This window comes from Dasypus novemcinctus, chromosome 6 (genome assembly GCF_030445035.2).
Source record: "Dasypus novemcinctus isolate mDasNov1 chromosome 6, mDasNov1.1.hap2, whole genome shotgun sequence".
NCBI classification, from domain to species: domain Eukaryota; kingdom Metazoa; phylum Chordata; class Mammalia; order Cingulata; family Dasypodidae; genus Dasypus; species Dasypus novemcinctus.
This window is the reverse complement of record NC_080678.1, coordinates 138,063,818-138,135,906: the sequence shown is the minus strand read 5'-3', so window position 1 is coordinate 138,135,906 and position 72,089 is coordinate 138,063,818.

The window sequence follows — 72,089 nt, the reverse complement described above, 5'->3', positions numbered from 1 at the left end:
AGACAGAGTTGGAGGCTCACACTCCCCAATTTCAAAATTTGCTATAAAATTACAGCAATCAATTGATTACAGAGGGAATGCCAGAACTGCATGAAGCAATGAGGATGAATAGAAATGCTAAATATATGTATACATATACATTAATATTAACTGAATACTGAGGGTACAGGACAATAATAGTAATGATTTTTGGAATTTCATGCACTATATGTAAAATACATTACAAAAATAATGAAATAGCTGGGAGTCAATGAAATCACACTGTTACCAAGTAAGTGGTAAAAGTAATATTTTGAATTGCATCATATTTATCAAGGGTGCACATTGTAATCTGGGATAACCACTTAAATTTAAGTAAAGAAATTATAGTTAAGTAATTGTTACAGGGAAATGGAATAAAATTAGATTAACCAGAAAAGAAGGAAAGAAGGGGGGGGGGAAAGAACATAAAAATAGGGGAGTTCAAGTAGAAATTACAGTGAGAATTGAGATAATAAATACAAACTAAACATCATTTTTAATTATATTAAATGTAAATGGACTAAAGACTCAAAAGACTTAGCTTGTGAATGTGAACAGAAAAGCAAATACCAACTTAACTCTGCTTATAAGAGACCAATTACTGCATATAATGAACTGAAAAGCTTGACAGTAACGGCATGAAAAGGACTTTAGCATGCAATACTAATCAAAAGAAAATTTGTGTAGTTGTACTAATACCATGCAGAGCTGACTTTCAAGTACGGAGTCTTTCTGGAGATAAAAGAGTTTTTTTTTCATTATCTTATTTATTCATTTGTTTGTTTAAATTTTTTTTCTGGTAACATATATATGACCTAAAATTTTCTCTTTTAATAACATTCACAGATGTAATTCAGTGCTGTTAGTTAACATTCACAATGTTGTGGTACCATTGCCACCATCCATTACCAAAACTTTATAATCAATTTAAATGGAAATTCTGTACAGTTTAAGCATTAACTCCCCATTCCCTATTCCCAACCCAGCCCCTGGTAATTTATATTCTCAATACTGACTCTATGATTTTCCTTATTCTAATTATTTCATGTCACTGAGATCATACCATATTTATCCTCTTGTGTCTGGCTTATTTCACACGACACAATGTCTTCAGGGTTTATCCATGTTGTCACATGAATCAGAATTGCATTCCTTTTTTAGAGCTGAATAATATTTCACTGTGTATATATACCACATTTTGTTTATTCATTCATTGGTTGATGAACCCTTTTGATTGCTTCTATCTTTATCAATTGTGAATAATGTCATTATGAACATCAGTGTGCAAATATCTATTTGCATGCCTGCTTTCAATTCTTTTGGATATATAATGAGTAGTGTGGATTGCCAGGTCATATAGTAATTCTGTACTTACTTTTCTGAGGAACTGCCAAACTGTCCTCCACAATAGCTATACCATTTTATAGTCCCAACAAGCAATGAATGTTCCTATTTTTCTATACACTCTCTAACACCCATAATTTTATTTTTTTTTCTATAGTAGCCATTCTAGTTGGTGTGAAATGGTACCTCATTGTGGGTTTTTTGTTTGTTTGTTTGTATTTTGAGGTACTGGGGGCTGGGGATTGAAGCTGGGACCTCGTATATGAGAAACTGGTGCTCAACCACTGAGCCACATCAGTCCCCCACTGAGCTGGTCCCTTCATTTGTTTTGCTTGTTTAAAAGAGATTTTTCATAATGAAAAAGGTGTCAAAACACTAGGAAGGTATTATATTCTAAGTTTGTATGCACTAGATAACATAACTTCAAAATGAACAAAGCATGAAATGAGCACATAAGTAGACAAATCCACAATCACAGTGGGAGATTTTAACACTCCATCTCAATATCTGATCATAAAGCAGGCAAAAACAAAACAAAACAAAACAAAACAAAACAAAACAAAAAAATAAACAAAGAATATCCAAGTAACAGAGTTAACATACTTGACCTGATTAATCTACACCAAGCACTTTTGCAGCTGCCACAGCAATAGTAAAGAACAAATGGCAGAGTTTACTTTCTTTTTGAGTGTAAATTAGAACTTTTATGAAAAGTAACCATAGAACCTGAACAAAGAACAGAATGACTTCGGGAAGCGGTTTGACCTAATGTAAGGGGGAAATGGAAAGGAGAAACGAGATTATAAGGCTGTGAGTCTCTAAAAAAGAGTCTGGAGGTTGTCAGAAGGAATACCCCTATGTACAACTGAACAGAGTCTAAGAGACAGATAAGGTAGATACAACCCCAGGTATTGGTTCTTTTGAGGGATAAAGAGACCCACGGGTTCTATGGTCATGGCAGAAGGGGTTCACTGCCATGACAGATGGCCCTGCTTTGGAGCTGGTGTTTCTGCGTGATGGAAATGGACTCAGAGGGGATCTCTTTTCACAAGACTTGCATGCTACTTTATTGGAATTGTAGTTGGTGCTGAGTTTAAGATATATGTAGGGGATTTGAATCTCTGGACTGATAATATGACACCCAGGCCCAGAGCCTCAACAGACTTCAGCTCCTACACTTTGACTTATTGGACTTACTCCACTCAGCTAACATGGAGTTGAAGAAGGTCAACCACCACAACATGGAGCCTAGAGTGTCTACAACTGGAAGCGGGATGAGTGCATCCAGTACCCATGTGAAATCTAAGCCCTCACTTGACATACGTGTGCAATGGACACAACCAATCCAATGTCCACAGAGAAAATGTGGAATGGGTGTGGGAACGGTAGCCATGGGGGCTGCTGGGTGTGGGGAACGGGAGGAAGAGATGAGATGTGGAGGCATTTTCGGGTCGTGGAGTTGTCCTGGATAGTGCTTCATGGACAATTATGGGACACTGTAGTTCCCCCCAGGGCCCACTGGATGGAACGTGAGAGAGTCTGGGCTATGATGTGGACCATTGACTATGGGGTGCAGTGATGCTCAGAGATGAACTTACCAGGTGCAATGGATGTATCACGATGATGGGAGAGAGTGTTGCTGTGGGGGAAGTGGGGGGCGGGGGCGGTGGGGTTGAATGGGACCTCATATATATTTTTTTAATGTAATTAAAAAATAATAATAATAAATAAATATTTAAAAAAAAGAAAAGGATTTAAATAATTCAGAGCACCTACTCTAAACACTGAAATTCACCTAGAAATTGATAGTTTACAATTGCTTGGGGATTAGTAATAGCCTTCCAAGTAGTCCATGGATCAATTAAGAAATCATGTTGGAAAGCAGATCATATTTTGAATGGATAAAAGTGATATATGACATGTCAAAACTTGTGGGATGCAGCTACATGAGTGCTTGGAGGGAAATTTTATACTTCAAATACATGCATTTGATGATAAGAAGGGCTGAAAAGCAATTATACAAGTTCCTGCTTCAATAATCTAGAAGAAGATCAGGACAGTAAATGGAACCAAAAAAAAAGTAGAAGGAAGAAAAATAAATAGAAGAATATAATCTATGTTTCTCTCCTTTTGCACATTAATTTTCTAGTTCAATTATTTCTGCTCTCATCATAATTATCTCTACCAACACAATTTAGAAGCTAGAATAACACTGATAACAAAACCTGACAAGGACTTTTACAGAAAGGAAAAATAAAGACCAATCTCTCTCATCATCATAATCGGAAATATCCTAGACAAAATACAAGCAAAATTAATACGAGGATGAATATGTCATGACAAAGTGGGGTTTATTCCATAAATACAAGGGTGGCTTACATAAAAAAGCAATGCAATCACCACGTTATCAGAATGAAGGAGAAAAACCATCATCTCAATAGGTACAGTATAGTTTTGCTTGCTCGGTTGTGCTACGCCGCCTGCAGCGATGAGCGCTGGTTGTAGTCTCTCTGTCTTAGATGCTCAACCAGGCGAGTTCCAACCTCAAGGGGTGGAGGCTCTTGGGAGAGGGGGCAGGCCGCGGAGGTATTTAGCACTTAACACATTCAGTCACACAGCACCACACAGCACACAGGAATGAGACTCCCGAGACTGTTTAATGGGAGGAAGCAAGTCCGTTTATTGTAAGGGGGGAGGCTATTTTATACTCTTTTTTGAAGGATCGTGTAAAAGTTTGATTGGATGATATTGAGTGAAGTGAGACGCAAGTTAGAGCTCTAGTGCTGGTTGCCGTGCCCTTATTGGGACTGTGCTAACTTGGTTTCAGTTGGTTTCAGTTGCCTTTTCCTGGAAACCTGCTGAGTTATTGCCCCAGGGGCTCTTTTGTTACTTTCCCACGATTTACTTTTGCACCCTTTGCCTCAGGCGCCATTTTGATAGCTCTAGGCCCATCTTCCCTTAGGAACTTTCTAGTGGGGAGAATTCCCACAGTACAGAAAAAGCATTCATAAAATTCAGACTTGCATTCATTATTTAAAAAGCTTTTCATAGAGGTGCAATGGACACAACCAATCCAATGTCCACATAGAAGAGGTGGCATTGGATTGGGAAAAGTGGACATGGTGGCTGATGGGTATGGGGAAAGGCAGGAAGAGATGAGAGGTGGAGGCGTCTTTGGGACATGGAGCTGCCCTGGATGGTGCTTCAGAGGTAATCACCGGACATTGTAAATCCTCACAGGGCCCACTGGATGGAATGGAGGAGAGTATGGGCCATGGTGTGAACCATTGTCTATGAGGTGCAGAGGTGCCCAAAGATGTACTTACCAAATCCAATGGATGTGTCATGATGATGGGAACGAGTGTTGTTGGGGGGGGGAGAGGGGGGTGGGGGGGTGGGGTTGAATGGGACCTCACATATATATTTTTAATGTAATATTATTACAAAGTCAATAAAAAATAAATAAATTAATTAAAAAAAAAAAAAAGCTTTTCACACACTCTAGGAATAAAATAAAAGTTCCATAATCTCTTCAGGGGTGTAGACAAAAGTCCTGCAGCAAATGTCATACTTTATGGTGAATTGTTACCACCATGCCTATCTCATCATCCCAAAGGCAAGAAAAAATGCATAAGAATTTGAAAAGAAGAAATCAAGCTGTCCTTTTTCATTGATGGCATGATTGTGTACAAAGGAAAAAAATTCTTAAAATTGATAAGGATACAGATCAATATTCAAAACTCAATAGTACTTCTAGGCACTAGAAACAAAAAATAGGCACTGTTACCACAAACTGACAATTTTTACAATAGCATCCCCCAACTTCCAGCAATGTGTACAAGTCTTCTACTCTGATAATTACACATCTTAACTGAAAGAAATAAAAGAAAACTGAAACAAAGGGCCAAATATTTTTAAAATATCAATTTCCCCCTGACTACAAAGTCAATGCAATTCTAATCCCAGGAGGTTCTTTACTGGGACATCAATAAGCTTATTTAAAAAGGTGTACATGTGTAGTAGCCTCTGAGATGACCCTGACAGCCCTGCCTCCTGTAGCCATTCCCTTCTCTCATCTCTGCCCTTGAGTGTGGGGTGGGCCCAGGGACTTCTTTCTAATGTATAGAATATGGCAAAGTAGCAAGATGTCACTGCTGAGGTGAGGGGACACAGAGCCTGTTGGTTTCCATCTTGCAGGCTCTCCGGCTTGCTCACTTGCTTGTCAGCTTCTCTGTCATGAGCGCACTCAAGCAGCTATGGAGGGTCCCACATGGTGGGGTTGGAGACCCCAGCAGCCTGGAGTGAGCTTGGGAGGGATCCTCCTCCAGTCAAGCCCTGGCACATGGCTAAGCAGCCTCAACTCTGGGGTAATTTGTTACAGAGCAATAACAGCTAATACGATGAGTAATGTAAATGATCAAGGGCAGTTAAGGCAACTTTGAGAACAAATCTGGAGAATTTATTTAAAAGCACAGAAATTTAAACAGTGTGTTGTTGGTGCAAAAATAGACAAATGAAACAGTTGAAAGACTCCCACAGAAATTGTCACCTGATTCATGACAAAGTGGGACCTTGTGCTGGGGAGAGGACATATAAAAAATAAAATTGGATATCCATGTAAAAAAAATGAATTTTGACTCTTTCCATAGTCCCTATCATAAATTCCCTATTTCACTTGCATTTTGCATCTACATAGGAATGGTAAGATAATCAAGGTTTTGGAAGTAAGCATGGGATTGTATTTAGTTCCTTGGTGAGGCAAAGATGTCTTAAGCAGGATGTGTACACTCAACAAATGTGACAAACAGATTGGCTGCATTTGCTCTGCATCATAATTAAGAACATCTGTTCACGAAGAGATTAATTTAAGAAAGTTGAAAATGTAGGTGTCTTATTCCAGGTTCTCTAGGGGAACAGAATCAACAGTAGTAAATAGTGTAAGATTTTATAAAAATTCTCTCATGTACCCATGGAGATGCACAAGTCCAAATTCCAAGGGCAGATTGCAAACCAGGGGCTCCGATGAAGGTCCTTGATGAGTTCCCAGGAAATGCTGGCTGTCTGCACTCAAGCTAGAAAATTCTCTCTGAATGCTGAAGTCACTTCCCCTTTTAAGGCATTAAACTGATTGGATAAAGCATCACTCATTGCTGGTGGCAATCTCATGGGTTTTAAATGTAATTAGTCATGTATGCAATAAACTCATTGTGACTAAAGTCCATAAAAGTCCTTGTATTACCATAAGTTCGGTGCTTGCTTGACCAAACAACTGGGCACAATTACCTGACCAAGTTGACACATTAGCCTAACTATTAGTCTACCCCTTGTCAATTTGGCAACCATACACACCATCTTAAACATAGTTAATCTCTAAATAAAAACAATAACAGACATACATATATTTATTTCTACCTAACAATATTCAACTGTCTTGCATACAATCAGAAATCCATTAATTCCCTATAGAATAGGGATCAAGTCCTTGGGTAATATTCACTCTTTTAAGTGTTTTTAAAAGGTACATAGATCATACTAAATGTTACATTAAAGAGGATCCCATATGCCCCCTTCCCTATCCCCCTCACTCCTTCAACATCACCAAATTCTTTCATTAGTGTGGCACATTCATTGAATTTGATGAGAACATTTTGAAGCAGTGCTACACATCATGGATTATAGATTACATGGAAGTTTACACTCTATTCAGGCCATTCAGAGGGTTATGGTAGGATATATAATGTCCTGTATTTGTCCCTGCAATATCATTCAGGATGACTCCAAGTCCTCAAAATGTCCCCATATCACACCTCTTCTTCCCTCTCCCTGCCCTCAGCAACTCCCATGGCCACTGTCTCCACATCAATGATACAGTTTCTTCCATTGCTACAATCACAATAATTCTATAGTAGAAAACCAGTAAGTATGCACTAATCCATGTTTTATTCCTCCGTCCTGAGGACCCTGGGATGGTGATGCCTACTTTGCCTCTAAGTTTAGAGGGGGCTTAGAGCCCATATGGCTGATGGATGGAATTGTCCTGCTTGCAACTGTAGACTCTCAGTTCCCTGGTATGTTGGTTGACTATCCCCACATCCCTGTTAGCCAACATGGGCAAGTTCAATGAACTGGAGAGTAGGTGGTGCAACTCCGCTGAGGCTTGGGGCCCAGCTGGCACATAGTCAGTCCAGAGATTCAAGATTCCTGAGCATACACCAACCCCAGCACCAACCACAGATTCAGTAAAAGTTACAGAAGAGGCATGTGTATAAAGGACATATCTGAGTCCAACTTCATCACACTCAGGGGCATGAATTCCAAAGTAGGGCCCACTGGCAAGGCACTGAACTCCACAGCCATCTGTCATGACCAGAGAACCTGGGTGTCTCTATTACCCTCAGGAATACCCCTACCTGGGGCTGTAACTACTTTGGCTGTCTCTGAGATCCTGCTGAGATGTACATGAGCGCAACCCCTCTGATGACCTCCTGACTCACTTTGAAGTCTCTTAGTCATATAAACTCATTTGTATTTACCATTTTCCCCTTTTATTCAATGTCTTTTTCTATTTGCATGACCAGCTGGAGCTTGGGAGATATCCCTTGGCACCAGGGAGGTTCATCCCTTGGGGTCATGCCCCATGCTAGGGGAAAGGTAATGCATTTACATGCTGAGTTTGAGCCACATGGAGACTCTCAGGAGGTAACTCTTAGGCACCCTGAAGCTCTAGACCTACTTGAAATTTCCAGCACACAGGCTCCTAAGCATATTCATCAGTAAAAAGGGGCCATCATTGGACCATCCTTCTTCCCTTGCACTTGGGGGTTGTTGCTGCTTCACTAGGGAATGTGACAGAACTCCCCAGAAGGTGAACTCCCCAGAAGTACTTCATCAGTTGTCATGCGTAACTCTACCCACTATGACAATATCCAACAAACACCCAAACATATCTATATACCTATATGCATGCCCTGGAGAACTCCCTCCCACCCATACATCCCCCATCAATGACACCCCACATCAGTGCTCCTCCCCTGCCATAGTTGAACCCCTCTGTGATCAAAAACTTCTTCAAAAATGAAGCCTAAAGTATTGCCAAATTCAATTAGTAGGAAAATGAAATAGTAATGATAGGTTTAAAGATTAGAAATAGAATACATAATTTAGAAAAATCTAAAATGAAGTAAAAAATAATTTGGGATATTAAAAAATGAAAAATATCATAAAACTTTTTTTAACATTGTGCTTTTCATCACTGTAATAAGTATTGCCCTGGTGTACAGTGACAAGGCAATCTTTTCCATTCCATCCTCAGTGTCTAAATACTTTTTTTAAAAATTTTATTATGTTTTCAAAAAAGCTTTAGATCACAGTAAAGTCACATATACAATATGGGGGACTCCCATATATCCAACATCAAGCCCTTTTCTCCCTTCCCCAGCAATGATCTTTTTACAAGTGGATGTTATGTTTGCTACAGCTGATGTGCGGGCATTGAAACGTAGCTACCAACCATGATTCCATTATGGTTTACATTATAGTTTACACTTTAGACCATATACTTTTGTAAATTTTTGGTGAAATTTAACATGTCCTAAATCCATTGTTGCATGATCCTGTGGAACATTTCCATTGCCCCCTAATTACCCCACCCTACATATATTCTATTCCTCTCTCCCCCTCCCCTCAGAACCACATTGACAACCAAGCGTCACTGCTTGAAGGACAATATTTATAGATACTTGCAACATTGCTGAGGGTTTGACACACTAGTCTGTCCTCCCCCAATAGGAGCCACCCATGCTCTCGAGAGACACCCTTCCCTCTGAGAATTTCAGGCCTCCCCAGGATGGGGATACAATACATTCCCACTCATTGTATGGGTCTCCATCCACTGGCATAACACACTATGACAAGAGGAGCCCTCACACACTCCCTAGAAGCCTGCCCCAGGTGCACCCTGTGCCAGATGCCCCCTGTCAAACACCTTAACCAGTAACCCTTCCTTATTTTACTTTCTAAAGAGTTTTCTCAACGTTATGGTTTCAACCACATACCTGACACTTTCCAGCATTCACCTGTTCTCCCCAAACCATCCCCCCAATTCCATGGGCCATTTGACCCATTCTCCAAACCCTATTCCCCCTCAAGCCTGCAAAACCCCTCCCAATAGTATCCCTATGCCCCCATCTTATCCCTTCACTGCACAACTACTTACCTCCACTTTGTCACAGATTTCACCCTTGTAGGTGTCAGCTCACAACCTTCCTCTCTCCCCCCAATTCCTGTAAGCCTATCTTCCAATCTCTAGTTCTCTGAGACAGCTTGGTTTGCTTAATTCATATTAGAGAATTCTTGTAGTATTTGTTCTTCAATGCCTGGCTTGCTTCCCTCTACATAAGGTCCTCAAGATTCATCCTTGTCATCTCATGTGTTAGAACTGTATTCCTTCTTACAGCTGAGTAGTATTCCATTATATGTATATGCCACATTTTGTTCATTCATCTCTTGATAGGCATTTGGGTTGATTACAACTTTTGACAACACTGAATAATGCTGCTATGAACGTTGGTGTGCATATATCAATTCATGTCCCGGTTTTCAGTTCTTCTGGGTATATACCCAGCAGTGGAATTGCTGGGTGATTGGTGATTGGTGATTGGTGATTGGTGTTTTGAGGAACCACCAAACTGTCCTCCAGAATTGTTGGATCCTTCTACATTCCCACCAGCAGTAGATGAGGTTTACCATTCCTACACATCCTCTCCAACACTTGTAGTCCTCTGTTTTTTTAATAGCCACCAGTCTAATGGGTGTAAGATGGTATCTCATTGTAGTTTTGATTTGCATTTCCCTAAGGTAGCTAGTGATGTTGAGCATCTTCTCATGTGCTTTTCAGCCATTTTATTTCTTTTTTGGAGAAGCATCTGTTCAAATCTCTTGCCCATTTTTTGAATGGGTTGTTTGCCTTTTTATTTTTGAGATATAGGATTTCTTTATATATTTTGGATTTAAGACTTCTATCAGATATATAGTTACCAAATATTTTCTCCCATTGGGTAGGCTGTCTTTTCACTTTCTTGATAAACTCCTTTGAGGTGCAAAAGGCTTTAATTTTGAGGAGGTCCCATTTATTTTTTCTTTCACTGCTCATGCTTTGGGTGTGAAGTTCATTAAGCCATTTCCTATTACAGTGTCCTGTAGATGCTTCCTGATATTGTCTTCCAAGGTTTTTATGGCCTTAGCTCTTATATTTAGACCCTTGATCCATCTTGGGATGGTTTTGGTATAAGGTGTGAGATGGTAATCCTCTCTCATTCTTTTGCACATGGATATCCAATTCTCCAAGCACCATTTGTTGAAGAGGCCATTCTCTCCCAGTTGAGGGTGCTTGGTGGCCTTGTTGAATATCAGATGACTGTATGTGCGGGGGTCTATATCAGAACTCTCAATTCAGTTCCATTGGTCAGTATGTCTATCCTTGTGTCAATACCATGCCTTTTTTTTTTTTTAGCAGTCATACCATTTATTACTCACAAATCCTGACAATGCCTGGTAAGGTAAGTACAGCACCACTCAGCAGGGATACAAAGATTATATAGGGTTAGATAGCACAAAAAGGGGGTTGGGTTAATGTAAAGAACAGCTCAAGGGTGCACACAGCCTAGTAAATGATTAAAAGTGAGTGTGTAAATATAGGGGACATTGTGTTAGTTCCAAGAGAGCAAAATCATGGGTTCAAGCTCTTAAATACCATGCCTTTTTAACCACTATAGCTTTGTAGTATGTTTTAAAGTCATATAGTGTGATTCCTCTAATTTCATTTTTCTTTTTCTCTATGTCTTTGGCTATTCAGAGCCTCTTTCCCTTCCAAATAAATTTCATAGTTTTTCCAGTTCACCAAAAAATGCTGTATTCATTTTTATTGGGATTGCATTAAATCTGTAGATCAGTTTGGTTAGGATAGACCTCTTAATGACATTTAGTTTTCCTATCCATGAACAGGGAATATTCTTCCATTTATTTAAGTTTTCTTTGATTTCCTTTTAGAGTGTTGTGTAGTTTTCTGTGTATAAGTCTTTTACCTCTTTAGTTAAATTTATTCCTAGGTATTTGATTTACTACAGTAAATGGTATTTTTTTTCTTGATTTCCTCCTCAGATTGCTCATTATTGCTGTACAGAAATGCTACTGATTTTTGCACATTGATCTACAACCTGCAACTTAATGAACTCATTTATAAGTTCCAGAAGCTTTATTATAGATTTTTCAGGGCTTTCTATGTACAGGATCATGTCATCTGCAAATAGTGAAATTTTGACTTCCTCATTTCCAATTTGGATGTTCTTTATATCTGGTTCTTTCTTCAGTGCTTGAGCAAGTACTTCTAACACAATGTTAAATAGGAGGGGTGATAGTGGGCACCCTTGTTCCTGATCTTAGAGGGAAAGATTTTAGGATTTCATCATTGTAAATGATATTAGCTATGGGTTTTTCATATTTACCCTTTATCAAGTTCAGAAAGTTTCCTTCTATTCCTATCTTTTGCAGTGTTCTTATCAGGAAAGGGTGCTGTATTTTGTCAAAAGCTTTTTCTGTGTCTATAAATATGATCAATTGATTGTTTTCCTTTGATCTGTTTATGGTGTGTATTACATTGATTTTCTTATGTTGAACCATCCTTGCATACCAGGGATGAAATCCACTTGGTCATGGTGTATAATTAGCTTGATGCATTGTTGAATATGATTAACAAGTATTTTATTGAGGATTTTAGCATCTAGGTTCATTAGAGAAATGGGTCTGTAATTTTCCTTTCTTGTGTTGTCTTTGTTTGGCTTTGGTATTAAGGTAATGTTGGCATCATAGAATGAGTTAGACAATGTTCCTTCTATTTGAGCTTTTTGAAAAGGTTTAAGCAAGATTGGTGTTAGTTCTTTCTGGAAGGTTTGGTAGAATTCACCTATGAAGCCATCTGGCCCTGGGCTCTTCTTATTTGAGAGGTTTTTAATGACTGATTCTATCTCTTTACTTGAGATTGGTTTGTTGAGATTCTTTCATCAGTGTGGCACATTCATTGCATTTGATGAATACATTTTGGAGCACTGCTGCACCACATGGATTATAGTTTACATTGTAGTTTACACTTTCTTCCAGTCCATTCAGTGGGTTATGGCAGGGTATATAATGTCCTGCATCTGTCCCTGCAATATCATTCAGGACAACTCCAAGGCCTAAAAATGCCCTCATATCACATCTCTTCTTCCCTCTCCCTGCCCTCGGCAACTCCCATGGCCACTGTCTCCACATAAATGATACAGTTTCTTACATTGCTAGAGTCACAATAATTATATAGTTGAATACCAGTAAGTCTCCTCTAATCCTTATATAACACTTGCACTTTATTGTGAAGTGCTCTTGTGCATACCCAATGTTATGGTTCATTGGGTCAGACAATGCTTATCTCGTGATAGGCAACTCAAGTCTCATGGTAACTTGGTAGTACATGGTTAAACATTCAGTCTCTACTAAGGTCCACTAACAGGCCAAAAGCTGTTTTTCAAAAGAAGAGTAGAAATCTGCACAGGATGACTGGGCTTTACTTCAAAATCCTAAGGGTTTGTGTTCTGATTCTCCTGGAAGGGCCTACTAAATGCTCTAGACTGCATCTCTATTTGCCACTGACATTTTCAACACAGTAGGAACTGCTGGATCATATGGCCCAAGTGGCAGTGCAGTTTGCCCAGCACCCTGAACCTGTCACAGAACCTCCTCTTGCTCTGTTCCCCAGTCAAAACGTGCAGCTTTTCTGGTCATTTGGTAAATGGACTGGAGTAGCACACCCAAAAGAGGAATATGTTGCCTCCAAAATCTGAAGATACCCACTAAGTGCTGTGCCTCTTTTGTGGTCACATGAGGGGCCAGATGCAACAGTTTATCCTCCACTTTAGAAGGGATATCTCGACATGCCTGTACCCCTGAACACCTAGAAATTTCACCAAGGTAGAAGGCATCTGTATTTTTAAGTTTTCTCCCATCCTCTCTCACTCAAAGGCCTTACCAATAAGTCTAGTGTGATTGCTATTTCTTGCTCACTAGACCCAATTAGCATGATTATCATCAATATAATGGACCAGTGTGATGTCTTATGTGTAGGAGAGATGATCAAGCTTCCTACAGGCAATATTATGACATAACATAGGGCTGGATAGTTGATATACCCCTGAGGGGGGACAGTGAATGTACATTGCTGTACTTGCCAGCTGAAAGCAAACTGTTTCTGGTGGCCCTACTGATAGCAATTGAGAAAAAAAAAGCATTTGCCAGATCAAGGTGCAAACCAAGTATGAGGGGATATGTTTATTTACTCAAGCAATGATACCACACCTGGGAAAACAGATGCAATTGGAGGCACCACCTATTTAAGTTTATGATAATCTACTATCATCCCCCAAGAGCCATCTGTTTTCTGCACCAGCCAAACAGGAGAGTTGAGTGGGGACATGGTGAGAATTACCACCCCTGCATTCTTAAAATCTTTGATGGTGGCAGTGATCTCTGCAATTCCTCCAGGAATCCAGTGTTGCTTTTGATTCACTATTTGGCTAGGTAGGGTCATGCTGCTAACTTACACTTCACCTTTCCTACCATAATAGCCCTTTCTCTGTAAGTCAGAGTTCCAATGTGGGGATTCTCCAGTTCCTGAGTATGTCTATTCCATTTATGCATTCTAGAACTGGGGAAATAACCACAGAATGGGTCCAGGGACCCACTGAACCCACTGTGAGATGGACCTGAGATAAAACTCCATCAATCGCCTGATCTCCATAAGCCCCTGCTCTGACTGGTAGACCACAGTGATGTTTTTGATCTCCTGGAACCAATGTCTCTTCTGAGCCAGAGTCTGTTAATCCCCCAAATGCCTGATCATCTCCTTTCCCCAGTGCACAGTTTCCCTCATAAAAGGTCATAGGTCTCTTTGGAGAAAACTGGGAGGAAATTTAGCAATATAAATTTTTGGCAGTATAAAAGGATCCTTCCCCAGGAGGACCTGGCCTTCTTGTCATTCAAGGGCCTCTGGGTCTATAAATTGTCTCAAGCCTTAGAATTGATTAAGGCGCCACGGCTCTCTGTTTCTGTAATTTAAGTTAGACTTTTGTTCACTTGACCTAGAAGTCTTCTGAGTATACAGATCAAGTAAGAATTTAGTAGACTGCCCATCTATTTCATTTCTAAGTACCCCATGATCTGTTAGTGATGACCATAGCTCTATGGGACTCAGACTCTAGATTGCTGCTTCGAGTCTACCTTTCATTGTGATACCCACACTCACCTTGTCTTTGGCAATTAGGTGCTGCTACTTGTTGTCTGCCAGCCTGAGAGCTGATCATCCCCATAGTGTTTAAATATTATAGTTTCATGACAGCAGTTCTTACACAGTAATATCTGGCCTACAGAGAGGAACAACCACAGAGCTTCAGGGAAGATGAAGTTAGTCTCACAAATTTGTTTCTCACAGTCCTTGTTAAAGGTAGGTCCTCTGAACATTTCTGGGGTGGATGGGCAAGTCTTAAATGGTGAATCCATTCTAGCATTCCAATCTCTCTAAGCCTTTGGATCCCCTCAACTGCAGAATACCAGGATAAATTGGGCATCTCAGCCTCAGGCATGCTAGGCCATCTTTTGGTTCAGCCAGGCACCCAGATAGACTGTTAAAGCATTTTCTAACCCTTTGATCTATAGCATTGAATCCGGAGTCTCTTTAGTGGGCCCATATCAGTAAATTCAGCCTGATCTAACTTCATATTCCTTCTGCCATTATCCCATTCCCTTAGTGTCCATTCCCATACATATTCCCCTGATTTCTGACTATATAAGTTGGAAAACTCACGCAGTTCTTTTAGAGTATAATGTACTTCCTCATGGGTCACACTTTATACTTTGCCTTTGATGACCCATTGTGATTTTAGTCTAGTTATCAGTCTGGAAGAGAAGAGGGGTGGTGGGGGTGGGTAAGGAGAAGGATTAGAAATACCTTGCAAGCTACTGACCTCAGGGCATTCTTTTGCATTTTCTTCAGGTGAGACAGGATTAATCTCTACAGGTGGAGGTTGAATGGTAGACTCCTCAGGGCAGGGTAGAGGTCGGGTGATGGTTTCTTCAGAGGAGGGAAAAGGAATGGACTCCCTGCGGCAGGCTGGTGGTTGGGTGATACAAGCTTGATATTGGGTGGTCTCCATGGGCAGACCATTACATTTGGCATGTCTAAGCCAAATTTAGGTTTTCAATGTCCCCACAGATATCATCATCATATGTCTCCTTCCCAATCCTCAGGGTTCTGCTCCTTTCCAACCATTGCTCTCACTTTAATAGCAGGCACTCTGCAAAGTTGAGATTTTAGTTCCATTGTAACTCTGGTACTCATGCAGTGAGGTTCTGGGTCTGGTTTTCAGAGATCTCAAGTCCGCAGCTGCACAAAACAAGATTTTACTTCAGAGCACACATATAAACTTTCACATCATTCATGCAATGCTTAAGTTGCATATTTGAGGCCTTCAATTTCATCCCTTTCTTTTTTACTGTATCCACTGCATTTAGGAAGAACCAGCCAACATTATTGTATCTTTAAACTCCACAAAACTCTGTTAAGGTGTTAAAAACACTGTCACCCAGATCCTTGTCTCTTGTAAGCATAGAAGTAGTCATATCCAGTGGTGATATTTTGTATATCTCTTGCCAAATCACACCATAGACTCTCAGTGGACTCTTGATTATTGGAAACAAAGTCATTAGTGTCCTTGGATCTAATCAGAGTAGAGAACCAATTACAAAAATCCCAGAACCAATTCAGAAATTCCATTTTTAAGATTCTCATACTCAAGGACCACTCCTGTTACCAAGCTGTATTAGTCAGGATTGTCTAGGGAAACAAAACTGACAGGAGATAATTGTAAATAGAATGGGATTTTATCAAACTCTTTCACATGACATAGGGATGCACAAGTTCAAATTCCACAGGACAGGCTGCAAAGCAGGGCTCTGATATTGTCAGTCTGAAGTAGAGATGGGTATTCTCTCCCTGATTACAGAAATCACTTCCCTTTTAAGGACTTCAGCTGATTGGATGAGATATCCTTTAGTCACTCATTGCTGACAGTGATATCCTCAGTTGATTGTAGATATGATCAGCCATTATGCAATCAACTCATTGATGATTAAAGTCTATGAAATGCCATTGTATCAGTGCTTGCTCGAACAAATAACTGGGTGCCATTACCTGGCCAATTAACACATTAGTCTAACCATCACAGGGAAGAAGAGAAGAAAATAAGAGGGAAAGGGTCAAGAGTCAAGGTATAGGAAGTGAAATTCTCTCATGAGTGAAGAGGCACCCCACAGGTGCACTGATACCTTTCTCCCTCTTTTCCAGCGATTTCCTGGAAACTCTAATGCAGACAGCGTCCTGCACTACCAGCTCCAGACACCCTTGGAGACACAGCACCTGCGCTTCCTGCCCTTGTCCTGGAACCCTGATGGTCAGATTGGTATGTGCATGGAGGTGTATGGATGTGCCTACAGTGAGTGCCCCGGGGGTGCACTTGGATGCAGGTAGAGTGAGTACCCTCGGGGCTCATGGTCGAAGGTAGAGTGAGTGCCCTGAGGTGAGGGAGATGCAGGCAGAGTGAGTGCCCTCAGGTGACTGTAGAAGCAGGTGGAGTGAGTGCCTTGAGGTGAGCGTGGACACAGGTACAGTGAGTTCCCTGAGGTGAGTGTGGATACAGGTGGAGTGAGTGACCTGAGGTAAGGTAGAAGCAGGTGGAGTGAGGATGTGCCTTCAGGAACATGCTGCTTTTTAACCACATTACTCTCGTGGCAGCACCCACGTCACCCTGTGTGCCCTGTCCAGCTGGGCCCCCAAGTTTAGCAGAATCAGCATGTGAGGGAGAAACAGCACCTTGATAAGGAGAACATCAAGAAGAGCTCCTCCAAGTCTGAAATGACACTGATCTGTAGGAACACCCAGGGGCTCCCTGGAGCCAGAAAACAACGGAAGCAGCACATGACCTTCTGGAGTGTCTAACGATGTTTTACGACCAGCCTCACGTGGAGGAGTGCTATTGCTAACAGCCCCCAGAAGTTGGGACAATACCAACTTTGCACCAACCGACCGGTGGTTAGCATGTTGAGGGCGGAGCATGTGTAGACCTTGTCTGAAGGGCTTATTGGTGTGCCTCTACTACCCTGATGCCCAGTGGAAATGGCTCAAGCAGAAGACTTCAGGCTAGTTCTCAAGCAGTTCACCCTGGAGGAAATCTTGAAATAATTGTCAGCTTTCAGGAAACCCTGCATGGAAATGATTATATCTATAAGATACATGAGCTTTCTCACTGAATGCAAATTTTTACAAAAGCTTTACATTATTTGTTTTGATAATCTAATAGCTACTTGAAGTAATCAGCATCTTTATCAACAGGAAGGATAATTTATAGTCATGGTTCTTTTCAATTCGCTGGTCTGCGACTGGTTTTTAAGTTTGCCGCAGACAGCCCATAATGAATTGACCTTTCAATGCATTGCAGGCAGAATCCACTCACACCTGGCTGCAAGGTTGGGGTCCAACCTCAGGTAAAGAATTCACCAAAGGACTCAGCTCCGCAGCTCCATCAGTTATTTAGGTTGAGGGCTAAAGCCAGCAACAGAGCAAGGCCCCGAGGGCAGGTGCAGGCAGGCCAGCGTGGGCTCGTGCTCTGCCCTCCTGAGGGTCCCTCGAAGGCGCCCGATAGTTCCTCCCTGGAGCCTATCTGACAACAGGCCCTCAAGCCCTGTCAGCAGGGCCCCCCCCAAAGCCTGGGGCTCAGTGCTCACTGGGGCCCATCCACAGCTTATCTCGCTTTCCAGACCCTCCCGTGGCTGAGCAGACAGTGCATGGCCAAGACCCCAAGAGCCACATGCTAGCACAGGCTCTCAAGTGTGCCACAAGGCCCCCTCCCAGCCATGTCCCTGCTGAGGGGCCATTGCCCATCTGGATGCCCCCCCCAGCTCTCCCTCCCAGGTCCTGACCCACCCCTCCCAATTCCTCACCATCACCTGGGGGTCCCTATAAACAGCTCTGCACCTCCTGGGTCTCCTGCCCTGAGAACACTGGAGGTTCCCTGTCACCCTAAGTGAGTCCACAGGTGAATTTTCCAAGAATAATTTCCTTTTTGCCCCTCATTTAAATGTGCACAATGAAGACTGAGGGGCCTTCTGACAATAGGGCAGTTGTTCCTTTTATAAGGGGGATGGCCCTCAGATAGAAACAAATGCCAGAGACCTGGGCAGGGTCAGGCAAGTGCTGAAGCTGAAGGATGGGGCCTGGCGCCTCAGGTGGTGCCTCAGGTCTGTGGTGCAGGTGGCACCTCAGTGCTCGGGCGTCTCTCCCGGCCTTTGGCGGGGCAGCCCCGAGCTGCTGAGTGAACCCGGGCCACCTGCTGTCCCTGCTACTGCTCAGCCATTGGAGAAAATGGAGCCATTCCCTGGAGGGCCTTGAGGTCCACCTGGACCGCACCCGAGGGCTGAGAGTGTCCCTGGATGATGACAGGCAGGCTAAGCAGTTCTTCCGAGGGGGCGGACCTGTGGGCCTTGGGAGGTCCGGTCCAGGAGCGACGGACCTGTTTCCACAAGAGAGTCTAGTCTTCAGCAGGGGATGCAAACCCCAGAAACGTCCAAGGATGCAGCTGAGAGCGAGTGGTGTAGCAGTGAGCTGCGCAGGTGACACGGGCCATGACAGACAGAAACCACCTGCTCAGGAGACCCCAGCCTCCTAGTCTTTTGGAGACCCTAGAGACTCAAATGGAGTCTTTACAGTATTTCTATACAGGAATTTTGCCCCCCAAAAAAATGGAGAGGAAAGGCTAATGAGGAACTGAGGAAAATTGACACCTCCTGAAAGAAACAATATCAGCAGATGACAGGGCCAGAATTGCGCATGTGGGCATGTGTGTTTGTGAGCTGGTGTGTGTTTATGAGCCTGTGTGTGCATTTGTGAACCTCTGTATGTGTGTTTGTGTGTTTATAAGCCTGTGCATGTGTTTACAAGCCTGTGTGTGTCTATGAGCCTGTGTAAGTGTGCAGTATGCAAGACGCCACACATTTAAAAGCTTTCATGAGGCGCATGCTAATATTTAGAATAACTTTTGTTATATTTTTTGTAGGATCGGAGGTGGTTGATTTTGATGGAAAAAGCTCCCTGCTTTACAGATTTGTTCAAAATTCTAGGAGTCCAGTAAAAGACATCGTTTCTTTTAAATTTAAAACAATGCACAGTGATGGGATTCTATTCCACAGAGAAGGGAGAAATGGAGATTGTATCACCCTCCAGTTAGTAAAAGGACAACTCTTTTTACTCATCAATTCAGGTAAAATTATCAGGAAAGGAGCACAGTACTCTGATTTCTTAGATATAATTTACATAAAAGCACCTTTTACCTAGTCTTTTTAACAGTCTTTACAGATGTACTTACACACCCCAACTGTTTTCATGTGAAAATCATTTGCGATGTAAGGATCGTACAGGAAGGCTCTCGTTGGAGCATCTTGCATCATCCAAATACGACTACTTAAGTCTGTGCCAGGATCTCTCCACCTCGGTGCTTTTGGCACGTGGGGCCATTTAATTCCTTACTGTGGGGCGTGCCTGGCCCCCACAGGGTACTGTGGTGCCCCCTGGATGATGTGGCACCTCCAGTTATGACCACCCAGCACATCTCCAGAAGCCCGCGCTCCCGGGGACAGAGCTGCCTTCGTGGAGAGCCCCCGCTCACCAGGAACAAGGATGCAGGGGCACTAATTAGCATTCCCAGCAGAGACGACTCCACGGAAAATGGGTGCGCCGCCGGTGGCCATAGTGCAAAGAGTGATCGTGGGTGGAGTGGGGCAGGGTGGGTGGGATTGTGTTCCGGGGGCAGTGAAGCCATCAGCAGTGCGGAGAACGGATCTGCGGCACCTGGAAGCACTGGTTTTGAATTCACCTGACACTGCGCTCTCGCCTCTCTGCCCAGGTGATGCCGCACCTGCTCCAGCCCGCATCACACTGGGCAGCCTGCTGGATGGTGAGCACTGGCACTCGGTGGTGTTTGAGCGCTCCTGCTGGCACGTGAGACTCATGGTGGACAGACACGCCAGACACTTTAGCCCCCGAGGAGACCTGGGCCAACTGGATCTCCACGCCGAGGTGGGACGCGCCCCCTCCCATCACACAGATGAAAAGTACAGTAACTAGAATACCAGCATAATATTTCCACGGATTCATTTTTCCACAGGTTGAAATAAATGCACCACCAGCATAAAGATTAATAGTCTCTGTCAACAGATACTGGCCACTGTCACATCTGACAGGCCACCCTGGAAGAGCTGACTTAATCCAACAGTGGCTCTCCTGGGTCTGGTGCCCCAGATGTCAGCCTCTAACCTAGAGTTGTGCCCCAGGGAGACCCACAAGGCAAAAGGGACATGAAGCAGGGACAAGGAAGATGCTAACAAGAGACTCGGGGACTCCTTGCAAGGGCGCCCCAGCCCAATCCACCAGGCACTCTGGAGTACAAGCTGCACCCCGAGTTTCCCACCTGAGGAGCCCTGGGCTGGGTGCTCTGCATGTGTCCCTGACTGGAGAAGGGCCACCCCAGGGATGCAGATTCCCTGGCCCTAAAGGAAGGGCATTAAGGGGAAACAAAGAAAGAGGCCACACAAATGCAGTAGCACCAGCACCAAGGGAGAGTGGGCACAGCCCAGCATCTTCTGCTCTGGGTTCCTGCTCCCCAGTCTGTGAACCTGTGACTCATGCCTGCCATCAAATCGTCACTATCAGCAACCCCCTTTCCTCCCCAAAGTGTCCCAGTTTGAGGGTGAATGGCAGGCCTCCCTATTACAGATGGAGACGCTCTAGCCTGAACTGGACGCAGGTGCATGCAAAAGCATTTAAACTATGTCTTGTAATTTCCTTTCTTTTAAAAAAAAATATTTTAATTACCTTTTTTAAAAAAAGATACATTGATCACAAAAAAAATGTAACATTAAAAAATATAAGAGGTTCCCATATACCCCACATCCCACCCCACTCCTCCCACATCAACCTCTTTCATCATTGTGGCACATTCATTGCATTTGGTGAACACATTTTGGAAGACTGCTGCACCGTATGAATTATAGTTTTCATTGTAGTTTACACTCTCCACCAGTACATTCAGTGGGTTATGGGAAGATATATAATATCCAGCATCTGTCCCAGCAATATCATAATTTCCTTTTAAATGAACAGACATAGCAGATATAAAATGATGCAAAATTGGTATATCTATAACTATTACTGCTATACCTATGAATCATGAATATTTTAAGCAAATCATCAGGAAATCACTAAAGAATGTTATTGATATTTTTTCTTTCTAAGATCAGCTTTGGAGGGATTTTACCACCTGGAAAATCAGAGACATATCAAAGAAAAAACTTTCATGGATGTTTAGAAAATATTAATTTTAATGGAGACGATATATCATTGATTTGGCCAAGCAGCACAGACTGGAGATCCTTGTTATGGTAAGAGAATCCAGGGGACCAAGGGAGAGGAGGGGTGCTGGCTGCACAGGGCTGACGTGCTCCTATCTGATGCTATGTCACCAACACTTCTTATTGGGTAACTCACATTCTTATTTAACAGCCTCCTCCGAGGGTCCGTGAGCCATTGGAAGTAAGGATAGGTATTAGCAAATGTAATGCATGTTATTTGAATTTAACATGAAGTGAAGAAAGCTGTTTTAGGTTGAAGTCTTAGTTTCCTCTTTCTGGAGTGAAGACTTTACTCTCTGGACGAGTACCCCTGGTGTTACTGTAAGAATGGCTATTTCCAACAGAAGGGCCCGCACAATCCAGCACCATGAAGGAGAACACGTCTCAATGGGAAGGTGATTTATTGCGAGTGCACAACCAAGGAACTGGGGGAATCTTCCCAAAACCTGTTCAACCTGATAATGGCAGTTAGGGTTTATTAGGCAAAGGAGAGGGGTAAGGAGGAAGAAAAACAAGTAAAAAACCAGGGGTATTGTGAGAAGGGTATGTGCAATTTCTCAGTCCTGTGTTGTCTCGAGCACACTCAACTTTGTGTTAGTTTTCAGAGGCTAATTCACATTTAGATGTTGTGCAGGGGCAAGGTCTCCGTGACTCCTTTCTCAGCTGACCACTCAAGGATATAAGATTTTTGTCTCTGAGAAAAGTTTCAGATTTACTGGGTCATAAGGCGCTCCTGATACCATTCTGCCTGGTTTTGCTTTGAGATGTTATCTTGTTCCTGTGAGCAAAACTGAGAAGGGTTGGTTAATATCCTTCAGTGAACTAAGTGCAAAGAGTAAACTTCTAAAATTAGATTAATAGAAAACCAGCTCAATTAGTTTTAGAATTTTCAGATCTTCTTAAGTGAAGAAACTTCAGTAAGCACATTTTCCAGCAATTGCTGGCTCCCTCATAAACTATCAAGCTACTTCTTGAGACATTTGGGAAAAGGCATCTTGCTGAGGAAGTTCCTAACATGCACCTGTGGTTGATGCAGCACTCTGCTGGGCAGGTGTGTTCAAGGTGTTCTGATGGCCAGTTTTTAACCTCTCTACCCTTGTATCATTAATATACACCAATTAAGACAGGATTCTGGTAAAACTCCCAATCTCATGAGCTTTGGCAATGTGATCATCTCCTGAAAGATGAGGCTTTTGTAACCCATTTTGAGTCCCTGCAGCAGAAGCTGGCTGCTCGAGGCCAGTGCATCTGGTGGGTGCTCCTGGAGGGGGCTGCCTGCCTCCTCGTGACACCTGGGCCTTGGCCAGCTGCTCCATCCACACCTGCACAAAGCAAGGTCCCAGTGCTCTGGTTTTGAGCATGTTTATGTGCTCTAGGGCTTGGTGAGCCTGGGAACAGGCAGCAGTGGCTCACAGGGCTTGGTTATACCAATTCTGTGTTCTGGTTATGGGTGTCTTAGTTCCTGGGTTCCTTAACCAAGGGCCACAACTAGAGCAGCAAGCTAAAAGCCTGAAGGCAAGATGCCTGCAGGGCCGAGCTGCTCTGAAGAGTCTAGGAGAGCCCCTTGCCTCTGCTGCATCTGGCTTTTGCTGGCAACCCTTGGAGTTCCTTAGCGTATGCCTGAATCATCCCAACATCTGCCCCCACTTTACAAGGTGTCCTCCCCATGTCTGTCTGTCTGGGTCCAATTCTCCTCTTTGCGGCGGCTTGCTCGGTCGGTAGAGGTGGGGTCTGGCTGCAGACGAGGGGTCAGTCCAGCTCTGGACGAGGCGTTGGTCCCGCTTGGGATGAGGGGTCGGTCCGGCAGCAGACGAGGGATCGGTCTCACAAGGGGTTGCGCGGTTCGGCTGACGGGATCGCCCGGTGAAGCCGGCGACGAAGGGGTCGCCCGGAGAAGCAGACGACGAACTGGGGACAAGGGAGGCCAGGCCCTTGTCGGGGGCTCTCAGGACTGGAGGGCGCACGGCAGAAGAACTACCGCGGAGACGAGGTAAACACGCAAGTCCACTTTATTGAGGGAGAGGCAACAGTTTTATAGGGGCTGGGGAAGGCTGATTGGTCGAAGCCATGCCCTGTTCTGATTGGTTGCCGGCGAAAGGTCAGTGGGCGGTACTGGATGGGGGAGGGGTGGTGGTTAGAGATTGGCTGTCGCTGTTGCTGGGGGAAGGGGCAGGGTTTAGGGATTGGTGGCTGCTGTTGCTGGGGTGGAGGGCAGACTTGAGTTTCCCGCCCACACCTGGCAGTTGCTGCTGTCGGGGGGGAGGGAAAAGGGCAGACTGGATTTTTCCGCCCACGCCTGGCTGTTGCTGCTGTCGGGGGAAGGGAAAAGGGCAGTCTGGATTTTTCCGCCCACGCCTGGCTGTTGCTGCTGTCGGGGGAAGGGAAAAGGGCAGACTGGATTTTTCCGCCCATGCCTGGCTGTTGCTGCTGTCAGGGGAGGGGAAAAGGGCAGACTGGAATTTTCCGCCCTGCGCCTGCGCAGGGAGAAGGAAGAAGAAGGGTGCCGCCCCACAAGGCATCGGGTGGTGCCATCTGGGAGGAGGGGCAGCCGCGGAAGCATGGCTGCCGAGAAGGGGAGACCCAAGGGCACTCTGCGCCCATGCCGAGTTCCCTTCAGGGGTGGCGGTGGGCCCGACCAACCACCCTATTATGGGGGCAGCAGCTTGGCCTACCGCGGCCGCTCCCCTCGCCAGGCCAGCAAACCACACTTCAGCCTGAGGGGTGACCGCACCTCTTCTCTGAAGACACCAGTCAGATTTGATTAAGGCCCTCGCTAGCCCAGGTTGGCTTCGTCTTATCTAATTGCCTCTTCAAAGACCCTATTTCCAAATGAGTCCGCATTCTGGGCCTGGGAGCTAGGGTATGACATGTCTCCTGGGAGGCACAATTCAGTGCTGAACAGTGGGGAAGGCTCTTCCAGCTGGCCTCCGAGTCTGGGTGGGTGGTCTTGAGGTGGGTGTCAAATGGGGTCTTACGGAGAACACTCTTTACCAGCTCGGTGAAAACTCTGGCAGAAGTACCGCCACTGGGATGGACGTGTCCTCCACAGCCATCTCCCTTTCCTTTTCTCTGTTCTCAGGGAGACGTGTCCTTTTGCTCAGAACTGCGCACTGTGCCTGTGACATTTCTGAGTGCCACGAGCTTCCTAGAGCTGCCAGTCACTCCCGGAGGAGATGGGGTTTCTGTCAATTTCCAGTTTCAAACGTAGGACAGGGTGGGGCTTTTGCTGTCCAGCCGACCTCGCCATGGTTCAGGGGGCCTCTTCCTCACTCTCAATGATGGAAACCTCAGCCTGGCTCTGCACAAATCCCAGGGACAAGCCCAGACATACATCACAGCAGGTAAGATGCCAGAACCACAGGACCCCACACCCAAGAGTGGGGTTAACCCGACCCCGCAGAGTCTCAGGCCCAGGGAGTGGGTTTAACCTGACCCCACAGGACCCCATACCCAAATAGTGGGGTTAGCCTGACCCCACAGGACCCCACACACCAGAGTGGGGTTAACCCAGCCCCACAGAGCCTCAGGCCCAGGGAGTAGGATGTTAAAACCAACCCCTTGAGTCATGATTCTCAGGGTCCCTGATTCCAGGTGCCTGAGTCCTGTTGTCCTGGACACAAGACCCCTGCTCTTTAGACTCATGGTTACACCAATGCTCTGTGTTCCAAAGCAGCTGTGATGCTACCCCATGGACCAGCATACCTGTGGAACAGGGATTGCTTGGCACGGTGTCCTGGAGGTATGGTCCTGGAGGAGAAAGCCATCTCCTTAACCTTAACCCACCTTTGTGAGTGGGGCCTTTGTAAACAGAGCCTCTGATGTGGCTGCTGCAGTTCAGGCCCAGCTGCTTCCGGTGGGTCTTCTTCCTGGAGGCCAGATAGGGAAGGCCACAGACAGGCAGAGAGACAGAGGGATGTCCAGAAGCTGGAGTCAGGAACCGAGACAGGAGGGAAAGGTCAGGAGAGGCCGCCATGCTCATTGCCACGGGAGAGAAAAGCCAAGGGCCAAGGATGGCCGGCAGCCTGCCCAGAGTGCCACAGTCTTCTGAAGGAGCATTGCCTTGATGACGCCTTGATTTTGGACTTTTCCTGACTTCAAAACTCTGAGTCAATAAATACCCATTGTTTAAGCCAACCCATTGCATGGCGTTTGTCTTGGTAGCCAGGAAACTAAAACAGTTTTTCATACCAGCAGTGAGGTGCTGCTATGGCAAATACCGAAAAAAAATGTGGAAACAACTGGAATTGGGTAGTGCATAGAGGCTGGATGAATTGTGATGTTCTTGATAGAAATAGCCTAGATTGCTTTAAAGAGACTGTTGGTAAAAATGTGGATACTAAAGGAACATCCAACAAGGCCTTAGAAGGAAATGAGTGTGTCACTGGAAACTGGAGGGAAGGCAATGCTTGTTTTAAAGTGGCAGCGAACTTGGTGAAATTGAGTTCTGAAGTCAGATGGGAGGCAGAACTTGAATGTGATGACCTTAGATATTTAGCTGAGGGGATTTCCAAGCTAAGTGTGGAAGGGGCAGCCTGGTTTCTTTGTGTAGCTTTTAGTAAAATGAGGAAAGAAAGGTTAAGAACTCTTAAGCACAAAGAAACCAGAAATTGATGATTTGGAAAATTCTGAGCCTATCTAGACTGTGCTCTGAGACTAGGGCGAGAGGAGGCTCTATCAGGGCCCCTGAGCTCCCAGGAAGTGAGCTCCTGGAGAGGTTTAGCCAAGCGTGGGTCCAGCCATTTGGGTGCAGGTCAGGATGGGAGATGCAGCCACCCAGGAAGGACTGTGCAGGGTCCTTCTGTCTAAAGGTTTGGACCTGTGCACTGTGCTCAAAGCTGACAAGGCTTTTGTGAAATGTGCATGACTGGAACCATTGCCAGCCAGGACTGAAGGGACAGAAATGGGGCCAATTGAAGGAAGAATACGGCTAGGGTGAAACGAGGAAACCAAAGGCTGGACCAAAGAGATCTCCTGGGGTCAAGAGAGTGGGCCTGCCCATGTGTGTGGGAAGGGCAGGCTCCCCCCTGCACTTGGAGGGGCAGGCTCACCCCTGTGCTTGGAGGGGGCAGGTTCACCCCTGCACTTGGAGGGGCAGGTTCACCCCAGTGCTTGGAGGGGGCAGGCTCACCCCTGCACTTGGAGGGACAGGCTCACCCCAGTGCTTGGAGGGGGCAGACTCACCCCTGCACTTGGAGGGGCTGACTCACCTCTGTGCTTGGAGGAGCAGGCGCTTGGTGGGGCAGGCTCACCCCTGTGTTTGGGGACTGGCTCACCCCTGCTCTTGAGGGGGCAGGCCTATGCCCTGTTGTTCAGGGAGCATGGTGCCATTTCCCGGCATTTTGGAAGGACCTGGCGGCCATGCCAATGCTGGGGCAGCATGGGCCCTTCACCCCAGGGTGTGGGGGAGTGTGGCTGAAGCAAGCACTTGGAAAGGGAGCAGTTGCTCCATCAGGCCAAGAGAACAAGACACTAACCCCTAGATGACTCTTAGAACTTTAGGGTTATGGAATTTGCTCTGAAAATGTTGACTCTCTGCCTGTCCTTCCATTGTAAATGAGAAGCAGACAACTTGTTCTCAAGGTGTCACATGTCCACAGACTGAGTGGAATGGAGCTCCAGGGCAGACCATGCCTGTAACTGATATTGATGAGGCTTTGTATGTAGCATTGTCACCGAAATGACTTAAGGTTCTTAGGATATTCTGATGCAATGAATGTATTTTTCATGTGGAAAGAACAGGTCTTTTTTGGGGTGCAGAGAGTAATTTTGGTGACATGGAGCTATGTACCCCAGAAACCTGTGTTCTTAAACTTAATCCATCCCTATGGGTGCAGCCCAATGTAAGCAGGACCTTAGGATGAGGTCCTTCATGTATGGTGTGGCCCAGCTGAATCAGGATGGTCTCGATCCTACTATTGGACACCTTGTAGGGATGGTCACAGAGAGAGAGAAAGGCGGAGGGAGCAGCCAGAAGCCGAGTCAGTGGGGGAGCAGCCAGGGGAGCCTGCCCCGTGCACGGCCACGGCCAGTGCCCCGTGGTCTTCAGGGAGAAGCAGTCACCCGGGGGATGCCTTGGTTTTGGACTTCTGACCTCAAAACCTCGAGCCAGTACCTTCCCATTGTTTAAGAAAGCCCATTGCCTGCTATCAGCTCTGGCCTCCAGGAAACCCAAGCACTTGTTAGCAGCCCCCCACACACGTGTGCCCATGGGTGCACACACACACCCATGTCCCAACACACACCTGCCTTTCCCCTTTCCCAGTGGACTCTTCACTTACCGGACACCCGTGAGTCTCGGAGATTCTGTGCACCCAGGAGGCACATCCTTCCTTGCTGCTTGCCGTGTCTTCCTGCATGTTTGATTTCTCGTGAATGGCGGTGGCAGTTCTCCATCTTCTGATGATGACCGACATCAGTTTTGTGTGCCACGGTGGCATGACACCCTGCAAGGAGGACCGTGGATCTGTCAGCAGGGGAGCGGGGTTTGAATCGCAGCACCCACTCTGTGCTGACTCCAGAATGCCAATTGTCCACTTGCAAAATGGCTGTAGTGGTTGATCTCCAGTGTGGACATGAAAATCTAGAAGGAATTCCCTCCCCTCCTATTATCCACTCTCACCCCAGGCACAGAATGACTTATGTTGGACAAAACCTTTGATGAGCCTTTAGAGGTGAGCACTGACATTCCAAAGCTGCATTCCTGATTAATAGTAAATAATAACTGATCCTTTTTGGATAGAAAAGAGGTGAGAGGAGAGAGAAGGACTGGCTTAGTGGCTAACTGTTGTGGTTTTTGTTTGCTCATTGGATTTGAAAGTTGGCATCAGAGCTGAGTGCCACAGGGCAAAAGGGGGCTTTGTATGCTGTGGGTGGAAGAGAGGAGGAGGGAAAGGGGCTGCCTGGACTGAGCTGTGGAATCATGGCTCCTTGGGCTTCGGTACATCCTCAGAAAGTGGCGAATTTGTCACGCAGAGCCCTGGCTGGCTGAGGAGGAGGCATGAAGCCTTACTGTGACCCATGAAGAGGTCACTGAGGGGGCCTTTGTGCCCGGCCAGCCCGGGTCTGCCCTCAGACCTGGGACCCAGCAGTCTCCAGGCCAGGTACTCTGGGGATGGTGACAGTGCCCAGTAGCTCTCCTTCTCACCTGAATGCTGTCATCACGCCAACATGCTGCTCGGTGCTGGGTCTGATGTAAACACCTTCCCTCAGGACATAGCAGTGCTGACCGCTGGGCCGCCAGCTTTGAGTCACCCTGTCATTGGCGTGATCAGCATCACGCCCTCATAGCTGGGCCAGAGTCCACCCGGGCACCATGTGCAGGGACGTTCACATCTGCATGTGGAATCCAGAATTCCCAACCAGAGAGCTGCTTCGCCAGTTATTAGAGGAACCTCCAGGTGAAACTGGTGGAGGTGTACATTTAGCCTTCGAGCTTCAACATTTAACCAACACTGAATCTACTTTCTCTATGTAATAATCTGCACCAAAAATGATAAAATATGGCATAAGCAGAGAATCAGCAAAAACATATTTGAAAGCTAAAGATGAAGAAAAACAAGAATAGAAATTTCTACGCATGCCCCTATAGCTTATTTCTGTGCCTGCTTCATCCCTGAGAGGTGAAAGAGGGCACCCCAAGTTAGTGTTCCCTCCTGCGATGTAAGAGGGACTCCTTTGAACATTAGTGAGATGGACTTACAGGAATAGGTTCGTGAGAGAGAAAGAAATCACACTCAGTATCTCCACAATAAACAGGCTTCCAAGGTTAGCTTCAGAAAACGTTAATTTATCGTGAACACACCATCATCATGCAGTTTATTTTGATGAAGCTGATGCCCTCCGAAGAGGTTTCAATTGAGACCCTAATTTTATTTTATTTTATTATTTTTGTTTAATTGCCTTTTTTTTTGAAGATACATAGATCACAAAAGAATGTTGCATTAAAAAATATCAGACCAGGGAGCCAAAACACCTACAACTGCAAGCAAGAGAACTGCATCCATCAAACAAGTGGAATCTAAGCACCCTCTCAATACAGAGGTGAAGAGGACATCACCATCCCAAGGTCCACAGGATGGAGGAATAGAGTATGGATTAGAGTGGACTTACTGATATTCTCTTCTGGAACTATTGGGATTAGTAATGGAAGTAAATGTAGCATTGATGTGGAGAAAGTGGCCATGGTAGCTGCTGGGGGTAGGGAGTGGGAAGAAGAGCTGTGATGTGGGGGCATTTTCAGGAATTAGAGTTGTCCTGGGTGGCACTGCAGGGACAGTTCCTGGACATTGTATGTCCTCCCATGGCCCACTGGGTGGACTGGGGGAGAATGTAAACTATAATGTGGACCACTAAACATGAGGTGCAGCAGTGCTCAGACATGTATACACCAAGTGCAATGCATGTCCCATGATGATGGAGAAGGTTGTTGTTATGGGAGGAGTGGGGTGAGGGGATATATGGGGACCTCATATTTTTTTAATGTAACATTAAAAAATAAATAAAGACAAAGAAATTAAAATATATATATATGAGGTTCATATATATATATATACGGTTCCAATATACCCCACTCCCCATACCCCCTGCTCCTCCCACATCAACAACCTCTTTCATCATCGTGGCACATTCATTGCATTTGGTGAATACATTTTGGAGCACTGCTGCACCACATGGATTACAGTTTACATTGTAGTTTACACTCTCCCCCAGTCCATTCAGTGGAGAATCGCATCCATCTACCCTGTTGATGGGTATCTAGGCCCCCTCTTGATTTAGAGGTGGAGTCCCAGGATCCACAAGCCCTAATTTTAAGCATCTTGAGGAAATTGCTTTGGCAGAATGTTACTTTCACACACACCGTAAAGCCAGTGTGCCAGCATGGAGGTTTGACAAAGTGCTTGGAATGAGATTATACGTACTGACAGGTGTTTAAATCTTTATGGTGCATTTATGTCTGGCCAAAGGAGCTTTTGGGGACATCTGTGGTCAGCAGCCAGAATGCCTGAGTGCCCCTCCTGCCGTGCAGGCTTCCAGAACCCTCTGCCCTGGGTGTGGGCTGGAATTGGTGGCTCGCTGCCGGCAAAAAGAACTTGGCAGCAGCAACAGGACGTCCCTGCTGAGCTTTGACTGCGACGGCGGGAAGCCCCTCCTTGGGCACCTCATCTTCTCTCACTCTGTCGACTCCCGGCCGCCACATCCCGAGCCAGGGTTGAAGGCAGCCTCCAGCCCACTTCCAACAAGCCCACGAGGAGCGGAGGCTGCCAGCAGCTGCCGGTGAGGTGGGCCCTGCCCCTCCAGCCTCCAGACGGGGCTGCAGCCCCCGATTATTTGAGGGGCCTTGGGCCAGAGCCTCCCGGCTGAACTGCCCAGATTCCAGCCCCAAGAAAACAGGGGACATGTCATTTAAAGCCACTAAACTCAGGAGTTTGCTATGCAGCAATAACACCTACTTATTTAATATGATTATCTTATATTTTATATTACTATATTAATATTAATTAAACTGTAAATATAAATATAGAGCAAAAGTGTTTATATAAGATAAAATATTCCTGACTCTTTTCTTAAGCAGACATTTTCCAACCAGTTCTTGTATTTTCTTTTGAAAATATTTTTATTTCTAGATTTAGTGAGGCAAGTAAATTTAACATTTAAAGATTAATTGATTAAACTACAGAAGAACTTTTGACCTATGGTTCACATAATCAGCATATGCTAATTAAGGTATTACTTTACACACGGTTATGAGAATTCAATATAGTGGCTCTATGGAGAATAACTCATTTATTTATGAATTATTACATAATGAATTATATTCTTCCACTAGAGAAGGGTGTTTTATGTTAGTTACTATAGATTTAAATTAGATATTATACATTAATATTCTTACATGGAATCAAACTCAAATTACATTGAACATGTGGCTAAACTGGGTTATAATTTTTAAATGTTTAAATTATAAGCCAAAGTTTTCATCATAATGTCTAACTTGACAAACTCTAATTTTATATGATTAGCAAGTATTTTGTTGAGGATTTTAGTATCTAGGCTGATTAGAAAGATTGTTCTATAGTTTTCCTTTCTTGTGGCATCTTTGTTTGGCTTTGATATCAGGTTATTAGGGTGATTGGCATCATAGAATGAATTAGGCAATGTTCCCTCCACTTCTCTTTTTTGGAAGAGTTTAAGCAGGATTGGTTTATTTCTTTCCAGAATGTTTGGTGAAATTCACCTGTGAAGCTGTCTGGTCCTAGGCTCTTCTTTTCTGGGAGGTGTTTGATGACTAATTCTATCCTGTTACTTCTGTTGAGTTATCATTTTCTTCTTCCACCTATGTAGCTCCTTGTGTGGTTCTAGGAATTTGCCCATTTCCTCTAAATTATCCTTCTTGTTGGCATATAATTTTTCAAAGTATCCTCTTATGATACTCTTTATTTCTGTGGGGTCAGTGGTGATATCCCCTTCCTCTTTCTTATTTTATATACTTACATCTTCATTCTTTTTTTCTTTATTAGTTTAGCTAAGAATTTTTCAATTTTATTAATCATCTCAAAGAACCAGCTTTTGATTTTATTTTTTCTAGTGCTTTCTTATTTCCAATTTCATTTAGCTCTGTTCTAATCTTTGTTACTTCCTTCTTTCTACTCGTTTTGGGGCTAGTTTGTTGTTCTTTTTCTAATTCCTCCAGCTGTGCAATTAGGCCTTTGATTTTAGCTCTTTTTCTTTTTTAATATAGGCAGTTAAGGGCTATGAATTTCCCTCTCATGGCTTTTGCTGCATCCCATAGGTTCTCATACGTTGTGTTGTCCTTTCTGTTTGTTTCAAGGTAGTCACTGGTTTCTTTTGCGATTTCCTCCTTGACCCACTGTTTGTCTAAGAGTGTGTTTAACTTCCAAATATTTTGCCTAATCTGGTTCTCTGCCCTTAATGATTCCAGCTTCATTCCACTCTAGTCAGAGAAATTACTTTGTATAATTTCAATCTTTCTGAATTCGTTAGAGTTGCTCTGTGGCCTAGCATGTGGTCTGTCTTGGAGAATGACCCAAGTGCACTCAAGAAGAAAGTATATCTCACAGTGTTTTGGTGTATAGTGTTCTGTATGTGACTAATAGGTCTAGATCCTTTAATGTATTATTAAAAGTCTTTGTTTCTTTATTGATTCTCCATTGAGATGTTCTGTCTAATGGTGATAATGGTATATTAAAGTCCCCACAATAATTGTAGAGGCATCTATGTCTCCACTTAGTTTTTCCAGTGTTTGCCTCATGTATTTTGAGGTGCCCTGGTTAGGTGCATAAATGTTTATGATTGTTCTTTCTAATTGATAGAATATCCCTTTTATTATATATAGTGGTCTTTTTTGTCTCTTACAATGGTTTTGCATTTAAATTCTATTTTGTCCATTATTAGTATAGCTACTCCTGCCCTGTTTTGGTCATTGTTTGCAAGTAAAATTGTTTTCCAACCATTCACTTGCAACCTCTTTGCATCCCTGGGTCTAAGGTGAGTTTCTTGTAGACAGCATAGGGATGACCTTATTTCCTTATCCATTCTGCCAATCCACGTCTCTTGACCGGAGAGTTTAATCCATTAACATTCAATGTTATTATTGTAAAGGTATTAATTACATGAATACCTGAAGATATAACCTGGAGGTGTAAGTGCCTTTAAATCCAGACATGGAATCTGTCACCATTATCAGAAGATACATAGGACAGATGGGTTCGTTGGCCCTTTGCCAACCATATGCGTTTGCTAAAACACATTGTAACAGGCATTTTCCCCTCAGAGAGGTCAGCTACATGGTGGGTTAGCTGCCACAATACTCTACTATAGAAATTTTTAGGGTCTTAATCTGAACTAGATTGTGAACTAGAAGACAGATGATAGATAACAGAGATATAGATTGATAACACATAGATGATAGATGATAGCAATAGATAGATGAGATGATAGACATGTGTGTGATAAACTAGAGATGGATGGTAAATAGGTAGATATAGATATATTGATGGAGTGATTAGATGATAGATGAGATAGATTGAAAGATAGGTAAATGAGACATGAATGATAAATGATATGTAGATAGATAGATGATAGAAAGATGGATGGATGGCTAGAACAGGTGATGCATCCCTGAGCCCAGGGTTGATGTGAGGTGAACTTGTCCACACACACTCTCTCCTCCTTCACCACAGGAAGTGGAGGGGAGGGAGGCTGCAGTGTCACAAAAGAGGGGAGGAGCCCCCAGACCATGCTCCATCTCCTCCCCCTTGTGCTTCCTGCAACACAACAGCCAAAGAGACCTAGAAGAAAAGCAGCTGGCTGACAGTTGTCTCCTGTATTATGAAGAGCTAACCTCGATGTAAACTATAATCCATGCTGTGCAGCAGTGCTCCAAAGCGTATTCATCAAATGCAGTGAATGTGCCACATAGATGAAAGAGGTTGTTGATGTGGGAGGAGTGGGGGGTGGAGTTGGGGAGTGGGGTATATGAGAGCCTCTTATTTTTTTAATGTAATATTTTGTGTAATCTATGTATCTTAAAAAAAATAATAAAAAAATGAAAAAAAACTTTAAAAATCAAGGCAACATAAAATAAGGCATTTTGCCATTGGTCTCATTATAAATTCCACATTTGTTTTCAAGACAAATGGCAGCTATTAAAAATAAGCCTTGGGAAGGCAATTCCAGTTTCTGCATTTCTGACTATATCATGGAATAGAAGAGATGAGTGATTTAACCATGTCCAATTAAACAGGCACCTTCACCTCCACCTTGGAATTGTCTTTAAAAGCGCCGCCCCCTGCAGGGACTTAACTGGACTCAGGTCTGACCAGACAGGGGCATCATGGGGGCTTGTGGGAAAGCCAGGATTTGGGGGGCTGCAGCCCTGCGGAGGCAGGAAGTGCATTTTAGCCAGCAGGGAGGGGGGCCTGGGGAGTGCGGGCTGGGGCCAGAAGGAAGCCCGGGAAGGACCAAGGGCTGCGAAGCTTCCAGAGAGGGGCCGGGATGCAGGAGTCCGTGGGCTGCTCCCTGGGGACAGGAGCGAGGGCCCCTGCGACGCCCCCAAGCTGGGAGGGGAGTCTGGAGAAGCTTCAGTTCCCGGTACCACCAGGGGCCCCGAGCTCCTTCCACAGTAGATGGGACCTGAGCGTCGGGGGACACCAGGACATCTGCTCCCGCCTCTCTCCCTGCTCCCAGGAAGCAGAAGGGGAGGTGGGCGCCTTCCTCCTCGTGTTGCCTGTAGTGGCCCGTTAGGAGAGAGCTGCAGCCATCCAAGGCGGCGCCCCTTGCGCTGCACACGAGCACGTGGCGAGGAGGGAGCCCCAGGAGCCCTGCGGGCCCGCGGCACCGGGGACGCCGTGGTTTCCCGCTCTGCACAGACCCCGGCGCATGCGCAGGCGTGGGGCCCTGCCTCGGTGACTCCACCCCAGTCCTGCTACCGGAGCCGCGGACACGCGCGCTCCTGGGGTGGCGGCTGCTTCGCGAGCGAGCGTCACCACATTCCAAAATCATAACAGGGTTTACGCTCTGCTTACTGCGACAGCCCCTGGCCTTTGTAGCAAATTTGGAAAATACAGCAAAATGCAAATGTAAAATGAAATGAAAATGACCGCAGTCCCCTCGTCAGAAAATTACCCTTTGTATTAGGGCTCGTTTCCTGACAGGTACATTTTGTATATAGACTTTGTGTTTTATTAACATTGTTTTTACATTTTATATTTTATTAAGTTTCTTTTTTATTTTAAGAAGTTTATACTTAATATTCGTCTAAGTAATATTTTATTAATATTGTTCTAAATATTAGGGAAGCTGTCTAGATAAAGAGCATATATTATTAATACCCGTTCATGAAAGAGCAAGACAACCACATGAAGCATTCTTCATTAAATCCCAGAAATTTGGAGAACAACTGCATCCCGTGTCTTCCCTCAAAAGTAAGGTCACGTGGGCGGACGCCAGCGGCGTCCTGGGCCCTGGGACTCTCCGGGCGGCCCAGGCTGGCCCTGCGGGGAAGGGTCCCGCGCTCCCAGGGCAGGGGGGCTGCAGCCCGACGGGACTCGCCGCGCATTCGCGTCGCTGTCTACACCGCTGACCGGGCTTGTGGTTCGACCCCTAGGCGCTGCGGTCAAAGACGGGCGATGGCACTCGGTGTCCCTCGCGGCCGCGGGCGGCCACCTGCGCGTGGTGGTGGACAGCGACACGGCCGCTCCCGCAGCGCTCCAGGGGGCCGCCTTCTGGGGCGATTCCTGTTATTTGGGAGGTGAGTGAGGGGCTTGGAGTAAGCTGGCGCCCGGGGGCTCAACGTCACTGCGCCTCTCCCGGAGGTGGTGAAGGTCTTTTAAAATGTCACTCGTATAATACCAATGACAGGTGATATATGGCTGACAGGGAGCTGTACAGAACATATGTCCAGGGTGCATGGTAATGTTTGGATATACTCATAGTGGCAACAATTATAAACCACAGTAGGGGGGGTACTGGGTTCCTGGCCAGTGGTGCTCTGTTGTGGTCCCTAGGGGAGCAGCGACAGTCTCCCAGGTACAGTGGCGGGGATCGGGAGGGAGTGAGGGTTCAACAGTGAACCCCTGATGCTAATGACTATGCTTGTGAGCTGATAAACCCAAAATAAGAACAAGGCCTAGAGTAACTTTGTGCCTGGGAATTTCCTCCTGTCAGCCTTCATGTTACTCAAATGTGGCCAGTCTCGAAGCCAAACTCAGCATGTAAATGCAATGCCTTCCCCCCAGCGTGGGACATGACACCCGGGGATGAGCCTCCCTGGCAACGAGGGACCACTATCAACTACCAACTGATGATGCAACTGGAAAATGACCTTATACGGAAGGTTCAATGCGGATCAGCAGAATATCCATGTCTACATAAAATACCATGACTTTAAAATGCTGTTTGACCTAAAGTAAGGGGGAAATGGAAAGGAGAAATGAGTTTATATGGCTACGAGTTTCTAAAAAAGAGTCTGGAGGCTGGCAGAAGGTTTGCCCTCATGCACAACTGAGCAGAGTCAGAGAGACAGATAAAGCAGATACAACCCCCAGATATTGGTTCCTTTGAGGGCTAAAGAGACCCATGGGAGTTATGGTCATGGCCGATGGGGTTAACTACCAGGTCAGATGGCCCCTCTTTGGAAATGGTGTTTATGTGTGATGAATCTGGACTCAGATGGGATCTCCCTTCATAAGACTTTCATGCCAATGTGCTGGAGGTGCAGTTAATGTTGGGGTTTAAGATATATTTAGGGGATTTGAATCTCTGGACTGACAATGTGATAGCCAGATCCTGAGCCTCAACAGACTCCAGCACCTACAATCTGATTTATTGGACTTACCACACTCAGCTAAGATGGAGTTGAAGAAGGACAACCACCACACCATGGAGCCTAGAGTGATTACAACTGAAAATGGGAGGATTGCATCCAGCATCCAGGTGGAATCTGAGCCTCCTCTTGACATAGAGGTGCAATGGACACAACCAATCCAATGTCCACATAGAAGAGGTGGCATTGGAATGGGAAAAGTGGACATAGTGGATGAAGGGTATGTGGAAAGGCAGGAAGAGATAAGAGGTGGAGGCATCTTTGGGACATGGAGCTGCCCTGGATGGTGCTTCAGAGGCAATCACCGGACATTGTAAATCCTCACAGGGCCCACTGGATGGAATGGAGGAGAGTATGGGCTATGATGTGAACCAATGTATATGAGGTGCAGAGGTGCCCAAAGATGTACTTACCAAATCCAATGGATGTGTCAAGATGATGGGAACGAGTGTTGTTGGGAGGGGGAGAGGGGGGGTGGGGGGATGGGGTTGAATGGGACCTCACATATATATTTTTAATGTAATATTATTACAAAGTCAATAAAAAATAAAAAAATTATAAAAAAAAATAAAATAAAATAAAATGTCACTCGTAGCTGCTGCCCAAGAGGCCTGCAAATGTGGAGAGGTTTACTTCTTAACTGCAGCTTTATTGATGCATAACCTACACAAAATTTGCCCATTTTAAGTGCACAATTCAATTTTTTTTTTAGTTTTTTAAAAAAATATTTTTAGCTCCAATCGCAACAATGCAAGTTTAAAACATTCCATCAACCACCAAAAGACCATCATACCCATTTTCAGTCAAGCCTTATACCATTCCCAGCTCAGGCAACCACTACCTGCTTTCTAACTCTATAAATAGGCCTTTTGAAGGTTTCATGTACATGAGCTAATTCCATAGGGTTTCTTTTGTGCCTGGCTTTTTCCACTTAGCATAATGGTTTTACATCCCCGCGGTATCATGCATCTGCCATTTTTTAAATCTGCTTTTCTGTATTCTAAGCCCTTCTTTATTCTTCTCTTCTTTTGTTCCATTGAATTCCCTTGCTGCTTTTATAAAAAATTATTTTCTTGGTGGTTGCTCTAAATATTGTAATATCAATCTACATTTATCACACTCCACTTCCTATTAATAACTCCAGTAAAGTACAGACATTTTTTTCACCATTAGAGCTCCATGTTCTCTCTTCTCTGGCTATTCTTGCTATATATATTGCATTTTTATATGTGATAAACCCAACAATACCATTTAAAAAATACATGTTATGCAATCTTATGCCATCTAAATCAGTTAAGAGAAGGGTAAAAAAAGGCAATTGGCACAGTCTTGAATATTTACCAATAAATTTGTATTTTCCAGTTCTCTTTATTTTATCCTGGGATTACATTTACCATTTGGCATCATTTCTTTCAGCCTGAAGGACTTCCTTTATTATTTCTTCTAAGAAAAACTAGCTAGCAATACTTTATTGCTATTTTCACTTTTCTGGGGAAGTCTTACTTATCATTCACTTTTTTGTACTTAATATGTTTAATTATGGTAGAATACACACAACATAAAATCATTTTAACCATTTTAAGTGGACAGTTCTCTGACATTAAATACATTGACAATGCTGTGTAGCTGTCACCACTAGTTCCAGACTTTTTCCATCACGCTTAGGCTGTAACTCCCCATTCCTCCCTCCCTTCACCCCTGGAACCACTATTCTGCTTCATGTCTCTATGAATTTCTTTATTCTAAATATTTTACGTGGAACATTTGTCCTTTTGTATCTGGCTTATTCCACTCACCAGGATGACTTCACTTTCACCCATGATGTAGCATGTACCAGCACTTCACATCTTTTAACAACTGAAAAATATTCCAATCATATGCCACATTTGTTTATCCATTCACCTGCTGATAGATGCTTGGGTTGCTTCTACCTTTTGGCTGTTGTGAACAATTCTGCACAAACATGTACTAATATAAGTTGAGTCCCTGCCTCAATCCTTTGATTTATATGTCTAGGAATGCAATTTCTGGTTCATATGATAATTCTGTTTTTAATTTTCTAAGGGACCACTAAACTGTTTTCCACACTGGTTCTATTTTACATTGCCACCAACAATATATGAGGCTTTCTATTTCTCCACAATACCAACAACACCTATTATTTTCATATTTTTAAGATAATAGCCATCTTAGGGGTTGTGAAGTAGAATCTCATTGTAACTTTAATATGAATTTCTTTAATGTCCAACAATGTTGAGCATCATCTTTTCATATACTTTTTGGACATTTGGACATCTTTAGAGATACTCAAATCCTTTCCCATTTTTAAATTGGGTTGGTGTCTGTTCACTGTTGAGTTGTAGGAGTTATTTATATGTTCTACATACCAAAAACTTAACAGATAAATGGTTTCTAAACATTTTCTCTCATTCTATAAGTTGTCTTTTCACTTTGTTGGTAATGCACACAAGTATTTAATTTTGGCGAAGTCCATTTTGTCTATGTTTGTCTTTTGCTACTTGTGCTTTTTGTGTAGAGTCTAAAATTCCATTTCCTACTATAAGGTCCTGAGTATATTTCCCTATGTTTTCTTATAAGAGTTTTATATAATATCTTTTATATTTAGGTCATTTGTCAATTTTGAATCAATTTTTTTGGGATATGGTGAGAAGAAGGGGACCAAGATTATTCTTTGAAGGGGATTTGTGGGTGTCCAGCATCAGTCATTGAAGAAACTGTTATTTCCCTCATTGAATAGACTTGGTAACCTTATTGAAAACCAGTTGGCCATAGATATGTGGATTTACCCCTGAATTCTTCATTCTATTCCATTGGTCCCTATGTCCATCCTTAAGTAACACACTATTTCAATTACTATACTTTTGTAGTAAGTTTTGAGTCAGGATATATGCGTCTTCCAATTTTGTTCTTCAAGTTTGCCTGGTAATCCCTTATGCATTTGAGGATCAGCTTTTCCATTTTCTACAAAAAAAGACTACTGGAATTTTTATAAGAATTGCATTGAATTTACATATTGCTTTACACAGTATTGACATCTTAATAATATTGTCTTCCAATTCATGAACATGGGATGTTTTTCCATTGATTTAGGTCTTCGTTTTTATGACAAGATTATTTCTTCAATAACTGCATTAATTTGAGTGCATAACTACAGACTTACTGGTTAAAGTCTTATAATACACACATTCAATATTTTAACAGTTTGATCCATTTATGAATTATCATGGATGTGGCTAATGTTTAATTAATGACTTATAATGCCTCTGACAGCATAAGATAATGATGAATGAGACATAAAAGGAGTTGTCAAAGGTTGACTTACTCAACAGTCGCCCCTGGTATCTTACAGATGTCACTTTCAAACTTCAGCCTTTAAATATTGACACTTACTTTTCCCTGGTAACTTATAACTAGCATATTAAAATGAAACTTTAAATGGGTTTACATAATGCCAGTTAGTCTGTGGGACTGTAAATAATAGAGTTCAGTATTCTCTGGCTAGTAATTACTTTTTTGTTGTTGTTATTGTTTAACTTTTTAATTCATACATGACCATCCATAAACATTAAGTGTATATTAAAAGTTGTGAACTTCCAAAAGAAACATGCATAACATCATACACAGTTCCCATACATTACGCCACCACCAATACCTTGCATTGTTGTGAAACACTTGTTACAAACTATGAAACAAGTCAAAACCTTACTAACTATAGCTAATATCTTATATTTGGTGTATTTTCCCCAAAACCATGTGATTAGTGACATCCTGTACTAGTATTATATATATATATTTTTTTGGTTAACCAGAGTCCATTTTCTTTAAGTTCTTTCAGCACTGCTTTATAGTTTTCCGGGTACAAGTTCCTTACCTCTTGATTAAATTTATTCTAGGGTGTTTTATTCTTTTAGAAGCTATTATAATGGAATTGTTTTCTTGATTTCCTTTTCAGATTGTTCATAACTGGTGTATAGAAATCCAACTGACTTTTGTGTGTTTACCCTGTATCCTGCCAATTTGCTGAATTTGCTTAGTAAAACTTAGTAGTAGCTTTCTTGTGGATTCTTTGGAGTTTTCTAAATAGAGGATCATATCATCTGAGAATAGGGATAATTTCACTTATTTCTTTCCAATCTGAATGCCTTTTATTATTATTTTTTTACCTGATTGCTCTGGCTAGAATTTACAGTACAATATTGAATAATAGTGGTAACAGAAGGCACCTTGTGTTGGTTCTGATTTGGGGGCAAAAACTTTCAGTCTTCATCATTGGGTATAATACTTGATGTAGGTTTTTCATGCTGAGAAAGTTTCCTTTTATTCCTAGTTTTCTGTGTGCTTTTATCCTGAAAGGATGCTGAATTTTGTCAAATGCTTTTTCTGTGTCAATTGACATAATCATGTGATTTTTGTTCCTTCATTCTATTAATGTGGTATAGTACATTCATTTTCTTATGTTGAACCACCCTTGCATTCTGGGATAAATCTCACTTGGTCATAGTATATAACTCTTTTGATATACTCTTGGATTTGGTATGCCAGTATTTTGTTGAGGATTTTTGCCTCGGTATGTATGAGGGATATTGGTCTGTAATTTTCTTTTCTTGTGCTGTCTTTATTTGGCTTTGATATCAAGGTAAAGCTAACATCACAGAATGAATTAGAAATAAATTCCTCCTCTTCTATTTTAGAAAGATTTGGGAAGGATTGTTTTTAAGTCTTTTAAGATATTTGGTAGTGAATCTGCAGTGAATTCTGGTCCTGGACTTTTCCTTCAATCTCTTTACTTTGTATAGGTCTGTTGAACTTTTCTATTTCTTCTTGTAATGTTCATGTTTCAAAGAATTTGTCTGTTTCATTCAGGTTTTCTTATCTATTGGCATATACTTGTTATAAACACCTCTTATAATCTTTTTTTATTTGGGTAAGTTTGGCTATAATGTCCCCACTTTCATTCTTGATTTTAGTTAATTTTGCCTTCTCTCTTTCTTTATCAGTCTGGCTAAAGTTTAGTTGCCTTATTCATCTTTTAGAGAAACCAAATTTTGATTTTGTTGATTCTCTCTATTGTTTTCTACTCTCTATTTCATTTGTCTCTCCTCTAAACTTTACTATTTCCTTCCTTTTATTACCTCTGGCCTTAGATCACTCTTCTTGTTCTAGTTTCTTTAGGGGTGAAGTCATGTTATCAATTTATGATCTTTATTCTTTATTAAGTTAGACATTTACAGGTATTCTTTTTCTGGAGAGCACTGCATTCACTGTAACCTATAAGTTTTGGTATGTTGTGTTTTAGTTTTCATTTATCTGAAGATATTCCCTAATTTCCCCTGTGATTTCTTCTTTGACCCATTGGTTATTCAATAAATTTTAATTTCCAAAAATTTGTACATTTTTCATTTTTTTCTGCTATTATTGAGTCTAACTTTATTCTATTGTTGTCTTAGAAGATATTTGTATTATTTCAATATTTTTAAATTTATTAAGATTTGATCTGTGGCCTCACATGAAATATATCCTGGAATATGCTCCACTTGCACTTGAGAAGAATTGTCTTGTGCTGCTGTTGGGTAGAGTGTTCTATAGATGTCCATTAGGTCCAACTGGTTAATAGTGCATTCATATACTCCACTTCCTTATTGTTTTTCTATTTTTCTGATCTGTCAATTATTGAAAAACGTGTATTAAACTCTACAACTATTTTTGCAAAACTATTTCTTCCTTCAAGTCTGTCATTTTTTGTGTCATATATTTTGGGGTTTTGTTGTGACATGCATATATGTCTATAATTGGTACATATTCTTGCTAGATTGAACCTTTTATCATTATGTAATATCTTCTTTGTCTCTTGTAATCTTTTTGAGTGACAATAATATAGCCACTCCATCTCTCTTTGGATTGCTGCTTGCATGGAATATCTTTTTTCACACTTTCACTTTTACCTCTTTATGACCTTCTACCTACACTGAATGTCTACTAGCACATAGATGGATCATGTTTATTATCCAAACTGCAAATATCTGCCTTTTAATGGGGGAGTTTAATCCACTGATGACCAAGAAGACAGAATTTATGTCCACCATTTTGCTATTTGTTTTCTGTATTTTATGTATGTTTTCTGTTCTTCAATTTCTGCATTACTGTCCTTTTTGTATTTGCTTTCTTTTTGTATTGTATCTTTTTGATTCCCTTCTTTCATTTTCTCTGTATTTTTCAGATATTTTCTTAGTGGTTACCTTGGTAATTACCATTAATGTCTTAAACTAAACACAACCTAGCATGACTAGCACCAAAGTAGTTTCAGTAATACACAAACTCTCTACTCCCATAAATCTCCATCCCTCTCCCTTTACTTTGTTATTGTCTCAGATTACATTATTATATGCCCATTGTATTACTTATCCAAAGGGGTGCTGATGCAAAGTACCAGAAATTTTTTGGCTTTTATTGTTTGGGATAAAAGCTTACAGTTACAAGGCCTTAAAGAGTCCAACTCAAGGTTACTTCCTTACCAAACTGTTGGCATGTGTTGAAGCAAGATGGCTGATGATGTCTGTTAGATTCAGCCTTCGTCTTCCCTCTTAAGACTCTGTGGGTCCAGCTTCTTCTGATCTCAGCTGTCAGCTGGCATAAGGCTCATATCTCTTCCTGGGGCTCATTTCTTTCAGGACTCAGCTGTTCTGTTCTCTCCACAAGGTCAGCTGTAAACTATCAGGCAAATGGTTCACCTCTCTTCCTGGGAATTCTGCCATGTCCGTGGAGCTGTCTCTCTTCCTCTGTGTTCTTCTGTGTTTCTCCTTCTGTGTTCTTGATTAAACATCCATTTATATAGCTCACCAAGGGGGTACTCAACCCTGCACACCCTAATGACATGGTTAAATTAATGCCCTAATCTTGATTTAATCAAGTAAATGTAAGCCTTGTATTTAAATCAATCAAAGGGTATCCCAGAGGAATAGACCAGTTTACAAACATAATATCTCTTTTTGAAATTCATAAATAATATCAAACTGTCACACCCATATGTTTTAAATGTTTTTTAAATATTTTCCTGTTCCATTATAGGGGGAAGGGTGCAGTTACAAACCAAAAGTAAAATAATACAGGATTTTATACATACCTATGTAGTTACCTTTACTAAAAATTCTTTCTTTCATGGATTCAAGTTACCCATAGTGTCCTTCCATTTCAGTTGAAGGACTCGCTTTAGTATTTCCTATAGTGTTTCTGGTAATGATCTCATTCAGCTTTTGTTTATCTGTAAATATCTTAATTTCATTTTAATTTTTGAAGGATAATTTTGCTAGTTTTATTCCTGTTGACAATTTTTGCTTTAAGGACTTTAAATATGCCATCCCACTGTCTTCTGGTCTCCATGGTTTCTGATGAGAGATCCACTTTTAATCTTATTACAGAATCTGGTATGTGACAAGTCACTTCTCTCTTGCTGCTTTCAAGTCCTCTCTTTGTCTTTTTTATTTTGACAATTTCACTATAATCATTCTTGGTGAAGATCTCTAAGAGTCTATCCTGCTTAGAGTTTGTTAAGTTCCTGAATGTGTATGTCTTTCATCAGAATTGAGAAGTTTTTGGCTATTATTTCTTCAAATACTTTTTTCTGCCCCTATCTCTCTTGTTCTTCTGGGTCTCCAATGATGCATATATTGGTATACTTTATGCTATCCCACAGCTACCTCAGGCTCTATTCATTTTTATTCATTATATTTTCCTTTTCTTCCTCACACTGGATAATTTCAATTGTCTTTTCTTCAAGGTCACTGATCCTTTCTTCTGCCTGCAAATCTGCTGTTGAATCCATCTAATTCATTTCATTTATACACTTTGCAGCTCCAAAATTTGTTTGTTCCCTTGTTTATAATCTATCTTTCCATATTGTTCAGGCAACATTTTCCTAATCTCCTTTAATTATTTCTTTAGCTCATTAACATGTTTAAGACAGTTAATTTCAAGTCATTGATTAATTGTTCCAATGGATGAGCTTCCTCAGGGATGGTTTCTGGCAATGTCTTTTATTTGTCCCTATGAATGAGTCATACTTTCCTGTTTCTTTGTGGGTTTTCTAATTCTGCAACTGCTGGAAAATACGAGTGTTATGTTATACTCTACCTCTGTAAATCTAGTTCTGTCACACCTCTGAGATGGCTAGGTTTTGATTTTTCTGTTTTTTTTTTTTTAATTGAAGTCTGGAGCCATCAATTTGTGACTTTTCCAGACTATTTTTCCCTTTAATCAAGAAATGGAAAGAGAAAAGAGAAAAACAAAAGGTACTGCTTCTTTAAGAATCTTGTACTGCTTTGCCAGAGGGGGTTGAAACAATTGCGACCCCGAGAGCTGACCCCACCAATGATCCGAAGGAGCTAATCAAATGCTATGATCAGCAATTAGATGGCACATCCCCAGACTATGGCGTCCTGGTCCCTATAGCCCAGTCATGCACCTGTAAGCTGTACCAGGAGCCCTGGCTGAAGTCCCCACTGCTGACTGCCATGTAGCTGGGGGTTATGGGATGGTGGCTACTGCATGGAGGGTGAAATATACTGATATTTATCACAGTTTACCAGCATCTTCCTCTGGCTTTTCCCTAGAATCTACAGTGCTGCACTAGACTCCAGAGTTCCAAAATAGTTGATTTCACACAGTTCCTGCCAGCTCAATAGTTTGTTTGGGTGGAGAGACTGATTCCTGGAGCTTCTTCACACAATCCCATTTTTAAAGAACAGTTTTCCTAGATAAAGAAACTTTTTTTTTTGACACTTTCCACTGATTTCTGGTCTCCATTGTTTCAGATAAAGTAAGTCATTAATTCTACCAAAGCTTCCCTGAATTAATTAGTCATGTTCTCTTGTTACTTTGAAGATTTTCATTCTTTCTTTCTCTTTCAACTGTTTGACTATGAAGTGTCTCGGTGTAGCTTTTTTATGATTATCATACTCGGAGTTTGCTAACCACAGGGCATGCTCTTCTTTGAAGGCACATTCTCTGTGACTGCTATCACCAATTCTGTCAAAGCTCTGAATTTATTTTGTTCTGGAAGTGTTAAAGAATATATTTTATGAGAAAGGGTGATTAGTAGAGCTGTTACTATTTTTAGTATGTAATCGTTACTCAGAAGCTTTTATTAATATAATAGCCTCTCAATCTTAATGAATTTCATGTTATCTATAGGGGCAAACCCACCCTTCTGTAGATATTTGACCATCTGAAGTATGTGTATTACCTTTAAAATAAGAAAATGATAATTGAAAGTCAGAATCTGATCAGATTTGTTGACATAAATTTTAATTTGAAACTTCACAGTTCCCATGTGGCTAGTATCCAGCATTTTAATGTGCCACATAATGGCTTGGAAGATGGATATTTATTTTTATTTGTCATATTTATATAGATTATTGGGAAGAGAAAGCATCAAACAGTTATGTAATTCTTAAAACAAAAAAGGGAAACTAAACTTGCTATTATCAAAGAAGCTTCCAGATGGAAAACCAGTATGGATTGAGAAAGAGTTAAGATGCATGATTCTTATTCCCAATTCCTTGACATTTATGAACTATTATTAGCACAGGCCCACAGGGAGTATATTAAAAAAAAGCATAAATTCACTGGTTAAACTCTATATTTAACAAAATTTCTTAGTTAAGTTTTTTAGAGACTAACTTAAAATATGATCACAAAACCTCAAGTCTAAGCTGAAAAATACTTAAATAATTGGACAATTTTCTAAATTTAAAAAAGTTATCCAATAACTTTTATCCACAATTAGGGGGGAAAATGATGTTCTCAGAGTTGAGATATAGGAAGCATCATTTTATTCGGTGAAGAAATTGAAGTACAAAAGCAAGGTTTCGTAACATAAAATTAACAGAAGGTTGTTTTGGCATTGCAGGGTATGAGTGCTTACAGTGCACGCTGATGTGTGCACATACCTGTGTGCTGTGTGCATGTGCCTGCATGCTGATGTGTGCCCATGTGCATGTGCCTGCAAGCCTTTGTGTCTGTGTGCCATGTGTGCATGCCTGCATGCTTATATGTGAATGCCTACATGCTGATGGGCGTGTGCCATCAAGCTGATGTTTGCATGTGCCTACATGCTGTGTGCATGTGCCTTTGTGCTGTGTGTGTGTGCTTGCATGCTGATGTGTGAGTGCCTGTGGGCTGTGTGTGTGTGCCTGCATGGTGATGTGTTTGTATGCCTGCATGCTGCTCTGCCAGAACCTGCAGGAACCCAGTGTTAATGAGTGGGCACCTGCATCTGCCCCAGTGTGCTGTTAGCTACGGCCAGCCAGTGGTGCTGGTCTGTTAGCTGCACTGCCACGTGTGCTTGAATCTCCATTTGCAGGACTTAGTACAGTGCGGGGCGGTGCAGTCAGGTTGTTTCATGTGATGCCAGAACTGATGGGGGTGCGATGGAAGCAGTGGTCCCAGGCATGACCATACGATGGGCCCAGGAGGTGGCCAGGGAGGGCCAGGAGGTGTGTCTCAGGGACAAGCCCTGGTGGGGGGAGGTTTGGGTCAGTGAGCAGCGGTGGGCCTTAAATCATCAAATACCCATTCCCTTTTTACAGCATATTCTCCAATGTGAATTTTTTGGACCATGGACTTGTTATGCCATTCATCATTACTCTTAGTGGTTCTCAGGTATAAACGCAGAGAGATAACTGCTGATTATGCATTTGACTAGATCTCATAATACAAGTGATTGTTAGGAAGTGACTTGATTCTTGTGCTGCACAGGCTGCATGTCTTAGGACGACAGAGGTTCACTCCACTGCTGTGGAGCCGAGGTAGAGCCTCTGCACCCCTCGTGGCTGCTGGTGGGTGCTGGCTGCCTTCTGGTGCCCCTGCCTCATTGCCACGTGGCTCTTTCCCCAGGGCCTGTGCCCAGGCCCCTCCTCGAGGACAGCTCATGGGTGAGGCCCACCTACCGCTTTCCTGGGGTGGGGATCGAATTGGGCATGTCCTTCTGGGGCATGTAACAAAAGCAAATACAAATGCCTCTGATTTCCCAAGGCCAGTCTTGAAGACGACCTGATCTGAACAAGCTTGCACACGCGTGTGTCCTTACACACTCAGGCACAGGCTGAATGGTGCGTCTGGACAAAGGCCAGGTGTCCAGCCACTTTCTGGCTTCATAGCATTTCCAAACTTCATAATTTATGCAATTTGTATGTCTTATAATATGATCGGTTATTTCACTTACAATTTTAAATCCATGCACATTTTACTTTTTTCACTAATAAGCTAAAAAGACTTAGATTTTTCTAGTGTGCTTCAAAAAGGATCATGACTGACTTCAGTTTTAGGAATTTAAAACCTTAGTGCACCTTCACCTTTTTTATATTCCTGACCCCAGTATCATTTATACGCTTTCAACTCAGCTTAAGCCCCTCCCCCATGAAAAGCAGCACGACCTTCTCATGAAGGTAAAGGAGGTCTAACCTGTGGACACCTGTGCGCTGGTAATGATCGTTCCTCCCTCTGCTCTGGATGCGCAGGCCTCCTCCCTGGGGGTCCCTGGGGGAACCGGGAGCCGCCACCCACTGGATTCCAGGGCTGCCTCTGAAGCATCTCCATCAATGCCCGGGAGGTGGATCTAATTTCGGTACAGCAGGGGGCGCTGTGGAACTTCAGCCACCTCCAGATTGACTCCTGTGGCCTCCTCGACAGGTACAGGCATCTGCTTTATTCCAGGGTCTTTGCTTGCAATGTCCGCGTTAGAGTATGAAAAAACCACACAGTTGGAAAGTGGTCTCTCTCTCTCTCTCTCTCTCTCCATCACCTCTCCTGCTTCAGCTCCCATGGAGGTGACCTTTTCCTTTGATGTGGGGAACGGGCCTTGTGAGGTCACAGTGCAGGCGCCCGCCACCCTCAGCAACAGCCGTTGGCACCAGTTCCAGGCCCAGAGGAACACCAAGGAGGCCTCGCTGCAGGTGGACAGGTGCCCTGGCCACGCGCGGCCTGTGCCCACTGACGGGCACCGGCTGCTGCAGCTCAACAGCCAGCTCTTTGTGGGTAAGCCGCCCCCTGCTCGCAGGCCCTCAGTCCAGGGTTGTGGGAGGAAAGGGGTGAGGGGAGGCAGAGGACGTGCACCACAGGGTGGTGCCTGGGGCTTCTCTCACTGACTCCAGAGCCTTCTCTGCCTTTGCATCTAACGGTCCGTTGTCGGAGTCGACGGACCCAAAGGGTTTTGGGAATGAAAGACAAAGAAGAGATTGGGATCAGGGGTTCTGAGAGCATTGATTTCTCAAGCTCATCAGACAAGTTTATTAATATCAGGGGCTTCTTTATATACCCCAAGCAACCATGAGAACCAGCAACTATCCTAGCTAACTATTCCCATAACTTCATTAATGAAAACACAGTGCACAGTGGATAAGATAGTAACTAAAGCCCAAGATGTTCTATTATGTTATTGAAACAAGTACACTCATAAATCTTGTTGCCCAGGTTACTTGAGATAGCAAGTCTGGGTTCTGCTGGAATGTTATGTTTCCCAGAGAGATTAGCCTCCAGCATGTACATCTCCAGGGACAACATGACCCAGTGGTCAGAAAGTAACTTGCTACCATGGAAACAGGATGCCTTTGTTTCCCTCAGTCCAAGAGTCTGTCCTGCGTGGAGCTCACTGAGCTTCCTGGACCCGTGGCCGTGTCTTTTATCAGCATGGAGAGTACAGGGCCATCATTCTCCAAATGCTTATCCTGCCGCCTTCTCTCTCTCATCCTTCTGGGCTCCAGTGATGTGTGTGTCAGTTTGCTTGTTGGCCCACAGGTCCCTCCAGCTCCAATCATTTTTCTTCATTGTGTTTTCTTTCCATTCCCCACACTGGATAATTTCAATTGTCTTGTCTTCAAGTTTGCCGATGATTCTTTTTTCTGCTTTTCAAATCTGCCATCGAATCTGTCTAATGAGTTTTTCATTTCAATTACTGTACTTTGCAGCTTAAAAAATTCCTGTTTGTTTCCTTTTTATAATTTCTATCACTTTACTTTGTTCAGATGTTTTCCTAATTTCCTTTAATTCTTTGTAAATGGATGCCTTTAGCCCATTTTACATATTTAAAATGGTTTATTTGAAGTCTGATTAATAGTTCCAATATATGAGTTTCCTTAGGGATGGTTTCTGGAAAGCTCTTTTTTTTCCCTGTGAATGGGCCTACTTTTGATAGCGTCCATTTACCCGATGTGCACAGAAGCCAATACGAAGCTACCAGGATTTCAAAAAAAGAGTTCATTGCATGGTCCGCAATGAACCAGCAAGAAGGCTGGAGGAGAGCCTTGTCAGTCTCCCTGAGCAACGTTGGGGCTGGGGTTTTATACTGATAGGGAAGGCAGGCTTAACGGAGTGGCTAAGGTTGGGGTGAAGTGCCTCAGGCCACTCTGGTTTGGCAAAGGTGGGTGAGTGGCAGGCTTAAGGATGACATGGGCCAATCCAGCTTGAGAAAGGCAGGGTTAGACGAAGCATGCTCACTTGCAATTGTGCTTGGTCCTACCATGGAGGTCTAGCAAGTTGCTGACTAGAACTGGTTAGAGCTGGCTTCAGAAACAGTAACTTTTCTTGCAAGGCGAGAACCCTCCTATGAATAAACATGAAGAGCTAGGCATTTGGATGAAAATTTCTAGAACTTCTACAAACCAGTAAGTGAGAGACTAATCTGAAAAGTGAGTTAGTGAGTGGCAATTTCAAGGGGGTTGGTCCATAGCAGTTTTAATCTCCCCTTCTCTGTTTTCACAGTCTTCAATCTTGATGTATGGGACAATGATGGCTCTAGGTACTCCCTGCTGATTCAGGGTCTAGGTTGGGATTCAAGGAATGGAGAGGCATCCACAGGTCCTGGGCTGAGGAGGTGGCTTGGGCTGTCCATCTTCCCCACTTTGGTGTTTGAGGCACAGACTGGTACCCCTGTTCTCCAAGAGTAGAAGAGTCCAGCAGACCACAGTCTCTGGGATACAGATTTGACCATAGGGTTTAGAACCAAAGGTCTGAGCATAAGAGGCACAGCTGTTTCTGTTATTGAAGTTAAAATGGGTGAGAGCCAAGACACCTTGATTCCCAGAAGGTTTGTGTGGATGGGTTATTAACCACCTTTGACCAGATAGCCTGATTGTATATTTAGCTCTTGCATATTTAACTCAATCTGGCTGGAGGTAGGTGCCCAAGTACAACATGAGGTGTTAGCTGCAGTGCATACTCTTCCTTGTTCAGCTAAAAGATAGTCTAAGGCCATCTGATTGTCCACAACAACATTGGACAAAGAGTCAATAGAGACGTGAATGGCCTCAAGTGCAGGAGCAGTGGAGGTGGCAAGTTCCTCAACCATTGTAATTAAATTGCATAGAGCAAACTGCCCCAAGGAACTAATAGTCCTATTTCTAATCCTAATCCACCTGCAATTATGCCTAGTGCCTGTTCATGCTGAAAATGGTTATTGAAATATCCAACTTCAAATACTGTAGAGTACACTTTTATCCATACATTATTTACACACTGGAGCATTCTAACCTGGGTGTCAAAGATGCCTTCTTCAAAACCTTTAAAAGGTAAATGGGGCTGTGGGTGTGTGGGGCTCAAACAGTTGAGCATCTGCTTCCTACTTGGGAGGTCCTGAGTTCAGTTCCCAGGGCTGCCTAAAAAAAACAAAACAAACAAACAAAAAAAACCCAGCAAATAAATGAAGAAGCCAAGTCAGGGAAGCTGATGTATCTCTGTGGTTGAGCTGAGTGCCAGTTTCCCACATACAAGGTCCTAGGTTCAGTCATGGCCCTGATACCTTAAAAAGAAAAAGTAAATGGTTCATAGGATTCCCAAAGATATTCAATGCTTGTGGTCATAGAGACTGTTATATTTTCCATGACGAGAGTGAGGTTATACATAATTACTTTATGAAAGGCAATTTTCCCCCATGGGGTTGTGAATCCCAAGGTAAGAAATATACTGGCAAAAATTAAGCCAATGTATGTTTTTATCAGGGTCCAGGAGATTAGAACAGGAGTAGTAAAATAGTAGATAACTAGTAAAATCCAGATAACTGCCGTGTCCTGCCTATACTATATTTTCTCATTATCCACACATAGAAAAATGTACCCTGGTTGGGTACAAACTTGGGCCCATTGTTGATTCCATATAGCCATGTGGCTGGTTTTTAGTGTCTGGGTGTCCTTATGCTTCTCAAGAGCTTTGGTGCTTGAGGATTTGCATGCTGTGGCAGCCTGTGACATCTGGTTGAGACCCACATAAGATCAAACTTGAGAATCACCATCCAACTCCACTTCAAATCTTTTAGCCAAAGGAACTCTACTTTGTTTTAACATTTTCCCTTTTGATCAAGATCCTTCTCTGAAAGCATTGCTGACCAAAATTTGATAGTGCCAGGGAGGCTCATCCCTGGGAGTCAAGTCGCATGTAGGGGGGAAGGTATGAATTTATTTGTAGAGATTGGCTTAGAGAGAGAAAGAATACAATTGAGCAACAAGGAGGTTTTTCTTCAGGGGATGACCCTTAGGCATTAATTATAATAAAATTTAGTTTTATCATTATAGAAATGTTTCATAAATGCAATATTCAGGGTCAAGGGCCTGGCTTTTTAGCAAAGCTGCTTCTGTGAGGAGGGCTCATATATTCCAGAGTTTATTTTCATAGATGTAGCAGTTTGATATGGTTCATGAATTCCAAAAATAGATATTGGGTTATGTTTGTAGATTGGTCTGTACCTGGGAGTGATTAAATTATGATTAGGGCTTTGATTGGGCCACATCAATAATGTGTTGAGTCCCTGCCCCTTGTTGGGTGGGGACTCACAGATAAAAGGCATGGTAAAGGACAGAGTTGGAGATTTGATGTTAGAGTTTTGATTTTGGGGTTTGATGCTGGAGTCTTAGCTAGAACCCTGGGAAATAAGCATACAGTGGAGCTTGGTTGTGAGGAAAGAGAAGCAAGTCCTGGGAAGAGAGGATCCCAGGAAGCCTGAACCATGGCAGATGGCAGCCATCTTGCTACAATACATGGCAAAAGACATTGGTGAGGAAAGTAACTTATGCTTTATGGCCTAGTAAATATAAGCTTCTATCCCAAATAAATACCCTTTATAAAAGCCAACTGATTTCTGGTATTTTGCATCAGCATTGCTTTGGCTGCAAGGAGACTGGAGGCGAGCCTCAGATCAGTCTCTGTGAGCAACATGGGGTCTGGGGTTTTATACCATCTGTGGAAGGCGGGCTTAAGGGAGTGGCTAAGAAGGGGGTGAGGTGCTGTGGGCTCATCCAGGTTGGGAAAGGTGGCTGAGTAGCATGCTTAAGGATGTCATGGGCCAATCCAGGTTGAGAAAGGCAGGGTTAAATGGAGCATGCTCAGTTGCAATTATGCTTTGTCCTAAAATGAATATTTAGCATACTTTGTGACTAGAACTGGTTAAAGCTGGCCTCAGAAATAGTAACTTTTCTCAGGAGGCAGCAAGTTTCTTATGAATAAACATGAAGAGGCATGTGTTTGAATTAAAGTTTCTAGAAACTTCTACAAATCAGTAAGACAGGAACCGAAAGGTAAGTGGCAGTTTCACTTTCCCATTTCTTTGGGTGCTTTGTAATATTTTGTTGTGAACTGGCTATTTGAGTATTATGTTGTAACTCTGGAAATCTAGTTCCCCCACTCCTCTGGTACTGCCAGTTTTTTTTGTTGTTTGTTTGTTTTTGTTTTTTGTTGTTGTTGTTGCAGAGAGCTGGAGCCATCAATTTGTGACATTTCCAAACTAATTTGCTCCCAAATGAGGAATGGAAAGTTTCTGGAGGAGAAAATGTGGCCAGACTCCTCGGCCACTTTGCGTGAGGGCACTGGAACAGTGGCCACCCTCAGAGCTGACCCCCAGTGATCTAAAGCAGCTGACCCAGCACAGAGATCAGCAAGCAGACCACACACTCCTGGGGTTTGGAGGACGAGGTCCCTGTAGCCACCCTGCCCTGGCTTCCAAGCCACACCAGGAGCCAGGGCCCGCCCCACTGCTGCCCACCATGCTGTGGGGGCTGGGGCTGGGGCTGGGGCTGTGCAGAGGGGAAATTCACTGACACTCACTGCAGTTTACCAGCCTCTGAGACTGGTCTTTCTCTTTTGTACCAATGTGTTTTGATGAAAAGATGTATTAGTACTGATTGAACTTTTGGGTTAAAAAATTAATTTTTTTAATGAATAGTACCTCTTGTGTCTGGTATAAAAAACTATTGTCATCCCAGTCTGTGAAGATATTCTCTGATGCTTTCTTTTAGAAAACAAAGCTTTTTAGAAGTTAAATATTTTAGGATTTGTTTCAAGTTCTATGATCCATCTCAAAATAGTTTTTAGATGAGGTGTGAGGTAGGAGTTAAGGTTTATTTTTCAATAAAAATTTCTAATTTTTCAGCACCATTAACTGAAATGAGAGTTGTTTCTGCCAATAAACTGCTTTGGCAATTTTTTGAAAGTTGGGTGTAATGTGTTTGTAGGTCTACCCTGTTTTGCTACATTGACCTATTTGTCTACCCTTATGCCAGTGCCATGCTGTTTCTGAGGTTTTATGGTATGTCTTGAAATCTGGTAGAGTATTTCTCCGTTCTATGCTTTTTCAAGATTTTCATGGCCATCCTAATACCTCTGAGTTTCCGTACAATTTTAGAATCAGTTTATCATTTTCTACCAAAAGCCTTCTGAAATTTTGATTGGAATCATATTGAATTTTCATTTTGAAAATATTGAACTTACATTCCATGAAGATTATATATCTCTTCTTTATTCATTTAGTTTTTCTTTAAGAGTTTTCAGGAATGGTGGGTAATTTTCAGAGTAAAGATTTGGTACCTTTGATTCAATTTATTAGTAGGTATTTAGTGCTTGATGTTATTGTTAAAGGTAGCTGTACATTTCCTAGTTGTTTACTGATAGGAACACAAAGAAAATGGATTTTATTATATTGCTCTTAATTCTCTGGTCTTAATAAATTAATTGTAGATTTCTTTGGATGTTCCATATACAAGCACATCATCATTGAATCAAAAATTGTTTATTTCTCTCTTTTCAAACTTAATACATTTTATGTATTTAACTTATTACACAGGCTAGGATTTCCAGTATCATTTTGAATAAAAATATGAGTATTGACATAATAATTTTTCCCCTAACTTAGAATGTAGCTGTTCAATATATCATTTTGTGTCATATGAATTTTCTTTTTCTTCAAAGATACTTTTTATCAGATTAGGGGAGGTTCATTATATCATGGGATTACTGAGAGAAAAAAATGTATTGGTTTATTTTGCTTCAGTTGAGATCATCATATTTGGTTTTTTCTTCTTTATTGGGTTAACATGATAAATACATCAATTAAGGTTTTTTTAAAAAATCTATAATTTTTAATGCATATTTTTAATTATGCCACACTTTTCTATTGCACAGTTATACTTTTCCAGTTTCAATTACTTTTGGATTTTTTCATGACATAATCCTTATATTAAGGAAATGTAAAAGCACATTGCATCTAATCCTAATATCCTCATATGATCACTGATTCCGCTTTACATTTTTCCTAATTGTCTATTTTCTTACTAAAAATTATAATTGTTATGAGCATATTTTTTCTTTTTAATGTGTTTTTATTATAGAAGCTATGAACTTACAAAACTATCATGCACATGTATAGAATTCCCACACAACAACCCTTCACTAACACACCACACCCTTGTGGCACATTTGTTACACACTATGATATAATATCATCAGACTATCAGCACTAATTATGGTCCATAGCATATATTCGGCATATTTTTCCACACCCCCCTATTATTAACATAGTATATCTTTGGCATTGATGCAAGAATATTACAGTATTGCTGTTAACTATAGTCTGTAGGTTATACTAAGTGAATTTGTCCCATACTTCTCCAAATTCTCACCACCCTGCAATTGGGAAATACATCTGTTTTAGTTCATAGAAGTACATTCTTGAATTAGTACTATTAGCCAAAATTCTCATCCACTTCTGGGTTTACTGTATTATTCAACCACTCGATCAGTCTCGAACTTTCTTTCAGTTGACACTTACATTCCTAGACTATTCTTTTCAGCCACAATCCCATTTATAAACCAACTGCTTCTCACTATAATGTGTTACCATCAACTCTATCCTTTCCACATATTTCCAGTCAAGTTAATTAAAACGTATGTACATTAAGCATCAGTACTCCTTCACAGCCCTCCTCTTATCACCTGATAACCTATTCTCTAGGTTTTAACTCCATGCATTTATTTCATATTTACTTCATTATTAGTAAGACCATGCAATATTTGTCCTTTTGTGTCTGGCTTACTTCACTTAGCATAATGTCCTTAAGATTCATCCATGTTATCATATGTGTCCCAATTCCATTTCTTCTTACTGCAGCATGGTATTTGATCATTTATATATACCACATTTTGTTTATCCATCCATTGGTTGATGACAGACACTTGGTTTGTTTCCATCTTTTGGCAATTGGGAATAATGCCACAATGAACATCAGTGTACAGATGTCTGTTCATGTCACAGTTTTCAGTTCTTCTGGATATTTTCCTAGTAGAGGAATTACTGGATCATATGGCAGCCCTGTAGATAACTTCCTGAGGGACAGCCAAACTGTCTTCCCCAGAGGCTGCACCACACTACAGTCCCAAACAATGGAGTATTCCTGTTTATCCACATCCTCTCTATCACTTATTCTTTTCTGTTTTTTTAATAATGGCCATTCTATGTGTTGTGAGATGTTAGCTCATTGTCCTTTTGATTTGCATATCCCTAATAGCTAGAGATATTTAAATTTTTTTCATGTGCTTTTTAGTCATTTGTATTTCCCCTTTCAAGAAATGTCTATATAAGTCTTTTGCCTATTTTTAATTGGATTACTTGATCTTTTATTGTTGAGTTGTATGATCTCTTTATATAGAATGGAAACTAAACCCTTATTGAATATATGGTTTCCAAATATTTTCTCCCATTGAGTGTGTTGCCATTTCATCTTCTTGATGAAGTCCTTTGAATCACAAAAGTGTTTAAGTTTGAGGAGGTCCCATTTATCCATGTTTCCTTTCATTGCTTGTGCTGTCAGTGTAAGGTTTAAGAATCCACCATTTACCACAAGGTTCTGAAGATGTTTTCCTACATTTTCTTCTAGGTGCTTTCTCATTCTAGCTTTTATATTTAGGTCTTTGATTCATTTTTAGTTAATTTTTATATAAGGTGTGAGATAGGGGTCATATTTCCTTTTTTTGACTATTTGTTGAATATTCACTCAGTTTCTTTTATTTGTGAATTTTCTAATCTTGTCCTGATTTTTGAAAGACGATCTTGCTGGATGTAAAATTCTTGGTTAGTAGTTTTGCTCTTGCATTATCTTAAATATATCATACCACTGACTCTCTGCCTCCAGGTTTCTGATGAAAAATCAATATTTAATCTTATTTGGTATCTCTTATATATTATGCATTGCTTTTCTTTCCCTACTCTTGGAATTCTCTTTGTTTTTGTCATTTGACATTCTGATTAGTATGTGTCTCAGAGTTGGTCTATTCAGATTTATTTGGATGGGAGTATGTTGTGCTTTTGGACGTGGATATCTATGTTCTTCAATTGGATTGGGAAACTTTCTACCATTATTTCTTCAAATATTTCTTTTGTCCCCTTTTCCTTCTCTTCTCCTTCTGGGACTCCCATGACATGTATGTTTCCATGTCTCTTGCTGTCATTTAGTTCCCTGAGACCCTGTTTAGATTTTCCATTCTTTTCTTCATCTGTTCTTTTGTATATTTTGGAGGCCATGTCTTCAAGCTCACTGATCCTTCCTTCTACCTCCTCAAATCTGCTGTTATATGCCTCCAGTGTATTTTTAATTTGATTTATTGCAACTATTATTCCCATAAGATCTGCTATTTTTCCATGTCTGCTTTTAAATTCTTCTTAATGCTCACCCAGTGTCTTCTTAATATCCTTAATCACTTTAGCCATCTCACTGAATTTAGTAAGGAGATTTGTTTGAACATCTGTGATTGGGGTTGTCTCAACTTCTTTGTGTCACCTGGAGCCTTATCTTGTTCCTTTAATTGGGCTGTAGCTTCCTGTTTCTTGGTATGGATTGTAATTTTTTGTTGGTGCCTTGGCATCTGGCTTACTAGATATATTTATTCTGGGTACAGTTTCTCTCTTTAGTTTAGGACTTTCTTGCCTTTTCCCTTGCTGGTTGTGTTAGGAGCCAAGGATGTAGTTGATGCTGTAAGCTGTGGAGACTGGAGCTGCTCACATTGCCCCAGAAACTGATGAAGTTTCTCTCACTTTTCTCCTCTTCCTGGGGTAGGGAAAGAGCTGCAGCCATGTGTATTAATCAAAGCTGTGTAGGACAAGACTGCCTGTGGTTGCCCAGATAGTCTCATGCAGCTTCATACCCTCTTCCTCCCCTACCTGGGATAGGGATGGAGATGCAGGTGTGGACAGCAAATTAAGCTGTGTGGGGCTAAAATAGTTGCCCTGGTAAACTGATCTAGCACTTTCTCCTCCCCCTCCTGGGGGTGGGGATGGACCCTCTGGAATGGCCAACAATTGATTCCATGTGAACCAAATATGCCTGTAGTTGTCCTGAGTGGATGAGAGAGTACTGTTCCTTCTGCCCTTTAGGGGGTGGGGATGGAACCACAGGCACTTGGCAGATCAGTCCCTGTAGGCCAAAAGTACCTGCCCTTGTGGAGAGGCTCAGGTAACACCAGCCCCCTCCTATCCTATTAGGGGATGGGGGCAGATCCACAGGTGCCCAGCAGTTCATTCTATGCATGCCGAAGGTGCCTGCCATTTCCTGGAAAGGCTGAAGAAACCCAGCTCCCTGATGTCCTATTTGTGGGTGAAGATGGAGCTACAGGTATCTAACTATTTAGTCTGTGTTGACTGAAAGCACCTGTGGTTACCCAGAGAAGCTGGGGAAACACAGTCCCTCTCTTGTCCTATCTGGGGTGGGGTAGAGCCACAGGTATCCAACTGTCAAGTTCATGCAGGCCAAGAGAACCTAAAGTTGCCCTGAGGGGCTGAGGAAGCATCAGCCCCCTCCTATCCTATGGGATAAAGGGGTGGAGATGGAATTCAAGGTGCTCAATAAACCAGTTTGTGCAGGCTGAAAGTACCTGCAGTTGCCCAGAGAGGCAGAGGAATTACAGCTCCTCTCCCATCCTACTGGGGTATGGGAAAGGATCTACAGTTGTCCAACTGTTCAGTCTGTGCTGGCCAAAAGATCCTGCAGTTACCTGGAGAGGCTGCAGCATGTACCCCACCCTTTGTCCTCCATGCAGGACATGGGCCTGGGACCTAGACCAGAGCCATAGTCTGATCTCAGTGGAAAGAAGCTGGTCCCTACTGTCACTGTGATTTTCAATCAGCCCTTCTTCCCCTCATGCTAAGGGCAGAATCAAAATGGCGGCTACCAGCCTCTTTCTGACTTGGATAGGCTCAAACTTTAGCTGTTCCTAGGATTATACTTTAGCCCACTGAATTTACTAATCAGTAGTTGAAGTCAGTGCCCAGCCATCTCTTCCTGCCTCATTTTTCAGAAATGGATCTTCCAATTCTACCACAGAATATTTCTGAGGCATCTTGTGCCACCAGTGGAGGATGGTATGGAGTGTTCTACTCATGAATCTTTACTGCAGATTCTTTTAAGGATCTTCCATTCTTTCAAGAATGCTGCAGGATGTTCTTCTGGAGTCCTGGAGGCCCCAACAGGTACTTCAGATAGCTCTGGGTGATTACTAACTGCTGTGTAGCATGAGGTGACTCCTGGAGCTCCTTACCCAGCTGCCATCTTACCCCTTCTCTGTTGGCAGTGTTTTTATCTTTCAACCTGGTACAGCCCCTGCTCCACCTTTTCTGGCTGGCATTGTTTCTGACAAGAAATCTCCTCTCAGTCTTCTCTCTGTTCCTGTGTGTGTAATGTATCTTTTATCTCTGGATGTTTTAAATATTTGTTATTTATTTATACTTTTAAGAAATTTTTAAATGACTTGCTTCAGTCTATTTTTTGTTTCTTGAGATAGGGCTTGTGATGGTTAGGCTATTGTGTCAACTCAGTCAGGTAATTGTGCCCAGTTGTTTGTTCAGGCAAACATTCAGCTAACTGTAATACAAGGGCATTTATGGACTTTAGTCACAATTGACTTTACTGCAGTGGTATATCCTAAATAGCTGGTTATAATTACATCAGTCAGGGAGATTACATCAGCAGTGAGTGAAGCTTAGTCCAATCAGCTGAATCCCTTAAAAGGGGAAGTAATTCCAGCATTGAGAGAGAATTTCCCAGCTCATCTTTGGACAGCCAGCATCTCCCAGAGCTCATCACAAATCTTCTTTGGACTTTCATCAGAGCTCCTGGTTGCAGCCTGCCTGCGGAACCTGGACTTGTGCATCCCCATGGTCATGTGAGATACTCTGATAAATCTCTTACTATCAACAGATATCCCTTGTTGATTGTTTCCCTAGAGAACCCTGACTAATACTGGGCTTAATATTGAGTTTCATAGATGATAGGTCTATAATTTTAATCATATTTGGGAATTTTTCTGCTAAGATAACTTTTCTGTTCCCAGTCCTCCCCTTTCAGGAGCTCACATTAATGTATTTTCGGCTGTTAAAATTGTCCCATAGCTCATGGATACTCCATTCATGTTATTTTTCAATACTTTTCATCTGTGGTACATTTTGATTAGTTAACAAGTATTCAAGTTCACAAAGCTTTTCTTCTGTAATACCTAATCTTCTCCACATCCTATTTAGTGCATTTTCTTTATCAAAATTTTAATTTTTCTTCTCCAAGTTTGATTTGTACTTTGCAATTTTGTCTATGTGTCTACATAAAATGTTCGGTCTTTTCTCTAGCTTCTTGAAAAAATGAAATAGTCATAACTGCCTTAATATCCCCATCTGTGATAAGTTTCAGTTGATTGCATTCACTCCTCAAGATAGTCTATTCTCCTGAGTCTTTGTAGGCTTGGTAATTTTTTTGTTTGTTTTTAATTTCATTGGATACTAGAACTTATCAATTTTCACTGGTCTAATGCTGAATATTTTTGTATTCCTTTAAATATTCTTGAACATTCTATAGAATGAAACTAAGTTACTTTCAAACAGTTTAAGGGGGGGGGCTTGTTTTTAAGCTTTTTCAGGTGAGAACTAAGAAGCAATTAATTTAGGATTGTAGCAGAACCTTTTTGTTCTATACCTGATGCCCCATGTATTATGTGGTTAGTCCTGCTGGCTTCCAGGGAAAGGCAGTTTCCCCCGTCATGTGTGCACCCAGAACTGTTCCCTCCGATCCTTGTCAGTGGTTCTGTCCTGGCCTCTGGATTTTCCTCCCATGTATGTGCTGGTCAGTCCTGAGCACAGGACTTGAGTGGGGCCCTGGGCAGGTCTCCTGGGCTCGTGGGCTCAGCCCCCTCCCCATTCTCGTCCCCTCCATCCTCAGCCCCAGAGCTCCGTGCCTGGGCTCCTGCATCTTACCTGGAAGCATCTCTAGGAGGTAACTGCAGGGCAAGCCAAGGCACCATCACAGCACATCAGAGTACAGTTATCACATTATTGGCATTTTATTAAATTGTTTACATCATTCTAATGTGACTAACTTAAAAATTAATTTCCTCAGTTGAGAAGAAATCTGTTTAGAATAAGCATTAACAAAACTCAACGTAAAAATACACAACTGAATTAATGGTTAGAATTCTTGAACATTTCCCGAAAATGTCCAGGTTTATGTGTCCAAAAGTGCCTGTCTCCGAGGCTTGTACCCGTTTCCACAAGCCCCTCTGCTCGCTGACCTCCTTTGCCCTGCGCAGGCGCTCGGCCAGCGGCCGGCGGGGCTTCCTGGGCTGCCTCCGCTGCCTGCAGCTGAACGGGCGGGCCCTGGACCTCGAGGAGGGCACCCAGCTCACCCCGGGGGTAGAGCCCGGCTGTCCAGGCCACTGCAGCACCTATGGACACTTGTGCCACCACGGAGGGCGATGCTGTGAGAGGCTCCATGGGTTTCTCTGGGACTGTGACCTCTCGGCCTATGCAGGGCCCTTCTGTGCAGGTGGTGAGTGCAGGGGAGGGCAAGTGGGGGCATGTGAGGGGATTGTGGGGGAAGGGAGTAGGGGAGGAGAGGGTGGGTGGAGGTGAGGGTGGGGAAGGTGAGTGGAGGGAGGAAGGAGGGGAGGGGGAGGGTGGGGGAGGGGAGTGGAGTGGAGGTGAGGGTGGGGGTGTGAGGGCAGGGAAGGTAAGTGGAGGAGAGGAGAGGAGAGGGGAGGGGGGAGGGGAGCAGGGGGAGGTGAAGGTGGGGGAAGGTGAGGGTGGGGAAGGTGAGTGGAGGGGAGGAAGGAGGAGAGGGGGGTGGGTGGGGGAGGGGAGAGGGAGAGGAGGGGGAGGGAGTGGAGGGGAGGGGAGGGTGGGGGTGTGAGGGCAGGGGAGGTAAGTGGAGGAGAGGAGAGGAGAGGGGAGAGGGGAGGGAAGCAGGGGGAGGTGAGGGCAGGAGAGGTGAGGGGAGGGAGGGGAGGGCAGGGGAGGGGAGTGTGGGGGCCTGAGTGCAGGGGAAGGTGAGGGCAGGGGAGGTGAGGGCGAGGGGCCTGAGTGCAGGAACCCTGTAGCCACAAGTGGCCCAGCTTGTCTGGAAACATGGAGTGGGACTCAGTGGCTCTTTGATGCAGCACTTTGGCTCTAAATCCCTTTTAGGATGGATTTAATCTTATTAGGAAGTGCTGGAGTCTGTGCAAGCCAAAGCCGCCCCTCTGGTATCTGGAGGGACCTGGCCCCTTGCTTGGTGAAGCTGCCCTAAGGCCTTTGTCTCTTTCGATATTACATTAGTTGTCTTTATTATCTAAAGTAATAGCCTCTAGTAGTAAAGAAGAATTTTCCAAAATGTGTTCTCAATGGTATAAAATTAATAAATTTTCCATTAAACATTGAGTCAGACTAAAACAGAGACCTTCAAAAACCTTTATATGCAGAATTGTCAGTGATCTTTGGTGAGAGTTAAATGGTAGAATATCTTTCGTTCTCTCTCATTCTGAGAAGTCACAGCGATGCTTTGAAAAGGCAGAGGGGGCGACTGTAGGATCAGACTTCTAAGGATGTACTTATGAGCTTCATAGATGCTCACAGAAACAGCATCAACAAAGCAAACTTCAGCACCTGCATTTGGGAGTCTTTGGGCTGCACTATTTTGCCACTAAAGTCCGCTGCTCTTTGGAGTACAAAATTAGGTATGGATTGATCAGCGCTTGACTTTCAAAACACTTAACGGGAATTAACTGCTGAGAAGTGGTAAGAATGTGATCATAAAAACTATACTTGATGGTAAGGCTGTGATGGCAAATGATGGTTTTCTGTCACCATTCCAAGACACTTTTCACCTGTACAGGTGAAACCCAACTGTGCCAAGGAAGGTTCTGGTAATGGCGGAATGATGTGGCCATATAAACCCACCCCTTCCCCACAAATGACAATAAACAGAACTGGAACCCAAAGTAGAAACTGTGGGAAAGCAGTGAAAAGAGCCAGATCGCCATGTCCTCTTGGAACTGAGCTGCATGAGAGATCTGCAGGGCCAGGCATTGGCAGATGCAACAGTGTGGTCGGAGGCTCGGCCACTGAGCCCTTGGGCCAGGGGTGCAGAGGGCGGCATGGAGAGCCCAGACAGCTCTGTGTTCAGGTGTGGCCCTTTAGCGCCAAGAACCCCAGGGTGGACGTGCCGGTGGAGCGTGGTTTCTGCCCTAATCCTTTGCGGAACCCCGAGTTCTCCAAGCCCGGGAGGACCCCGAGGGCCAGGCCCCAGCACAGAAACCAGCGTTTCCACTGCCCGCTGGAGCAAATAGGAGGACAAGGAGGAGAACCAACAGAATTAACTGCATCTGCAATGCGGTATCAACAATGTCCATTTCTCAATAGAAAGCACCACACGTGCGAAAAATCAGGGTACGTGGTCCTCATTCAGGAATCAAAATGCCGTCAAAGAGGAACTGACTCTGAGCGGATCCATTTGAGGTTTCAGCAAAGATATGGAGTCACGTTCAGATGCTCAACCAAAGGAAATAATGTTCAGAGAAATAGAAATTCTAGGGCTGAAAAATACAACTAGGGAAATTTAAAATTATACCTATAACAACAATAACTGAGAGTCAGTGTGCATGAAGACAGAGCAAATATAACTGACCAAGGGTGAAGCCTTGAAAAGACTGGAGAAAATGTGTGAGTTGAGAGGCTCAGAGTCTTATGGACAATATCAGTAGTTCGATAATTCACTTCTAAGCAATTCATGTGTTAAAGAAGAACTCATAAGTAAAACTAGAAAGAATTTTAATTGAATGATAATGAAAAACACACCATATCAAAACTGGAGTGGTAATGCTATTGCAGTATTTACAGGGAAATTAGGACTTTAAATTCCGTTATTAGAAAAGGATAAAGGTGTAAAATCAATGATACAAGCTTCTAATTTTGAAACCAAGAAAAGAATAACAAAATAAAACTCAAAGAAAGTAAAATAAAATAAATTATAAAAGATAGCAGAAATAATTGAAATAGAAAACAAAGGAGAAAATCAATGTAATTAAAAGCTGGTCAGGGAAGATATCAATAAAATTCATAAATCTAAAAACTCTCAAGTTAAAAAGATGGAGGACACAAATTAAAATATCAGCAATAAAAGATGTGACTCCAAAGCAGGTGCTACAAACATCAAAATAACAACAAAGTACCTTTATGAACAGCATATTACAATAAAGTTTACAATTTAGATGACATGGACATATCGCTTGAAAAATGCAAATTACAAAAACTGACAAAAAATAAATGCAAATTTCAATAACTGTTAATTAAAAAGTTAAATTTCTAATTAAAACATTTCCACCATGAAAACCCCAGGTTCAATGGTTTCATTGATGATTTCTATAACACATCTAAGAAAAAAAAAATTAGCCCTATGCTAGCTACTTAAGAATAGAGATGAGGGGAGCCTGCTTTCTAATGCATTATATGAATCCGCTTTTGCTCTGATGCCCAAATATAACAAAGACCTTACAAGAAACAAGCAAATAATCACAGGACTATATCTCGTGATTACTGACCCCCAAATAGTTAACAAACTGTTAGCAAATTAAATTCAACAATTAGAAAAAAAATAATAAATCATGAAAATGGAACTATAATATCAATCTAATTTTCTAAAATATTTCCATGAAATTCACTGTATTAACAGAATAAAAGAGAAAAAAATAATCCTCTCAGTTTATCAGGAAAATGAATTTGACAATATTCTGTATGAAAACTGGGAATGCAAGGTGTCTTCTTCAACCCGGTAAAGCACATCGACCACTGTATTAATGGTGAGAGACTGGGGGCTTGGATGCTTTCCCTCTTAACTGGGAACAAGACCAATGCCCTGTCCCACCATTTCTTTCCACCCTGCTAGTGATCTTATCCAGTGGAATAAGACAAGAGAGAGTTTACTTCCCTCATGCAAATGAAGAAAAGAATAAAACTCTCTTAATCACAGAAAATGTGATCACCTATAGAGAAAATCCTTTTAATTTATAAAAACTTACTAGAAGTAATGAAAGAATTTAGTAGGGTCAGTATACAAAAATCAATTGACTTTCTATATGCTAGTTACATATGAATAGAAAACAATTAAAATACAATTCTATTTACAACCAAATCTGAAAATGCAAACTATTCACAGATAAATTGAGAAAAATATATGTAAGATATCTAAATTAAATCTGAAAAAATTAACATCTAAGTAAATGTAGGAATATACCATATTCGTGAACTGGAAGATTCTTACTGTTACTCTATCAGTTCTTCCAATATTGATCTATAGATTCAATGAACACCATTAAAATCTAAGTGATTTTTTAAATTTTTAGTAGAAATTGGCAAGCTAATTCTAAATTTTATAGAGAAATGTATGAGGACCTTGTATTCCCAAAGCAAATTTTATATAAAAAGCAAGTTAGCAATGGAAAAGAGTAATGAGACATAGATGGATTCCTACATCTACGGTCAACTGGCTTTCTGCAAAGGTGCTAAAACCATTCAAGGGGGAAAAGAAAGTCCTTTCAGCAACTGGTTCTAGAATACCTGGACATCCAAGTGGAAAAAATGTTTATAACTTGACAATTTACTCATACCACATACAAATATTACATTGAAATGGATAATAGGCATACATACTAAAACTAAAATGATAGAAATTCTAGTAGAAAATATAGGAGAAAAACCTCTGTCACTTTAGAAAGACAAAGGTATTAGAACACAAAAATATAAATCATAAAATAATGAATTGAAATCCATCAAAATTAAGGAGTTTTATTTTTCTTTTGTTAGAAGCCAAAATCGTGCTGTGGGTGAAGGGGAAACAGCCCTCTGTCCTGAGAGTGGTTTGTAGGGTGCAGCGGCATGCGGACCTTCTGTGCAACGGGGATATGCGGGTCCAGGGATTACGCAGCCCAGCGGCTCTCACCGCCCCCCGTGCACACACGTCTGCATACACACGAGAATTCCTCTTGTTTGGGCTACAAGGACACTCAAACAGTTTCGGGAAGCAGGGTCAGCCTCCTGGGCCCCTGCTGGGAGACGATGACCAGATTATGCGGCGCAGTCAGCTCAGCATTCCATTTCCAGTGGGCAGTAAAATAAACAAGGAATGAGAGTACTGGGTGCTGCTCTGCCATGGGGAGGGAGACCCCTGACCTCTGACCATTCCTGCTCCTGGGGAGGACGGCAGATGCTCCCGCCACAGGCTACGATGGAGGGATTTGAAGGACCGAAGTAGAAGACGAAGCCTGTGACAGCCAGGTCGTTAGGTTATTGCCTCCAACCAATAAAGCACATATTGAGCTTGAAATTTTGACATTATACTGAAGAACAGACATTTATAGCTTTAAGATATTTTGAGAATTATCCTGGTGTTTCCATTTACTAACTGTGTTTTTCATTTTGAGATGTATAGATATTGGTTATAATATTCTCTGCTCTTAGTGATTAAAATTTCCTGAAATTTAATCTAAATGTCTACAGACATACTTAATAGAGACCCCTAATCCTTTTAATATAAAAATATTATTTCAGAGATTTCTGCATATTTTGGAACTGACTCCTCTGTGACTTACAATTTTCAAGAATATTATTCCTTAAATACCAACTCCAGTTCCCACGCCACCACACCCTATGGGGACATGACCCTAGCCAGGGAGAGGCTCGCGTTCAGCTTCCGTACCATGCAGACCCGGAGCATGCTGCTTTATGTGGCCTCCTTCTACAAGGAATACCTCAGTCATCCTTGCCAAAAATGGTGAGTATCATTTTATGTCAGAAAAGTAAATTTTATCATTAGAATTGTAGTAATATGAGGTTTTTAGTGTTTAAGCCTCTCAAACTACAAACAAGGAGAAAATGCATGCTCACTTAGTGTAATTTTGGTTGTATCTGTTTTATTTTTCCAGGATTATAAAAATATTATGACAAAATGTTTCATTTAAGTAATTACATGAAGATCCTTTCTGCTATAATATTTTTGATAAATTTGCATGTTTCTTGTAAACAGAATTTTTGTTATCCCTGGAGGCTCTTCATTAGAAGTATAAGGTATCAGTTACATGTGGAAAACATTTCCTCCCCCTTCCAGGCAAGGGGGAGAAGAATTGAGGTGGATGCTAACACAGTAAAGTGAGGTAAAAATAGCTGTCCTTGCACACCGAATGAACTGTTTTACCTGCTGAACTAAATCATGCTGTATCCATCTCAAGAGGAAAAGTGAATTGCAGCTAACTGCACAGCCAGCTCCTCTCTCCATGGCAGTGGAATGAGGCCTTAAACCTTTAAATAGAAAGTCAAGACACCTATTTAGTATCTGGTAATAGGATTTTAGTACAGGCCATCAGACGATTGGGGGCTTGAGGCGAATGTTTGCTAAAGCCAAGTCAGGAGACGCTAACGTGCAGAACTCCTAAATCCTAGCCCAAAGGCTTCTTACTGTATCCCTCCTCCCACTGCCTGGTGAGGGATGCAGATTCCAGCAATACGACCTCTGGAGTATGAATGGACTGTCGATGTGTGGCCAGAATTCCAGATATGGCCTTGCCTGTTCACATCAAAATCTACCTAGGAATCCTAACCTCTATAGGGATATTTAAGCTTAGGTGTAGATTTCGGGATGTAAACTGCTTAAGCAGTAGGAGAATTTCATTGATATATTGGAAGTTACTCTGGCAAGCACAGTACTTGGCCTCCTAGCTTGTGGATGAGCAAGGAGAATCCATTTTAGAGGTGCATTCGTTTCCCACTGGTCAGAGTTCAGGTCCAAGGCTTCACCAACAGGGAGTACCTGCCCCAGGCCTTCGACAGCCACATAGCAGCTCCACTCTTCATAGGCATGCTGTGTGGAATTCCTCAATTACTCACCTTTCAAAATTTCAGAAGTACACTCAAGGAAAACAAGACTACAGGAACGGGAAGCAGCTTCAGTATTTCTCAAAGCTCCAGAATTTCTTAGTACAATGTTCTTTCGGCAGGAGTGGGTGGAATTTACAATCGACTATGTGCTTAATTAATGTATTTTCTTTTAGAAAATTAAGAGTTGTAGGAAAGAGGTGCTTATTTTCAATAACATTGGTCTTGACCCAAAAATAGCATGATTAGGCTTGGAGATTGGCAGGAGCAAAACTAAAGAACAATTAATTGCTTCAGGGAAGATAATGATTCAGGATATGATAGTGCACCCAAGTGAACAGTGTTGAATAGATGTAAACTGCAAAATGCCATCCCTAGAAACAAATAAATAACAATAAAATTGTAGTATGCAAAAGCAGTTTTAAATGAATTTTATTGAAAATTGTTATTTCTCTATTTTATGGAGTTTGCAGATTAGGTATAAGCTAAATACACATCAAGATCCTGATATTTTTAACTTTAATTTCAAAAACATGGCGATGGGCATCTTCATCACGTGAAGATCAGTAGAGAAGAAGCGCTGGTCTTTGTCGAGGTAATTTCATGTTTGACCAAATAATATGAAAATATAGTTCCCCAGGATGTATGATCTAAAGTAACATTTTTACCATGAAGCATAATAGAACAGGCTCCTTTCAGTGCTATATTCTCTTGTGTCATGGACAGGAAATCAAATATAATCCAGATTCTTTGCTTGTTTCATAAAGGGAATCTGCCCCATATACTATAAATATTTGACTGCTAAACTTTTCTTCATCTGTTTCTATTTGTTAGGGAAATGTTGTCTAGTTTACCATGGGGTGTTACTGCTAGAATCTTTAAAAGGATTCTGCAACAGGAATCTAAATTAAAATTTGCATAGTTAACCAAATACAGCTGAGGTATTGAAGGGTAAGTGAAATCACTGTCTGATTTTGAGGAAAAATATTGTCATACTTGCTCTCTATATGGGAAAAACAGTCCTTGGCTTCATGTTTCATGTATTATTTTTAGATAAACCTAAACACTTTGGACTTGAAAATCCTATTTACATCTTTGGGTGGGTTGTACCAATTATGGATAATTTATATCATCCAGGAAGTAATAGGGGCTATGAAGAAAAACGTGTCAGAGTAAGGAAGCAGACGTGGGGTGAACTATCTAAGACAACCTAGGAGCACCCATGAACTATGTTCCTGCTGTGGAAATATGAGCTCCTTAAAACGAGGTTCCTCGGTCGTGTGGTGGCACTGCCAGGTCTTCAGAATCTCTCTGCCTTGTTGTCTGCCTTTGCTTCCTGCCACGTTGCTGGTGAACGGCGCCCGCATTGGCATCTGCTTCTTGCGCGGCAGGTGGACCAGGAGCCAAGAAGACGAGCGAGTCTGCTGTCGGGCACAGAGTTCAAGGCCCTCAAGTCCCTGGTGCTGGGCGAGCTTTCAGGCAAGTAGGTGCAGAGCCTTGAACAACAGTAAGAAATCGAACAACTGCCCCTCCCCTCACCCCCTCAGGACCGCCACGGCGCCCCACACGCACCAGAACACCTTCCTCATTTTACGTCCGTCACACCGTTAGTGCCAATCCCATAAACTCAGGAGAAAAGGCCTCCCACAGGCTGCACGCGCGCACCCCCTTCCAGCAATTCCACACCCCTCCTTCAGCAGCCGAGCACAGTGAACTGCAGTGCTTGTGTCGCCCCTCAACACACACCTGAGCCACAGAGTGTGGATTAAATGCAGCTGGTCCACAGCCTTCCTGGAGGAAAGGGCAGTTTTAAAAGTGCACTAGCTGTCTTGCTGCCGTTGACCACGCCCTGGGCCATGGCAGGTCCTGCTGAGCCGTGGTCGGGTCTGGACCATGTCCACGTGGGACGCCCTCTTCAGAGGCATGGCCTGGAGGTCTCAGCCCCAGGGCCCAGGACATCTGAGCATAAGGGCACTCGTGCCACCCAAGGAGCAAATGTGCCTCATGCTGCTGGGTCGCCAGGTACTAACGTGGAAAGGGGGCCACTTCTTACAGGGTTTGCTTTTTAGTTATGAGTGAACTATATACGTCATGTGTGTCTATAGGTCACTTTAGGGAGAATGCTCTTGAAGTTTTTTTCATAATAATAATCCAGTATTTGACACTAATCTGACAATAATCAATTGGACTATAAAAGATTTTCATTTACTTTTTGGTCCTTCATAGTGTTCCTCATACTCAGAATTCTGTGCAAGTAGATGGATGGGTGGTTGGTCAAATATGAACCATTGAATAGGAAGGTAGTTATATTTTAAGTCTATTAATGTTAATGGATTTTCAAACACTATGTTGGGCATTAAAATTATGCATTCCTAGTCTTTGATAGGAAAAAAAGTTATGAATTGTAATTATTTACCATGTTGCTTATTGGATAGAAAAAAAAACATGAGAAGCAGTGCTTGTACATGGCAAGCTTCACTGAAAATCTAAAGTGGGCCAAGTAGCGTTACACAGAGGCCTGCACATCTGCTTTGTGAAGGGAGCACCATCATTGCTTGCCTTCAGGATAAATATGTAAGCCACAACAACATTCATTTAAAATGATTCTCTTTGGAAAGATGCTTCTAGGATGATTAAAAGTCCAGGCCCTACAACTTAGCAACAGAGAATCAGTTTGCATTTACGCTTGTCCTGAGATTTTCAAGTTTTATTTATGGAAACAACAGCTGGAGGTGCCATCAAAGAAACGGCAATAGCAACGGCAGCCACAAGAGCAGCATATTTGTTGTGTTTCGTGTTCATAATTGAACAAGTATTGATCAATTGCCCAATACGTGCCAATGACCCAGGCAGGGCCCCTCAGGAAACAGCCCAGATGAAGCGCCTGTGACCACGCAGCTTACACCCCAGTGGGGTCCCCTGGTGGACGTGCAGGTGAACACGAGGGTGTGCAGGCCACCACGCATGATGCAGGACGGGGTGGCCTCCCTGAGAAGGGAGAGGAGAGAAGACGCCTGGGAGGCAGGCAGGGCCCTCCTCAGGCCAGCGCTTGGCCTGGACCCCAGTGTGGCTGGAGGGCAGCTGGGCACAGGTGGGGAGAGTGGGCACAGAGGTGGGAGAGGGTCACAGAGGAGGGAGAGGGGACACAGAAGAGAGAGAGGGACATGGAGGAGGGAGAGTGGATACAGAGGAGGGAGGGGGCATAGAGGAGGGGGAGACAGAGGAGGGGGTATGGAGGAGGGAAAGGGGACACAGAGGAGGGAGAGGGGCATAGAGGAGGGAGGGGGCACAGAGGAGGGAGAGTGGGCACAGGTGGGGAGAGCAGGCACAGAGGACGAAGGGCACAGAGGAGGAAGAGGG